Raw genomic sequence first — 71,938 nt, forward strand, 5'->3', positions numbered from 1 at the left:
AGTGGTGTCTCGAAGATAGCTGGGAGTGCTGGTAGCGTAGGGCCTGAGGAGGGAGTCTACATAGCCAGACAATCCTGCTGTCAGGGTGCCGATGTCTGAGATGATGGGGCGTCCAGGACTTCTAGGTTTATGGATCTTGGGTAGCAGATAGAATACCCCTGCTTGGGGTTCTAGGGGTGTGTCTGTGCGGATTTGTTCTTGTGCTTTTTCAGGGAGTTTCTTGAGCAGATGCTGTAGTTTCTTTTGGTAACCCTCAGTGGGATCAGAGGATAATGGCCTATAGAATGTGGTGTCGGAGAGCTGCCTAGCAGCCTCTTGTTCATATTCCGACCTATTCATGATGACGACAGCACCTCCTTTGTCAGCCTTTTTTATTATGATGTCAGAGTTGTTTCTGAGGCTGTGGATGGCATTGTGTTCTGCATGGCTGAGGTTATGGGGCAAGTGATGCTGCTTTTCCACTATTTCAGCCTGTGCACGTCGGCGGAAGCACTCTATGTAGAAGTCCAGTCTGTTGTTTTGACCTTCAGGAGGAATCCACCCAGAATCCAGAGTCAACTTCTTTTTGTAGTGTTGGTAGGAAGGTGTCTGTGGGTTAGTATTCTGTTCAGAGGTGTGTTGGAAATATTCCTTGAGTCGGAGACATCGAAAATAGGATTCTAGGTCACCACAGAACTGTATCATGTTCGTGGGGGTGGAGGAGCAGAAGGAGAGGCCCCGAGATAGGACAGATTCTTCTGCTGGGCTAAGAGTATAGTTGGATAGATTAACAATATTGCTGTTGTGGCCCCTTGCGGCATGTAGTGGTTTAGATAGTTTAGTGTCCTTTTTCTTTTGTAGAGAAGCAAAGTGTGTGTTGTAAATGCACCTAGTTTTTGTAAAGTCCAGCCATGAGGATCTAGGAGGGCTCAGTATGTTGGCTGTTGTGTGTTATGTGACCCTAGCTGAATGAGCCCCGTTTTTTAAAAAAGGCATGAAATAAACAAGAATAAAAAAAAGAAAAGGCTACAACTGTCCTGGGGCAAAGAATGAGTCAGACCCCCCATTTGGGTTGGGCACTAAGTGCAGGATTCATTTGAGCTGCCTGCAGAGCCATGCCCAGACACTGCCCCCCCCCCAACTTCCTGCCAGACTGTGCCTGTCAGAAGCAGGTGTCATCTGAGTGGTGTGTGCACAGAGGGTCAGATTCATAGTTATTGTATTGAGTGTACATAGAGCAATAGTGAAATGTGCCTAATTCCTGTATTCTGCTGCCACCATGTGGCTATTATATAGAATACAGAGGCCTCATCTCATTTCTTATCCTCTGAGGCCATCGTGTGGCAATTTCCTTTTAATCTTTTGAAGCAGGTGCATTCTTCTCTTTTCTCCTGTTCTGTTATATCAATAAGCCACTCCAGGTGATACATGAGTCAGCTATTGGTGGAGGCTACCAGTACATTGGATTTAATTGGAAATCCAGAGACATCCGCAGGATGACTTGGGACCTGGTTCCACACACTCCCACCCTAGCCTGGCCCCCTAAAGGCCATAGAGTCTGATCCTCGTGGGCCATCCTTAGAGGGGCTTCCACAGTGGCCCGAGGAAATGTACCAATTCTGTGGAGCAGCAGCCACCCTCATTGTCCCCAATGAGAAGTTCCAGTGTCTTTAATCCCATACACTCCTGTAAATGTAGGGGGTCTGCTGGTCAATAATCTTTTAATATCTATAACTACTTAGACAGTTGTGCATATTTGCATTTTGAACATACTGAAGGAATAGTTTAAAATGTTCACAAGCCATTCACTTGACTCACTCATGACATTTATGAATCCATATAAACTTTTCAAAGTAGGAAGGCATTGTCACATGGATCAGAAGAGATAAATAACACTTTTTATTCACTTTCCCCACACCATTCATGATTTTATAGACCTCTATCATATCCCCCTTTAGTCGTCTCTTTTCCACGCTGAAAGTTCTCAGTCTTTTTAATCTCTCCTCCTATGGAAGTTTTTCCACCCCCCTAATAATTTTTCCACTTCTCTGTACTTTTTCTAATTCCAATATAACTTTTTGAGATGGGGTGACCAGAACTGCACACAGTATTCAAGGTGTGGGCATACCATGGATATATATAGTGGCATTATGATATTTTCTGTTTTATAAGCTATTAGCGTAATAGCTATTAGCATAATAGCTCATCTTAAGTGATCACTCTCCTTACCATGTGTATGGTAACACCCATTTTTTCATGTTCTGCGTGTATATAAATCTCCTCACTGTATTTTCCACTGAATGCATCCGATGAAGTGAGCTGTAGCTCACGAAAGCTTATGATCAAATAAATTGGTTAGTCTCTAAGGTGTCACTAGTACTCCTTTTCTAGTTGAGATTATGTTTTCCAATATGCATTATTTTGCACTTATCAACATTGAATTTCATCTGCCATTTTGTTGCCCAGTCATCCAATTTAGTGAGAGAGATCCTTTTGTAGCTCTGCACATCCGCTTTGGACTTAACTATCTTGAGTAATTTTGTATCGTTTTCAAATTTGATCACCTTACTGTTCACCCCCCTTTCCAAATCATGCATGATGAATATGTTGAACATCACAGGTCCCAGTATAGATTCTTGGGGGACCTTAATATGTACCTCTCTCCATTGTGAAAACTGACCATTTATTCCTACCCTTTGCTTCCTATCTTCTAACCAGCTACTTATCCATGAGAGGACCTTCCCTCTTACCCCATGACTACTTAGTCTGCTGAAGAGCCATTGGTGAGGGACCTTGGCAAAGCTGCCAAGCTGTACTGCAGTGGCTCAAGTCCCTGGGTACCAACCGCAGGGCAGACTGTTGGGAAACAGGGCACATACCGATAATTGGTTGTGAGTTCTATCCTGAGATTTCACCAATCAATTATCAAGTGTGCATCCGATGAAGTGAGCTGTAGCTCACAAAAGCTTATGCTCAAATAAATTTGTTCATCTCTAAGGTGCCACAAGTACTCCTTTTCTTTTTGCGAATACAGACTAACATGGCTGCTACTCTGAAACCAATAAATTGTCTTCATATATGTGTGTAATAATTCTTTGTTTGTGTGTGATAATTATTGTTCTCTACCACAGTTTCAACCAATTTGCCTGGTATGGAAGTTAGGCTTATCAGCCTGTAATTGCCAGTCTTATAAAAATCAGCATTACATCAGCTACGCTCCAGTTACGTGGAACAGAGGCTGATTCTGCAGTGATTCTGCAGTAATTCTGCAGTGTTGTATCTGAGTCTTTTGCTAGTTGCTCTTCAGATTCTTTTTGGACTGCCTAATTATACTTTGACACTTGACTAAGAACCATAGGGTTAAAAGGGAGCACAAGGATCATCTACTCTAACCTCCTGCCAAGATGCAGGACTTGCCAGAATGTATGCTCCTTTGGATTTTCCTCAGTAAGATTTGACTTCCAATTTTTAAAGGATGCCCTTTTACCTCTCCCTTCCTCTTTTACACTGTTATTTTGCCATGGTGGCATTTTTTGTTTCTCTTCCTATTTTGTTTTGTTTTTAATTTGGAGTATACATTTAGTTTGAGCTTTTATTATGGTGTTGTTCAATAGTTTCCATGCATCTTGCAGGCATTTCACTCATGTGACTGTTCCTTTTAATTTCCATTTAACTAGCTTCCTCATTTCGGTGTAATTCCCCTTTTTGAAGTTAAATGTTCTGTGGTAAGTTTCTTTGGTATTTCCCCTCCCCCTAAAAAGATGTTAAATTTAATTATGTTGTGGTTGCAATTACTGACCAGTTCAGTCTTGGTCCAAATCCTGTGCTCCACTGCGGACTAAATCAAGAGTTGCCTCTCCCCTTGTGAGTTCCAGGACTAGCTGCTTCAAGAAGCCGTCACTAATGGTGCCTATAAATTCTCTCGCTACCTCCTGTCCTGAGGTGACATGTACCCAGTCAATATGGAGATAGTTGAAATCCCCCTGATCATTGGGTTATTGGGTTTTCTGTTTCTGTAGCCTCTGTAATCCCCCTGATCATTCATTTCTCAGTCACAGTCACCATCCTGGTCATGTGATCAGTAGTATATTCCTACTGCTGTACACTTATTCAAGCATGGATTTTCTATCCACAGGGATTCTATGGTAGTGCTTCATTCATTTAAGATTTTTATTATATATAACTCTATGATTTCTTTCCATGTCACTCCTCCGCCAGCATGACCTATCATTTGTACCCTGGTATTCCTGTGTCCTATTGATTATCATCATTCCATCCGAACCATGGGCTCCCTCACACCTTAGTTTAAAAGTCCTCTACAACCTTTGTAATTTTATATGCCAGCAATCTGGTTCTATTTTGGTTTAGGTGGATCTCATCCTTCCAGTATGGACACCTCCTTTCCCAAAAAATTTCCCAGTTCCTAATAAAGGTAAATCCCTCCTCCTCACATCATCGTCTCATCCATCCTTTGAGACCCCAGCAGTTATGACTGTCTAACTGGTCCTGCATGTGGAACTGGAAGCATTTCAGAGAATGCTACCCTGGAGATCCCAGACTGTAATTTCTTACCTACCAGCCCAAATTTGGCTTCCTGGACCTCTCTCCTACCTCTCCCTATGTTATTGGTGCCTACATGTACCACAACAACCAGGTGTTCCCCAGAACTGCACATGCGTGTGTCTAGATGTATCGAGAAGTCTGCAACCTTTGCGCCTGGCAGGCAATTCATCATGCGGTCTCCTGGTCATCACAAACCAGCAATCTATATTTCCAACAATAGAATCCCTCATTACTATTGCCTTTCTCTTCCTAGTATGTGGGGTCCTCTTCCCTGGAAGAGTATCCTCAGTGAAAGAGGCTACCATGACCTCATCTGGAAGGAGGATCCCAACTAAGGGACCTGCTCCAGCTTGATGTTCTCCTTCCCCAAGACTTTCATCCCATTAACACCACAGGTCCTGTCAGACTGTGGGGGTGGGAACCACTCTACTGTGTCCCTGAAAGTCTCCTCTGTGTACCTCTCTGTCTCCCTTAGCTCCCCCAGTTCAGCTACCCTGGTCTCAAGAGCCTGTACTTGGTCTGTGAGAGCCATGAGTTTCTTGCCACAAACACACACATACACCCCTGCCCACAAGGCAGGTAATCGTACATGCTGCATTCAGTACAATAAATTGGACAGCCCTCACTCTGCTGCTGGACTTCTGCCAGCATTCTTTTTACACCTGCAGGTGTTTTCATTTGTTTGTTTGTTTGGGAGGGCTAAGTTTAGAGTATATTTGTTGGGTGTATCTGCCTCTCACACTCTCCCCCCAAATCTCCCCCATTTGCTAGCTCCTCTGGTCACTTAAGAGCTGGCTTTTAACCCTGTTCTCCCTGAATTAGCCCTGTCCCCTTGTCAAGGAACCCTAAAGGGATGAGGGATTAAAGGATGGCAGACTAGACCCTCATAAGCAAGCTCTCAGCCTAGCCTAGCAGGCTGCTCGGCTCAGCCCAGGGCCCCCAAAACAGACCACACTATAATCTGCAGTCAAGGAGGCACATGGCAAGCAAGGAAGCACCCAACAACAACAAACTAACAGACAACAAACGCACCCCAACGGTCATGTAGTTGCTCTTCCTTCACCTGGACAACTCCCTCGTGAAACTCCCGTTTGCTGGTCCAGTCTGCTAGCTCCTCCTCTGGCCTGTGCCAGCTCTAACTTCATCTTGCAGGTTAACAATAGGTGCACCCCAATCCCCAAGTCCCTTTGGATCATTCTCCTGTGATATCCAGCCCCTGACACTCGGTACCCACTGAAATTCCAGATCCTCTGCACTCAGAGGTGCAGTGTACCCCAGTTTACCAGTTTTACCTTAAACCACCACTCCTGTAAACCACACAGCACTTGTGAGCACTTATAATGAAACAAAAGTAGGTTTATTTAAGAAAGAATAAAGATTTAACTGGAAGCAAGAGAGTTGTGGAAACAAATTAATACAATACAACTCAAAATAATAAAATGCAAATCTGGGTCTACATTTATCAATAGTTCCCTTTCCTATTTAGTAAAGGAAATTTTTCTCTCCAATCTGTTGCAGAACTGCCTGGTTTCTCAAGAACTAGGGTACAAACTTTCATGAAAGGCCCCAACTCTACAAGGGGGTTCCTCAGTGATTGGATACACAATGCAACTCCCTACTTTGTGTTATACTGAAAATAGCCATTTGTTTCTTTGAAACCCTGTCTTGTTGTAAAGTTTCTTTTTTTACCTTCAAGTGGTTTTAGCTGTGGGTTGTTGCCTCTGATAGTTTCACATGCAAAGTCTTAGGGTATGTCTACACTACGGAATAAGGTCGAATTTATAGAAGTCGGTTTTTTAGAAATCGGTTTTATAAATTCGAGTGTGTGTGTCCCCACAGTAAATGCTCTAAGTGCATTAAGTGCATTAACTCGGCGGAGCGCTTCCACAGTACCGAGGCAAGCGTCGACTTCCGGAGCGTTGCACTGTGGGTAGCTATCCCACAGTTCCCGCAGTCTCCGCTGCCCATTGGAATTCTGGGTTGAGATCCCAATGCCTGATGGGGCTAAAACATTGTCGCGGGTGGTTCTGGGTACATATCGTCAGCCTCCCGTTCCCTCCCTCCCCCCGTGAAAGCAAGGGCAGACAATCATTTCGCGCCTTTTTTCCTGAGTTACCTGTGCAGACGCCATACCATGGCAAGCATGGAGCCCGCTCAGGTAACCGTCACCCTATGTCTCCTGGGTGCTGGCAGACGCGGTACGGCATTGCTGCACAGTAGCAGCAACCCCTTGCCTTGTGGCAGCAGACGGTACAGTACGACTGGTAGCCGTCATCGTCATGTCTGAGGTGCTCCTGGTCGCCTCTGTGAGGTCGATCAGGAGCGCCTGGGCAGACATGGGCACAGGGACTAAATTTGGAGTGACTTGACCAGGTCATTCTCTTTAGTCCTGCAGTCAGTCCTATTGAACCGTCTTATGGTGAGCGGGCAGGCGATACGGACTGCTAGCAGTCGTGCTGTACCATCTTCTGCCGAGCAGTCATGAGATGTGGATGGCATGCAGTCCGTCTGCTGCCAGCCAAAGATGTAAAAGATAGATGGAGTGGGTCAAAACAAGAAATAGACCAGATTTGTTTTGTACTCATTTGCTTCCCCCCCCTCCCCTGTCTAGGGGACTCATTCTTCTAGATCACACTGCAGTCAAGGTGCAGCGAGGTAAATCTAGCCATGTATCAATCAGAGGCCAGGCTAACCTTCTTGCTCCAATAAGGACAATAACTTAGGTGCACCATTTCTTATTGGAACCCTCTGTGAAGTCCTGCCTGAAATACTCCTTGATGTAAAGCCACCCCCTTTGTTGATTTTAGCTCCCTGAAGCCAACCCTGTAAGCGCCCCTCCCAGCGTCAGAGCAATGGCAAACAATCGGGCATCTGAGAGTGCTGTCCAGAGCAGTCACAATGGAGCGCTCTGATGGGGCTAAAACATTGTCGCGGGTGGTTCTGGGTACGTGTCGTCAGGCCCCCGTTCCCTCCCTCCCTCCGTGAAAGCAAGGGCAGACAATCATTTCGCGCCTTTTTTCCTGAGTTACCTGTGCAGACGCCATACCACAGCAAGCATGGAGCCCGCTCAGGTAACCGTCACCCTATGTCTCCTGGGTGCTGGCAGACGCGGTACGGCTTTGCTGCACAGTAGCAGCAACCCCTTGCCTTCTGGCAGCAGACGGTGCAATACGACTGGTAGTCGTCCTCATCGTGTCCGAGGTGCTCCTGGCCGCGTCGGCTGGGAGCGCCTGGGCAGACATGGGCGCAGGGACTAAATTTGGAGTGACTTGACCAGGTCATTCTCTTTAGTCCTGCAGTCAGTCCTATTGAACCATCTTATGGTGAGCAGGCAGGCGATACGGACTGCTAGCAGTCGTACTGTACCATCTTCTGCCAGGCAGGCAAGAGATGAGGATTGCTAGCAGTCGTATTGCACCATCTTCTGCCAGGCAGGCAAGAGATGGGGATGGCTAGCAGGCGTACTGTACCATCTTCTGCCAAGCAGCCATGAGATGTGGATGGCATGCAGTCCTTCTGCACCGTCTGCTGCCAGCCAAAGATGTAAAAGATAGATGGAGTGGGTCAAAACAAGAAATAGACCAGATTTGTTTTGTACTCATTTGCCTCCTCCCCTGTCTAGGGGACTCATTCCTCTAGGTCACACTGCAGTCACTCACAGAGAAGGTGCAGCGAGGTAAATCTAGCCATGTATCAATCAGAGGCCAGGCTAACCTCCTTGTTCCAATAACAACGATAACTTAGGTGCACCATTTCTTATTGGAACCCTCCGTGCAGTCCTGCCTGAAATACTCCTTGATGTACAGGCACCCCCTTTGTTGATTTTAGCTCCCTGAAGCCAACCCTGTAAGCCGTGTCGTCAGTCGCCCCTCCCTCCGTCAGAGCAACGGCAGACAATCGTTCCGCGCCTTTTTTCTGTGCGGACGCCATACCACGGCAAGCATGGAGCCCGCTCAGCTCACTTTGGCAATTAGGAGCACATTAACCACCACACGCATTATTCAGCAGTATATGCAGCACCAGAACCTGGCAACGCGATACCGGGCGAGGAGGCGACGTCAGCGCGGTCCCGTGAGTGATCAGGACATGGACACAGATTTCTCTGAAAGCATGGGCCCTGCCAATGCATGCATCATGGTGCTAATGGGGCAGGTTCATGCTGTGGAACGCCGATTCTGGGCTCGGGAAACAAGCACAGACTGGTGGGACCGCATAGTGTTGCAGGTCTGGGACGATTCCCAGTGGCTACGAAACTTTCGCATGCATAAGGGCACTTTCATGGAACTTTGTGACTTGCTTTCCCCTGTCCTGAAGCGCATGAATACCAAGATGAGAGCAGCCCTCACAGTTGAGAAGCGAGTGGCGATAGCCCTGTGGAAGCTTGCAACGCCAGACAGCTACCGGTCAGTTGGGAATCAATTTGGAGTGGGCAAATCTACTGTGGGGGCTGCTGTGATGCAAGTAGCCCACGCAATCAAAGATCTGCTGATATCAAGGGTAGTGACCCTGGGAAATGTGCAGGTCATAGTGGATGGCTTTGCTGCAATGGGATTCCCTAACTGTGGTGGGGCTATAGATGGAACCCATATCCCTATCTTGGCACCGGAGCACCAAGCCGCCGAGTACATAAACCGCAAGGGGTACTTTTCAATAGTGCTGCAAGCTCTGGTGGATCACAAGGGACGTTTCACCAACATCAACGTGGGATGGCCGGGAAAGGTGCATGATGCTCGCATCTTCAGGAACTCTGGTCTGTTTCAAAAGCTGCAGGAAGGGACTTTATTCCCAGACCAGAAAATAACTGTTGGGGATGTTGAAATGCCTATATGTATCCTTGGGGACCCAGCCTACCCCTTAATGCCATGGCTCATGAAGCCGTACACAGGCAGCCTGGACAGTGGTCAGGAGCTGTTCAACTACAGGCTGAGCAAGTGCAGAATGGTGGTAGAATGTGCATTTGGACGTTTAAAGGCGCGCTGGCGCAGTTTATTGACTCGCTTAGACCTCAGCGAAACCAATATTCCCACTGTTATTACTGCTTGCTGTGTGCTCCACAATATCTGTGAGAGTAAGGGGGAGACGTTTATGGCGGGGTGGGAGGTTGAGGCAAATCGCCTGGCTGCTGGTTACGCGCAGCCAGACACCAGGGCGGTTAGAAGAGCACAGGAGGGCGCGGTACGCATCAGAGAAGCTTTGAAAAACAGTTTCATGACTGGCCAGGCTACGGTGTAAAAGTTCTGTTTGTTTCTCCTTGATGAACCCCCCCGCCCCTTGGTTCACTCTACTTCCCTGTAAGCTAACCACCCTCCCCTCCTCCCTTTAATCATTGCTTGCAGAGCCAATAAAGTCATTGCTGCTTCACAGTCATGCATTCGTTATTCATTCATCACACAAATAGGGGGATGACTACCAAGGTATCCCAGGAGGGGTGGTGGAGGAGGGAAGGAAAATGCCACACAGCACTTTAAGCACAGCACTTTAAAAGTTTACAACTTTAAAATTTATTGAATGACAGCCTTCTTTTTTTTGGGCAATCCTCTGTGGGGGAGTGGCTGGTTGGCCGGAGGCCTCCCCACCGTGTTCTTGGGCGTCTGGGTGTGGAGGCTATGGAACTTGGGGAGGAGGGCGGTTGGTTACAGAGGGGCTGCAGTGGCAGTCTGTGCTCCAGCTGCCTTTGCTGCAGCTCAACCATACACTGGAGCATACTGGTTTGGTCCTGCAGCAGCCTCAGCATTGAATCCTGCCTCCTCTCATCACGCTGCCGCCACCTTTGAGCTTCAGCCCTGTCTTCAGCCCGCCACTTACTCTCTTCAGCCCGCCACTTACTCTCTTCAGCCCTCCACCTCTCCTCCCGGTCATTTTGTGCTTTCCTGCACTCTGACATTATTTGCCTCCACGCATTCGTCTGTGCTCTGTCAGTGTGGGAGGACAGCATGAGCTCGGAGAACATTTCATCGCGAGTGCGTTTTTTTTTCTTTCTAAGCTTCACTAGCCTCTGGGAAGGAGAAGATCCTGTGATCATTGAAACACATGCAGCTGGTGGAGAAAAAAAAAGGGACAGCGGTATTTAAAAAGACACATTTTATAAAACAGTGGCTACACTCTTTCAGGGTAAACCTTGAAAGTTAACATTACATACATAGCACATGTGCTTTCGTTACAAGGTCGCATTTTGCCTCCTCCCACCGCGTGAACGGATTTTGGTTGAATGCCAGCAAACATACACTGCAATGCTTTGTTCTACAGTGATTCCCCAGTACGTGTTGCTGGCCTGGAGTGGTAAAGTGTCCTACCATGAAGGACGAAATAAGGCTGCCCTCCCCAGAAACCTTTTGCAAAGGCAGAACCGCAAATGCCAGGGCAAAGTAATCCTTTCACATGCTTGCTTTTAAACCATGTATAGCATTTTAAAAGGTACACTCACCAGAGGTCCCTTCTCCGCCTGCTGAGTCCAGGAGGCAGCCTTGGGTGGGTTCGGGGGGTACTGGCTCCAGGTCTAGGGTGAGAAACAGTTCCTGGCTGTCGGGAAAACCGGTTTCTCCGCTTGCTTGCTGTGAGCTATCTACAACCTCCTCCTCATCATCTTCTTCGTCCCCAAAACCTACTTCTGTATTGCCTCCATCTCCATTGAAGGAGTCAAACAACACGGCTGGGGTAGTGGTGGCTGAACCCCCTAAAATGGCATGCAGCTCATCATAGAAGCGGCATGTTTGGGGCTCTGACCCAGAGCGGCCGTTCGCCTCTCTGGTTTTCTGGTAGGCTTGCCTCAGCTCCTTCAGTTTCACGCGGCACTGCTTCGGGTCCCTGTTATGGCCTCTGTCCTTCATGCCCTGGGAGATTTTCAGAAAGGTTTTGGCATTTCGAAAACTGGAACGGAGTTCTGATAGCACGGATTCCTCTCCCCAAACAGCGATCAGATCCCGTACCTCCCGTTCAGTCCATGCTGGAGCTCTTTTGCGATTCTGGGACTCCATCATGGTCACCTCTGCTGATGAGCTCTGCATGGTCACCTGCAGCTTGCCACGCTGGCCAAACAGGAAATGAGATTCAAAAGTTCGCGGTTCTTTTCCTGTCTACCTGGCCAGTGCATCTGAGTTGAGAGCGCTGTCCAGAGCGGTCAGAATGGAGCACTCTGGGATAGCTCCCGGAGGCCAATACCATCGAATTGTGTCCACAGTACCCCAAATTCGAGCCGGCAAGGTCGATTTAAGCGCTAATCCACTTGTCAGGGGTGGAGTAAGGAAATCGATTTTAAGAGCCCTTTAAGTCGAAATAAAGGGCTTCATTGTGTGGACGGGTGCAGGTTTAAATCGATTTAACGCTGCTAAATTCGATCTAAAGTCCTAGTGTTAGTATTGTTCAAGGCTAAACAATTGAGCCTTACATTGCATCACCAGTGGGGGCAACTCCCCTTGCCCAAATGGGCCTACACAGACACACATTATCTCCTGGTGACTAATTTCTACTCCAAGTCCATAAAGCATGCTTTCAATATCAGTACATAGATATTAGCTGGTTTCAGAGTAACAGCCGTGTTAGTCTGTCTTCGCAAAAAGAAAAGGAGTACTTGTGGCACCTTAGAGACTAACCAATTTATTTGAGCATGAGCTTTCGTGAGCTACAGCTCACTTCATCGGATGCATACCGTGGAAACTGCAGAAGACGTTCTGGTTAAACTTGGATTTAAACTATTACCCATACATACATTTCACAATGATTGTGAAGGCTGACAAGTTACAAGCTTTTGTAAATACTTTACACATTGCTGGCAAAAGCATCTCTGACCCTCCAACCCCCAAATCTTCTTCTGGGGTGTCTTGTGCCCCTCATGTACTAAATATTGCTTGCCAGTCCCAAAAGCACCACCATAACTACAGTGTTCTGTGGGCAGCCTTCTTCCACTCATCAGCGAGAACAGATGCCCAACCAACCCAGGGCGGGTAATAACAAAGACATGTTTATTAAGGCACATACTCGCAGTGGGGGGGGGGGGGGGAGACAGCCAGACTGGCTCAGGGCTACCCAGAAGGAACTCCATGTATCTCAGACCCAGAGGAAGGGATGCAGAAAGGTCACATAGAGGTCAGGAACCCCAAACAAGATACACAAATAGATGGTCACTAGTCCTACTCTTTGACCCAGGCTATCATGCCTCCAAATCCCTCCTGTAAGCATGCTTCTGCCAGGAGGCCTATGAGTTTTAATCCTTCTCTCAGAGCCATGTTCATAAAATAAAATCTAAAAACCAGGACATGTAGAGTTCTGAGCTACAGAACTCATCACTAACCTGCTCCCTAGCTTCTAGTTACATCCCAGCCTCTCTCTTTAGTCTGTATGTTGTATGGCAGGATTGCAATCACTTTTGGGCATATGAACCTTGTTCATTTATTTGTCTGGAAAGTGCCTAGCACACTTTTGGCACTCGATACAGAACATAATAATATTCACAAAAACAACAATCTAGTCTCACTGATTCCTTCGTTGTGCTCATGACATAGGGCCCATCTGTGCATTTATCTTTCTTAGCTCCCAGGAAAACCCAAAAGAGTGAGAATAGAACCTGGAGCGATAGTTGGTGATGTTGAACACACAATATAATTGCCATAATAGAACATAAGAACAGCCATACTGGGTCAGACCAAAGGTCCATCAAGCCCAATATCCTGTCCTCTGACAGTGGCCAATGGCAGGTGCCCCAAAGGGAATGAACAGATAGGTTATCATCAAATGATCCATGCCCTATCACCCAATCCCAGCTTCTGGCAAACAGAGGCTAGGGACACCATTCCTGCCCATCCTGGCTAATAGCCATTGCTGGACCTATCTTCCATGAATCTATCTAGCTCCCTTTTGAACCTTGTTATAGTATTGGCCTTCACAACACCCTCTGGCAAGGAGTTCCAGAGGTTGACAGTGCGCTGCATGAAAAAATATTTTCTTGTGTTTGTTTTAAACCTGCTACCTATTAATTTCATTTGGTGGCCCCTTGTTCTTGTATTATGAGAAGGAGTGAATAACACTTCCTTATTTACAGGTTTCAGAGGAACAGCCGTGTTAGTCTGTATTCGCAAAAAGAAAAGGAGTACTTGTGGCACCTTAGAGACTAACCAATTTATTTGAGCATGAGCTTTCGTGAGCTACAGCTCACTTCATCAGATGTTTACCGTGGAAACTGCAGCAGACTTTATATACACACAGAGAATATGAAACAATACCTCCTCCCACCCCACTGTCCTGCTGGTAATAGCTTATCTAAAGTGATCAACAGGTGGGCCATTTCCAGCACAAATCCAGGTTTTCTCACCCTCCACCCCCCACACAAATTCACTCTCCTGCTGGTGCTAGCCCATCCAAAGTGACAACTCTTTACATAATCAAGTAGGGCTATTTCCTGCATAGATCAAGGTTTTCTCACATCCCCCCCACCCCCATACACACACAAACTCACTCTCCTGCTGGTAATAGCTCATCTAAACTGACCACTCTCCAAGTTTAAATCCAAGTTAAACTAGAACATCTGGGGGGGGGGGGGGTAGGAAAAAACAAGAAGAAACAGGCTACCTTGCATAATGACTTAGCCACTCCCAGTCTCTATTTAAGCCTAAATTAATAGTATCCAATTTGCAAATGAATTCCAATTCAGCAGTTTCTCGCTGGAGTCTGGATTTGAAGTTTTTTTGTTTTAAGATAGCGACCTTCATGTCTGTGATTGCGTGACCAGAGAGATTGAAGTGTTCTCCGACTGGTTTATGAATGTTATAATTCTTGACATCTGATTTGTGTCCATTTATTCTTTTACGTAGAGACTGTCCAGTTTGACCAATGTACATGGCAGAGGGGCATTGCTGGCACATGATGGCATATATCACATTGGTGGATGTGCAGGTGAACGAGCCTCTGATAGTGTGGCTGATGTTATTAGGCCCTGTGATGGTGTCCCCTGAATAGATATGTGGGCACAATTGGCAACGGGCTTTGTTGCAAGGATAAGTTCCTGGGTTAGTGGTTCTGTTGTGTGGTATGTGGTTGTTGGTGAGTATTTGCTTCAGGTTGCGGGGCTGTCTGTAGGCAAGGACTGGCCTGTCTCCCAAGACTTGTGAGAGTGTTGGGTCATCCTTCAGGATAGGTTGTAGATCCTTAATAATGCGTTGGAGGGGTTTTAGTTGGGGGCTGAAGGTGACCGCTAGTGGCGTTCTGTTGTTTTCTTTGTTAGGCCTGTCCTGTAGTAGGTAACTTCTGGGAACTCTTCTGGCTCTATCAATCTGTTTCTTTACTTCTGCAGGTGGGTATTGTAGTTGTAAGAAAGCTTGACAGAGATCTTGAAGGTCGAAACAGCAGACTGGACTTCTACATAGAGTGCTTCCGCCGACGTGCACGGGCTGAAATTGTGGAAAAGCAGCATCACTTGCCCCATAACCTCAGCCATGCGGAACGCAATGCCATCCACAGCCTCAGAAACAACTCTGACATCATAATCAAAAAGGCTGACAAAGGAGGTGCTGTTGTCATCATGAATAGGTCGGAATATGAACAAGAGGCTGCTCGGCAGCTCTCCAACACGAGTTTCTACAAGCCATTACCCTATGATCCCACTGAGAGTTACCAAAAGCAACTACAGCATTTGCTCAAGAAACTTCCTGAAAAAGCACAAGATCAAATCCGCACAGACACACCCCTGGAACCCCGACCTGGGATATTCTATCTACTACCAAAGATCCATAAACCTGGAAATCCTGGGGGCCCCATCATCTCAGGCATTGGCACCCTGACAGCAGGATTGTCTGGCTATGTAGACTCCCTCCTCAGGCCCTACGCTACCAGCACTCCCAGCTACCTTCGAGACACCACTGACTTCCTGAGGAAACTTCAATCCATCGGTGATCTTCCTGATAACACCATCCTGGCCACTATGGATGTAGAAGCCCTCTACACCAACATTCCACACAAAGATGGACTACAAGCCGTCAAAAACACTATCCCCGATAATGTCACGGCTAACCTGGTGGCTGAACTTTGTGACTTTGTCCTTACCCATAACTATTTCACATTTGGGGACAATGTATACCTTCAGATCAGCGGCACTGCTATGGGTACCCGCATGGCCCCACAGTATGCCAACATTTTTATGGCTGATTTAGAACAACGCTTCCTCAGCTCTCGTCCCCTAAAGCCCCTACTCTACTTGCGCTATATTGATGACATCTTCATCATCTGGACCCATGGAAAAGAAGCCCTTGAGGAATTCCACCACGATTTCAACAATTTCCATCCCACCACCAACCTCAGCCTGGTCCAGTCCACACAAGAGATCCACTTCCTGGACACTACAGTGCTAATAAACAATGGCCACATAAACACCACCCTATACCGGAAACCTACTGACCGCTATTCCTACCTGCATGCCTCCAGCTTTCACCCTGACCACACCACACGATCCATCGTCTACAGCCAAGCTCTGCGATACAACCGCATTTGCTCCAACCCCTCAGACAAACACCTACAAGATCTCTGTCAAGCTTTCTTACAACTACAATACCCACCTGCAGAAGTAAAGAAACAGATTGATAGAGCCAGAAGAGTTCCCAGAAGTTACCTACTACAGGACAGGCCTAACAAAGAAAACAACAGAACGCCACTAGCGGTCACCTTCAGCCCCCAACTAAAACCCCTCCAACGCATTATTAAGGATCTACAACCTATCCTGAAGGATGACCCAACACTCTCACAAGTCTTGGGAGACAGGCCAGTCCTTGCCTACAGACAGCCCCGCAACCTGAAGCAAATACTCACCAACAACCACATACCACACAACAGAACCACTAACCCAGGAACTTATCCTTGCAACAAAGCCCGTTGCCAATTGTGCCCACATATCTATTCAGGGGACACCATCACAGGGCCTAATAACATCAGCCACACTATCAGAGGCTCGTTCACCTGCACATCCACCAATGTGATATATGCCATCATGTGCCAGCAATGCCCCTCTGCCATGTACATTGGTCAAACTGGACAGTCTCTACGTAAAAGAATAAATGGACACAAATCAGATGTCAAGAATTATAACATTCATAAACCAGTCGGAGAACACTTCAATCTCTCTGGTCACGCAATCACAGACATGAAGGTCGCTATCTTAAAACAAAAAAACTTCAAATCCAGACTCCAGCGAGAAACTGCTGAATTGGAATTCATTTGCAAATTGGATACTATTAATTTAGGCTTAAATAGAGACTGGGAGTGGCTAAGTCATTATGCAAGGTAGCCTGTTTCTTCTTGTTTTTTCCTACCCCCCCCCCCCCAGATGTTCTAGTTTAACTTGGATTTAAACTTGGAGAGTGGTCAGTTTAGATGAGCTATTACCAGCAGGAGAGTGAGTTTGTGTGTGTATGGGGGTGGGGGGGATGTGAGAAAACCTTGATCTATGCAGGAAATAGCCCTACTTGATTATGTAAAGAGTTGTCACTTTGGATGGGCTAGCACCAGCAGGAGAGTGAATTTGTGTGGGGGGTGGAGGGTGAGAAAACCTGGATTTGTGCTGGAAATGGCCCACCTGTTGATCACTTTAGATAAGCTATTACCAGCAGGACAGTGGGGTGGGAGGAGGTATTGTTTCATATTCTCTGTGTGTATATAAAGTCTGCTGCAGTTTCCACGGTAAACATCTGATGAAGTGAGCTGTAGCTCACGAAAGCTCATGCTCAAATAAATTGGTTAGTCTCTAAGGTGCCACAAGTACTCCTTTTCTTTTTACTTCCTTATTTACTTTCTCTATACCACTCATGATTTTATAGACCTCTATCATATCCCCCCTTAATCGCCTCTTTTCCAAGCTGAAAAGTCCCAGTCTTATTAATCTCTCTTCGTACGGAAGCCGTTCTATACTCTAATCCTTTTTGTTGCCCTTTTCTGAACCTTTTTCAATTCCAATATATCTGTTTTGAGATGGGGTGACCACATCTGCATGCAGTATTCAAGGTGTGGGTATACCATGGATTTATATAGAGGCAATCTAGTATTTTCTGTCTTATTATCTATCCCTTTCTTGATGATTCCCAACATTCTCTTGGCTTTTTTGACTGCCGCTGCACACTGAGTGGATGATTTCAGAGAACTATCCACAATGACTCCAAGATCTCTTTCTTGAGTGGTAACAGCTAATTTAGACCCCCATCATTGTATATGTATAGTTGGGATTATGTTTTCCATTGTGCATTCATAGAATCATAGAATATAAGGGTTGGAAGGGACCCCAGAAGGTCATCTAGTCCAACCCCCTGCTCGAAGCAGGACCAATTCCCAGTTAAATCATCCCAGCCAGGGCTTTGTCAAGCCTGACCTTAAAAACCTCTAAGGAAGGAGATTCTACCACCTCCCTAGGTAACGCATTCCAGTGTTTCACCACCCTCTTAGTGAAAAAGTTTTTCCTAATATCCAATCTAAACCTCCCCCACTGCAACTTGAGACCATTACTCCTCGTTCTGTCATCTGCTACCATTGAGAACAGTCTAGAGCCATCCTCTTTGGAACCCCCTTTCAGGTAGTTGAAAGCAGCTATCAAATCCCCCCTCATTCTTCTCTTCTGCAGGCTAAACAATCCCAGTTCCCTCAGCCTCTCCTCATAACTCATGTGTTCCAGACCCCTAATCATTTTTGTTGCCCTTCGCTGGACTCTCTCCAATTTATCCACATTCTTCTTGAAGTGTGGGGCCCAAAACTGGACACAGTACTCCAGATGAGGCCTCACCAATGTCGAATAGAGGGGAACGATCACGTCCCTCGATCTGCTCGCTATGCCCCTACTTATACATCCCAAAATGCCATTGGCCTTCTTGGCAACAAGGGCACACTGCTGACTCATATCCAGCTTCTCGTCCACTGTCACCCCTAGGTCCTTTTCCGCAGAACTGCTGCCTAGCCATTCGGTCCCTAGTCTGTAGCTGTGCATTGGGTTCTTCCGTCCTAAGTGCAGGACCCTGCACTTATCCTTATTGAACCTCATCAGATTTCTTTTGGCCCAATCCTCCAATTTGTCTAGGTCCTTCTGTATCCTATCCCTCCCCTCCAGCGTATCTACCACTCCTCCCAGTTTAGTATCATCCGCAAATTTGCTGAGAGTGCAATCCACACCATCCTCCAGATCATTTATGAAGATATTGAACAAAACCGGCCCCAGGACCGACCCTTGGGGCACTCCACTTGATACCGGCTGCCAACTAGACATGGAGCCATTGATAACTACCCGTTGAGCCCGACAATCTAGCCAGCTTTCTACCCACCTTATAGTGCATTCTTCCAGCCCATACTTCCTTAACTTGCTGACAAGAATACTGTGGGAGACCGTGTCAAAAGCTTTGCTAAAGTCAAGAAACAATACATCCACTGCTTTCCCTTCATCCACAGAACCAGTAATCTCATCATAAAAGGCGATTAGATTAGTCAGGCATGACCTTCCCTTGGTGAATCCATGCTGGCTGTTCCTGATCACTTTCCTCTCATGCAAGTGCTTCAGGATTGATTCTTTGAGGACCTGCTCCATGATTTTTCCAGGGACTGAGGTGAGGCTGACTGGCCTGTAGTTCCCAGGATCCTCCTTCTTCCCTTTTTTAAAGATTGGCACTACATTAGCCTTTTTCCAGTCATCCGGGACTTCCCCCGTTCGCCACGAGTTTTCAAAGATAATGGCCAATGGCTCTGCAATCACAGCCGCCAATTCCTTCAGCACTCTTGGATGCAACGCGTCCGGCCCCATGGACTTGTGCAGTTCCAGCTTTTCTAAATAGTCCCTAACCACCTCTTTCTCCACAGAGGGCTGGCCATCTCTTCCCCATTTTGCGATGCCCAGCGCAGCAGTCTGGGAGCTGACCTTGTTAGTGAAAACAGAGGCAAAAAAAGCATTGAGTACATTAGCTTTTTCCACATCCTCTGTCACTAGGTTGCCTCCCTCATTCAGTAAGGGGCCCACACTTTTCTTGGCTTTCTTCTTGTTGCCAACATACCTGAAGAAACCCTTCTTGTTACTCTTGACATCTCTGGCTAGCTGCAGCTCTAGGTGCGATTTGGCCCTCCTGATATCATTCCTACATGCCCGAGCAATATTTTTATACTCTTCCCTGGTCATATGTCCAACCTTCCACTTCTTGTAAGCCTCTTTTTTATGTTTAAGATCCGCTAGGATTTCACCATTAAGCCAAGCTGGTCGCCTGCCATATTTACTATTCTTTCGACTCATCGGGATGGTCTGTCCTGCATTGCTTTGCATTTATCAACATTAAATTTCATCTGCCATTTTGTTGCCCAGTCACCCAGTTTTGTGAGATCCTTTTGTAGCTCTTCGCAGTCTGCCTGGGACTTAACTATCTTGAGTAGTTTTGTATCATCTGAAAATTTTGCCACCTCACTGTTTACCCCTTTTTCCAGATCATTTATGAACATGTTAAATAGGCTGGGCCTGACTATACAGATCTAACAATCTATGTAGTGATGTAGTTCAGGTAGTTTCTTCCAAGGTGCAGACAGTGACTGGCTCCTGTTTTGAAGCGTGAAAGGCGTTGTGGTTGGGGTTGTTGTTATCATCCCATCTTGTGTAACTTGGGATATTGTATTATCCATGTCAGTGACTAATTGTTTCTTGGACCCTCGATGTCTTTGGCTAATGACAGTGTGTGGCAGCAGCGAGTTCCGCATGCTAATTATTCATGGAGTAAAATAGTTTTAAAGGCGTTGCCTTTCATTTCCCCTGTCTGTTGGAAGGCTGAAGAGCAGTGCGAGCGTGTGTTGCAGCGTGACACCGTGTGCGGATACCCCAGGTTATCTGGAGTAGCCATTGGGCTCCTTTGTGCAGCAGGCTCACGCTGCATCCGGCAACGCTCAACCTGCCCCTTTAAGTCTCCGCTTTGTTTGTGTTTTGCGGTGTGGCGACTAAAGAACCCCAGCCACTTCCCCATCGCCATGGTAACCCGATGCCATGGGGACAGACTGCCCCGCCGCTGGGCCTCCCAGCAACGCCGCACGCAGCCTCCCCGGAAAAAGTGCAGGAAGGAGGAAGGGACAAAGGAAACCGCAGACACGAGGAGTCAAAAAAGTGTCCCCGAGGGAGAGGTGCCCAGGCCAGGGATGCAAAGAGCCAGCCCAGCCCGGAGGAAGCAGCGAAGGGAGCTGCAGGTAGGAAGCCAGGCTCAGGGACAGGAGCTAGGAGCAGGGGCCGAGGGGGGACTCCACAGACTTGGGTGGAAGTTGAGTGAAAGTGCTGCAGAGGAGCAGGGTGGTGCTGGGGAAGGGGCAGGGAGAGAAATGCCTGCGTGTGAATGGTACAAAGGGCCTATGGAGGGCCGGGGCGGAAGGGCTGGAGCTTGCAAAAGCAGAGGGAAATGCCCCCGGGGAAGTGAGAGAGAAAGAACTTTTTGCACTGACTTTTTAGCACAGGGGGCTGTGAACCTGTCCCATCTCAGGAGCTCAGCAGAGCCAGGAAAAGCCTGAGCACAGCAGCTGGTAGCGCTGGGGACTCAGTGAGTGCCCCTGTTGTGTCTGACCCAGCAATGAATCCAGGGTCCAGAGCCGAGTGAGGGTGGCGCTTGTGTTGCTGAACAGGCTGTCTTCAGAATGTGAGATAAAACTGACACACTTGTGAAAATACCAGGGCACTTTTCACCGGTTTATGTTAGAACGTGTCATAGCAGGACAGCCGTGCTGACCTCCCTGGAACCTCAGGGAGACCCTCACTTCTCGGATCAGACCCGGCTTTGCTAACATCAAAACGAAGGGATTTCCACATTTTCCACACATGGACTCGTGCTCTTAAATCCTCTGGTGTAGCATAACTGTTATTATGTGCTGTGTGCTGAATACTGAGCACTGTAAAGAACCAGTAGGCATTGGCTTTGCTCTCCAAAGGCTTACAGTCAGTTATACTCTACTCTACTCTAGTGGCAGTGGTCCGCCAGTGAAGCTTATATATCCAAGGTATAAATGATTGCTGTGATTTAGTTATGGATAATGCTGAGACTGTCTAATCTGATTTATCTGCCAGTCTAATCAGTCTGGCTCTTGGTCTGGGCATTTGTAATGAGCGCATCACCTTGTGGTCTGAATGCTGTCAGTCCAGCTACCACAGTGATGAGTGCAGGATAAATGCCAGTAAGGTAGAGAGGCTGACCTCTATGGTATGTCTACATGAGCTGGAAGATATCATTCCCAGCTTGATTAGACATATACATGCTAGTTCTGAGTGAGCCAGAGTGCTAAAAATGGAAGTGTAGCCTTGGTGGTGCGAGTGGTAGGAAACGCTAGTTACCTGAGTACCTACCTAGGGTTTCATATGGGATCATACTCAGATGGCTACACTTCTACTGTTAGCATGCTAGCTCTATTAGAGCTAGTGTGGGTCTGTCTTCTTGAGCTGGAAATTATACCTCCAGCTCCAAGGTAGACATCTATAGAAACAGCCTTTGAACTGATTGTATTCACCTACTCTTCCCTTGCAATGCAAGAGTGTGTCCTACCGGTGCTGTGTATTATGATTATTATTATCCATTTGTGGAAGCAATGGTGGGAAAGCTAATGGCAAGAAATGGCTCTTATTTTCTGATCTGAAGGTCCATGTCTTTCCCAGTATCCTGTGGAGATACCCTCCCTGCACTTATGGTTTTCACCCTTGGTACCATCCACTCTACGGTCCTGGAGTACTGTAAAAGCTATACGGTAACAGAGAGAGGCAAATTCTAACATAGTGGAGTCCAGTCCAATTTAAGGCCTTGAAGAGCCAGGTGAATTGTAGGGGGAGTTGTAGACTAGTGGACTGTTATATTAATTTTGATGGGAAACTTGGGCCCAGGGAGTCCAATGTGTTAACATCACCTTGTCATTGTACAACACCAAGCAGTCTGGGTTTTGAGTGCCTGCTTAGTCCCATGGCAAACATGCCATTCTTTGGTTTTAAGCCTTTTATTAGCAATACAAAGAAGAAGAAAACTGTTAAAGCCTTTGAAATGTAAAGTATTAAGTAAGGCTTTCATTTTAACAATATCGTTTGTTCCCTTTCCCTTTAGCTGTTTTAAAGCAGTTTTAAAGCAGAAAGTGCCTGTTTGACAGTCTCTTGGATGGCATTAAAGATAGAAGTACTGTTCGGGGGGGGGGGGGGGGGGGAATAAATTAGTTGAGATGGGCTGCAGTTTTTGTTGTTGCTAAAGCCTGATCCTGCTTCCTAGAAGACAAAAAGAGAGAAACAGGCAAAGAAAAGGCCAGAAAAGAGAGAAAATGCAGTTTCTGTCTCTGGTGCTGACTCTTACTTGAAATCTCCCTGGTGGAGAAACACAGGCCCAGCACATAGTCTGATCAGCCACTCTGAGACCTGGAAAACTTATCGGCCTGTTCAAGGCATCGCTTTTAGTTTCCTCCCTGGTCAGAAGCTCACAGCAGTGCTGCAAAATTGAGTCATTTATTAAACAGAAGGCAAAAAGAGACATGTAGGAAAGAGAATAAATAAGGTGGGGGAAGGAAAAAGTCATGGTGGGGGGTGACAGCAGGAGCCAAATCTCACATTCCAGGTGGTTTTGGGGAGTTAGCTAGAGCTGCTGCAGCTGGCAGTGTCCGTTGTGTCCCTTTCTCTGGCTCAGTTTGCCCAGGACATCTTTCAGGAGCAAGATGATGAAGGCCCAGTGAAGTCATGGTGGATCCCAGGGTCCCAGGGAATGGTGGAGGTGACAGCCACATGGTTAAAGCTTGCTCCTTCCAGTTCACTGTCTCCCAGGCAGCCAGCCAATTTTCCTCCAAAGTCTTTATTTTTAAGGATGCCAAAAGGTACAGACAGGCAGACCAGCCCATCTCCTCATTTTACTCACCAGTTAGACCTAATTTCCAACACACCAGTTTTGGTCCATTGATTTCCAGTCCCACACTTCTTTTGTTTACCAGAAAACTGAACACAGCTCCTGAGTTATATTACTAGACCTTTTAGTTTGGATTAATTCCTTCTGTTTCCTCTTTGAACCTTTTCCCATCAACGTTTATTGTTATAGGTGTGTCCTTGTATCCACTTTCTCACCATTGAGCTCACCATTGGGGTAGGCCTGCATCACAGATTCACAGGAATGGTGCTACATCCCCAACCTGGAACAGTCTCTTAGAGGAAACCCACTGATGTGCCAGACCCACAAGGGGTCTCACTCTTCCTTGTGGGCCACACAGCCTCTCCGCCTCCTGAGAGTGAACCTCTGGGGTTTCAGCACTCTTATCTCACACTGTGAGCTCTGCTCAGTGAGTCCAGCTGAGCTGGACTCTGGGGAGAGACTTGTCCACTCTTTGGGTATTGATACACCTCACCAAGTACATCCAGTGACACTCAAGCAGCGTTTTCAAAACAGTCAAGTTTATTAGTCAACTGGAATACAGCATTGGAAGTCATTAGGTTAGCACAGAGAAATGAAGGTCCCTTGTGGTCATTCCAGAGAGATTCACCAGCCAGACTGTGGTTAACTCCATTTTCAGGTTCTCTTTCTCTCTGTCTGACTTCCTTCCTTAGTCAGTCCCTAGGTGAGAGAGCCCCAAGCTTCTTACTCAGTTCCTGTGGAGAGAGTTTCCCAGCCTCTAGAAGCCAACTCTTATTCCTGGTCCAGTCCTCTGTTCTCCAGGCAGGGCCATGCTGAGCTCACAACCCCCTTGTTAGAACATCCTGCTGTGGAGTGTTGATTCATGAGTCACTGAAGCTTGCATTGTCTCTTTGGCCCCCTTATTGATCAAGGTTGATTTCAACCAGTTTCTTAACAACTCTTCATTCCACCCAGACAGCGAGGTGACACACGCATCTATGTCTCTTAGTCTGCCATGAGAGCAAACTTAATCCCTTTATCCCCGACTGGGTAGCAATGCAACACATAAGGGAACCTGAGGTACACATGGGATTAATAAAAAATTTTACAAAAATTCCCATTTTTGCTAAGCTGATCAGGCCCCAATTATTACCACAGGAATAAGCACATATTAGTGTTGTGTGGGAGTTGGATGCTGAGTTAGGTATTGTTCGAAAGTTTTTCACTAACAATTTCTGGTCACTTTGCTAAAGTATCAGTAAGTTTGATATCGTGTGGCTATGGGTAACAATGTTTGAATGAAATAATGGCTTTTTGAACACTAAAACGGTTATTGCTTGCTTAGGGTGTCTGGGGATTACATTCCGTGATTACACTCTTACGTCACTGTGACAAAGTGTTAATGTTTTCTCTGAATTCTGTGTGTGTCTCAGTTTCCCCTATGTATTACTCAAGTATCTAAGTGGTGGGATAAGGGTGTGTGATCATTGCACAGACCCCTAGAGGGCAGGTGTGACTGCTGACTGGCTGCCTGGGCACAGAGAATGGCCGACACTCTATCCTGGCAACTGGTGGCCAGAGCCAGCCAAAGGTGTTGGAGAACAAAGAGACCAGGTGACCTGTTTGCCTGGGAAAGAGACAAAGCATGGAGGTGGGGCTGCTGGAAGCCCATCAGTCTCCTGGAGCCCCCCAAGGTGGACTTTGCTGTAACTTCCTGCTTTCTGTGCTACCAAGATCTGTTCTATGCTGTGTTCCCGTTGACTAATAAACCCTTCCATTTTACAATGCTGGCTGAGAGTCACTCCAGACTGCAGAGTGGGGGTGGAGGGCCCTTTGGAGTGTATAAGGCTTCCCCAGGTGTCCCATCTAGGTGGACTCCCTTCAGGGAACTCACAGTGTGGAACGGGGTGCTGAATGCTCCGAGGTCAGACCCAGGAAGTGCTGAAGCCGAGGAGGCTTCTTGCCGGGCCCGGTGAGAGTGTGCCCTGAGAGGAGACGCAATGCACCAGAGTCCTGACTGACTTCATTCAGAGCTGTTCCAGAGCACCGAGACTGACTTCATGACAGTGGGGCATTTGCAAATGAAGTTATGAGCAGGGCTTCCTTGCCATGGAACTCCCTTCTCACCACAAAATACAGAGGTTTCTAACCCTCCTAATTAACAAAGGAAACCTTTGAAATGTGACCTAAATGTAACCAATGCAGTGCAGTCTGCCTGGGTCTGCAGACAGCCTGAAGGAATATCCATGTGAGGTGCAAATAGTCCCACTCATCTCAATGTGATGTTAACTCTAAAACCTAAAGATGCTAATTTAAATGTCAGCATGTTAGCTGTGTCACTGCTGGTCCTGTTATCAGGAACTTCCATCTAATGTGTTATTCCCACTATCTCAAACCCCTCCAATGCCTCACTAGGTGCTGAAAACTCCAGCTGTTCCCTATTCAGCTGCCAAATCTCTAATTCCACCCTTCCACTGGGAACATCCATGTTGCAATTATGCACTGAGTGCACAAAATCAAACAGCATATGCAAAGCTGAAAATGGGGATGGGCAAGGTAAAATATATGGAATTGAGTCTGACAGTAGATAACACAGGGGCTACTGTGCTCATTTTATTTTTCACTGTCATGTTGAATGAACCAGCTCTTTTTGAGAGCACAGGCAATGAAAGCTGGGAGGAGGGAGTCAGGTGCCTGAGGATCACTGAAGTCAGTGGGAGCTGGGCACCAAACTCCCTTCACCCCCTTTAAAAGCTCCAGCCTAAAAATAATGTTTTGCATTACAAACATTTTGTAGTGATTTTTTTAACAGCTCTAGTACCTCAGTGGGAAGAGGCCCTTCTACTTGGACATCCACATTGTAGAGATGCATTCTCAGTAGTGTACTGGTATTGTAATGCTTCTTTGTTAAGTCATTAAATAGCATGTTTCCTCCATAGATCTCAAAGCTTCTCACAAGGGAAGGCGAGCGTCATTATCCCCAGTGTAAAGGACGTGACTTGTCTGTGATCACACAGCAGATCGGTGGCTGAGCCAGGAGTAGAAACCTGATCTCCTGAGTCCCAGACCAGCATCCTAGACCATGCTACCTCCCAACTGCCTCTGCGGGTAGGTTCTCAAGTGGTGGGTCGCTGATCATTCCCAACTGTCACTGTGACCTGTTCACCGTATGTCTGACCTGCGTGGCTCTGAGCTCATTCTTTGTTCTATTTGTTTGTAAAATGTAGAATTGGGAAAGATGCACCACAACTTCTGCCTTCCCCACTCTAGCTGGCTAGTGCAGGATTGTTTCTTTTGATATGTTTTCTAGTTCTTTATCCAATCTTGTTTATGCTGTGTTAAGTTTATGCTGTCCACTTTCCTTCTAGACTATTCCACAGTCTAATAAATCTCAGCATTAGGAATTTTTTCCAGATAGCCAGCCTAAATTTTCCTGTTGTGAATATTGTCTCAGTAATCACAGTTTGCCCCTTGTCTCATCATTCCTCCACTTCCCCAGTTTTTAAACTCATCAAATACATAGAGATCACAGATCAGGTCAACACTTCAGGAAATTAGGGCCAGATTTACAAAGGTGCAGATAAGTGCCCAGGGCATTACAAACTCCCCTAATTGAGTTATGCACATCGCTCCCACTGACCCTGCTGGCTTTTGTGAATCATACTAGGCACCTAACTGCCTTTTTAGGCATCTAAGTCCAGCATTTAGGCACCACTGGCATTGTTAAAGCCACTGTTCAGGTGCCACCAAACTTTGTAGGTACTTAAGTGCCCCACGGGCATGTGCAAAGCTGCCTAAGCACTGATGCTGCCTTACAGCTAATGAGCAGCTCAGAGCCCTAGCATGGGCCTAAACCCCAGCAGCCACAAAGCAGGGTTCTCAAATGAAGGGAAAATGCCTGTCTCACCAAGGAGACCCATGCTTTAGCTTTGCTCTGAGCATGCCTAACACCTGATATCTGCCAGACCCCACAGCAGGAGGGCCGGATACAGGCCACAGAGACCCACACAAGCACAGCACAGAACCCACACAAACACAGCTGGGGAGCAAGCAGGTTGGGAATTTTTCAGCTAAGCTTTTGGGAAAGGTCTGTGTGTGTTTGGGACACTCACTTTGAGCGGGGGAGACCTGGGTTCAAGTCCCTGATCAGAATCAGGCAGAGCAGGAATTTGAATCACACACATCCAAGGTGAGAGCCCTGACCTCTGGGCTATTGGTTATTCTGGGATCCCTCTCTGGTTTTCACAAATGGGGTGGGCTACCTAAGAGACTATCTGTCTTAAGTGTTGTCAGGGACCACGGGTCTCAAACCTGGTCCCCAGGACTCTGCAGAGCTAATAAGCACTAACCTACCACCCCATGGCCTGCTAACAGTTGTTAGGGCAGAAGCTGAACCCTGACAGAGGACTCCAGTCCTGGAACCTTTCTGGCAGAATCCTGTGTTTCCTGATTGATCCACAGTGTCTATATAAACCCAACACAGGAACAGGACGTTGTCCATGCAACTGGGATCCACCCTGCTCCTGCTCCCCTGGCTTGACTTCCTGAAATCCCAGCTTTCTGGCATCTATCTGACTTGTGGTTCTGATCTCCAGTTTGTCTCCTACCTCTGATCCCCTGGTTTCCTGATTTATCGTGGCTCGAGTTATCGATTCAGGATTCTGCTCTCAAGTTTGTCTCCTGCTTCTGAATGCCCGGTTCCCTGACCCAGCCGACTCTTGACTGCCATCCCCTGACTGTGGACCCTGGCTCTGACCACTAGGTCTGGCTGCCTATGACCTGGCCATGACAGGTGTGTAGCTGCAGGAGAGGGTTCGTGGCTGAGGATCCCAAGTGGAGGGAGGTGCCTATCTTGGGTGCACCAGATCAGCAGCTTAGGCTACCTAAACTGTCTTCCTCTAAGCCCCTTCCCTTTCCTTTGCATTCCCTCTGTCTCTAGCTTAGGTGGTTTTCTGCTGAGGGCTTCTGAGCATCCCTTTCTTAAGAGCCCCATGCATTGTCTGGGGAGCCTGGGCACCTAGCTCGGGGCTGAGAATTCCACTGGGTGGCAAGGCACCTTTGTTGAATCTGGGCCTAAGTCCCTATGGGAAGAATTCTCCCCACCAGTCAAGCCCCTGTTTACTGTGCCAGCTGCATAAGTAGCCCTGGGACCCACTAGAGGGAATCATTGCACAGTCTGCCCTCAGATGCTATACAGATGTCCCTCTGCTCATCCTGGCATAGGGACCATGCCAAGGTCAGGGGCCAGAGGTGGGAGAGCAAGGGAAGGAGGAGATGTTCATGTAGTACATAATGCTGTGGGCATTCCTGGTGGTGCCACTGCCTATAGAGCTGTCCAGGGAGGCCGCCATAACATAACCCCCTCCAGCCCCAGTGCAGCTCAGCATCTAGGACACAAAGGTGGCTTAAAGACTCCTCATTTTGCCCCCAGGCTCTGAGTTCTGTTGTGCTGGGCTGCTATGAGATATAGCACAGACCCTCACCCTGAGTTCTTCTAATGGTTCCTCATAAACTCATGCTCCAACTCTGAATTCTGTCTGCTCTGCCAAGGCCCTTCTAGTATGAAATGTCCTGACCTGCACATGGCATTCCAGGTGTGGTCTCCCTAAAGTTTATTAAAATGGACTACTTATCTCCCTATCCCATGGTTCAGTGCACTTTATGCAGCCAACAATTTACATAAGAATACAGGAATGGCCCAACCAATTGTGTTGATGTTCTCTGACACTGTCACATTGCAAGATCATACCAACTTTATGGTCCACAACCTCCGCTCCACCAGGCCTCTCTCACTACTGCATCTTTGCAAGTGTCTCCCTCCCTTTACGTATGTGTGTACTGCATTTTTGCCCAAGATTTATTACATGCAGTTTTCTAGGGTCAGCCTAATTTTGTCATTTTCTTTTCATAGCTCTAGCCTTTCTAGATCCATTTGTATTATTTCTCAGTCCTAGACAATGTGTGAACATTTCACAGTTCACTATAATCAGTTTAGCAAAGACTTCAGCACACAGTTTCCAAGTGTGTTGGTTTACGACAGTCTGTTCGCACCCTGCACTCTTAACTACACACAAAACGCCTTACCACCTGCTATGCTCTGTGGATGTGCAATTGCTTCCCAGTTAAGACACACACCTGCAATGGGGTGGAGGTAACAGAAGTCTTATGCTGGTCAGAACTCCATCACTAGGGGTAGAGTCCTGCAGCTGTCATACCATCATATAGAACCTCCAAAAATACTTCCAAAGGCTCCCAGCAAAAAGAGGCAAGCTAAGATCTGATAATCAGAGGCAAGGTGGGATATTTCTAATGATAAAATTAGCAGAAAACATTAAACAATAAAGAAATTTAACACAATGCTGCATAAAATATCTAAAAACAGATAGAAACCAAAACTGGGCAAAGGAGGAAAATAGGACAGACGAAATGGAAAAAGATTCTTTCCGTATTTCCCCCATCTCTTTGTGGTGCTGTGCTACAGGTTTCGAGGACAAACTCTTCAGGGCAACAGCCTATCTGCTTACATGGCTGTAAAGCCACAAGTGAACTCTTTTTAATTTAGAAACAGCATCAGGGACACCTTTAAACTTTAATCTTTCAGACTGAAAATAAGGCATAAATTACCCTCTATCAAAAATTGCCCATTGGAACAATTTACCAAGGGTTGTGGTGGATTCTCCATCCCTGGCAATTTTTAAAATTAAGATTGGATGTTTTAAAAAAAAACCTGCTCTGAGAATTACTTTGGGGAAGTTCTGTGGCCTGTGCTATACAGGGGCTCAGACTAGATGATCACTATGGTCCTTTCTGGCACTGGAATCTATGAATCTATTAACATAAAGCCGCAGTAAAGGGGAAAGCCAATCATTTTGTTTAGTGACTTCCCTTTATCTTGTGTTCTGTGAATTGTATAGCACTGAAGTTCGTTAATACTGGGGATGCTAAGGACCATCCCATCTCTCCCCCTCTGCTCCCCCTGGTATTACTGGGACGCATACCAAGGAGCATCTGAGCACCTGTCTGGAATGGTGGGATTGCAGGATGGAGTCTAGCTCTGGGTTCCCTATTGCTTAGGTGTCATGTTTGTCACATTCATTACTTATAGTGTTGTTCACAAAAAGTCATGGCCTTTGTCTTCCAAACCAGCCAGCTACTCTGGAAGTCTCTTTCCAGAATTTGTGTAAACTGGACTTGCTAAATTGAGTGGGGTAGATAATGGGATAGTGATCTGGGTTTTTGAATAATTTTTAACTAAAGTTAAATGATTCAAACTTGTACAGGGCCCACATAATTGTGGCCTGAACTGAATTTTAGATTCCCATGTATTATACTAATGTGTCTTCCTGTACCAGTTCAGAGCATATCTGTGGAGTGTTGAATAAAGATATTTCTAGATAATTGCAGCCCTATAAAAACCATGTAATTTAGGAATGTGTAACAGGATTTATTGGAAGCCACTGGTTTATTACATTTCTGTGTCTCTTCTATATGAATGTAGGTGTTTAATGATCTTCTTATGCTTTTTAAATGATTAATGACTGTTCTGTAACACTTTTCTAATGGGAAATACACTTAATAACAATTATTAAAAACCTGAGTGCCAAGACGCTTTTAGAATAAAAATAAAAAGATGACTCTCTTATTTTTGTACTGTAGCATACTGTAACATAGCTTTCCCCATAACAGCCACAAAGCCACAATTTTCTGCATAATAGCCAACCAGCCTTTCCCCAATGAGCGATGGGGTTATGGACAGAAGCAGGGAGTGGGAGGGAACGCTGAATCATTTAGCTCTTTGCCTGGCCTTGTTCTGGGGATGCTGAGATGAGCCTGTCAGGGATGCAGTGGTTAATCCTATTCCAGGATTTAGTTCTGTCTTTGTTAGTGTTGGAGATGCTGAGATGACCCTGTCGGGGCTACAGAGGACAATCCTAGATCTGGGTTTTTGTAGTATCGCTCTTAGAGCTGGGGATGAGATATAGATCATATCCAGAATTACTCTCTTCCCTCACTCCCAATGGAAGGAGGGGGATGTTGAGAATAGCCTGTATTGCTGAGGAGTGAGATGGATTTTAGCTCCAGGTTTTCCTTATGCCCCTGTAGCTGCACAGAAATAGCAGGATGCTGAGATTAACCCTGCAGTGATGCAGAAGGTATGTGCATTTTCAGCTCTGGTACTGATGCTGTTCTTGTAGTGAGGTCTCTGTGGCGCAATGGACGAGCGCGCTGGACTTCTAATCCAGAGGTTCCGGGTTCGAGTCCCGGCAGAGATGATCTCCAGGCAGGTGTCTTTTATTTTGCACTCACTCAGGTAAGGATGTAAGTTAATTATATTTACTTCACCCTAGAGGGTTTTAGAAGGAAAAGAATGACTTTGCCTGATAACTTCTGTACTGCTATCCCTCTCAGTACTCTCCTCTCTCATGTCTGTGCACAGGCCTCTGATTCAAATTTTTTTCCTCAGAGTATTTCCCATTGTTCTTTTTTACCCTTTTGTTTTCTCTTGCATGCTTTGATATTTTAGCCCCACCTGTTCTTTAAACACTGTAGCAATGTCTCGATGCAGAGATTGCTGCCTTTTGTTATCAGAAGATATTTTGACAAGAATACTGTGCTTTTTAAGAAGAAGTCAAAGGGACAGATTATTTTTTTTAGATCCCTTTGTTTTAATTGTTATTTCCCTAGATAAATCTGGTCTCTGCTTATTTCATATGCATGGCTGTATTTTAAAAGCTTGCTCTCTCTGCCTGATAATGAATTATAGCTCCTGACTACAGGCTTCCTATCCTGTTCTCACACTCTGTGCATTTTGATTTTTTCCTGCACATGAGGTTTCTGTGCTTGTTGGATTCCCTTTCCATGTTCTCATCATGTTTAACAATTTATAGAACAGAAAACTGCAGTTAGTACGACTGATTTCAGAGCTGCCAAGTTTTGTGATGCTCCATGTGTGACATTTTATGCAACTTAATTAATCAGCTAAATTGCATTTTTATGACTTCCCTTATGACCATGTTCAGTTACTGGCCAACCCAGCCTGGGGGCAGGATGTGGAGCTGCACAAAACTGCATCTGGGGTAAGTGTGTGGGGCTGGGTTGGGGAAGCTGGTGGCTGTTTCTGGCATGAGTGCTGGCCTGCTGGAAGTGGTGGGTGTTGGACCTGCTAGAGAAAGGGGTATTTGTTGGTTGCCTGTGGCTGCTGGAAGGCCTGGGGGTTGTTTTCTGGCTGATGAGGGGCTACTGGGGTGATTGGTGCTGGAGTGTGGGTGCTTGGAGCTGGGTGGAGATGGTGGAGTGCTGCTTGGACAATTGGGTGTCTACAGTTAAGGCAGGTGGGTGAGTGGAGTTGTGTGGCTGACTGGTCTCTGGGGTGGTGATGGGAGGAGTGGGGGGTGGCTGGGTGTTGGGGAGAAGTGTGGGGGTGGCCGGCTGGGTACTAGGATGGTGCGGTGAGGAGAGGGCGGGCATGTGTGGCTGGCTGGGGTATGACAGTTGGATGCTGTGTTGTATTACAGGAGTATTTTAGGGGCCCGACCAAGACTGGGGACTGTAAGCTGGTGAGGCCGTCCCCCCACATCGGGGAGGGGGTGGGGGACATGCCTCCTCACAATTTGGGTCTGCTACAGCCTTCTCTAAGCAGAACAAGAGCGGGGAAATTAGCAATTCACAAGGGGGCCATCCTTCAAGCAGGGTGGGCCGTACACAGTCTGGGCTCTGGCTGGTGACCTGGGCGGGCTACAACGGTTCATTCACCCAGCACTTAGGCAGGGCAGGGCTGCCAACAGTTAGGGCTCTGGCCTGCAATCAGGCAGACCTGTCCTACCAGCCCAGTGTAGGGGATCAGGCGCCACAGCCTCTGGGGCTCAGGTTTGGGGTGAGCACCACACTTAATCTATGGGGCTCAGGCAAGGGGTTTAGCGTCACACGCAGTCTATGGGGCTCAGGTTTGGGGTGAGCACCACACACAGTCTATGGAGCTCAGGCAAGGGGTTGAGCATCACACGCAGTCTGTGGGGCTCAGGTAAGCGAATGAGCGCCACACGCAGCCTGTGGGGCTCAGGTAAGCGGATGAGCGCCACACGCAGTCTATGGGGCTTAGGCAAGGGATTGAGCTAAGGAGCACAGGCCTCCTGGCCTACAGAGGGGGAGTACTGCCACCCGTGGGCCTGCCCAACTCCACTGCGTCCCAACCGAGGGCCCTATCAGTGGCAGAGCAGTCTGCCACTGGGTCAGCAGGGATCCACCTGCAACACACTGACCTAGTTTCAGGCTCGCTCCCTACCAAACTACTGCCTGGTTCCCCTGGGTTGCTTCCTTCTCTCCCCCTCAGGCGTTCCTGTGTCCAGGGGTCAGCCTGAGTCTCCTCTGGGTACACTGCCAAGGGTAGCGATAGCAGTTCCTCCGCATCAAGAGCATCAGGGCTCTCTGGAAGCTCAGTCTCCCCAGGGCAACAATGGTTCTCCTTGGTGCTCCACTCCAGCAGCGGGGAAGAAGCGTCTGTCTCCTCCAGCAGCTCCCCCATAACTGAGCTGCTGGGAAGGTCTTTTATACTTCCCCTTCCTATTCTGCCTCTCTGCTTCCAGTGTGCGGAGTGTGGCCCTCCTGGCTCTGCCCACCAGGCAGCTTGCGGTGCTCCCTCCACGTCCTCCTCTGAGTGGGGCCATGGCTCCTCTCTACACACACACACCCTTAAGCTCAGCTCCTGATCTCTGGATCTGCCTCACAGTCTGGAGTCCATCGTACCCTCAGGGGCTGGTCCTTCGTGAGCAGCCAAGTCAGTGGTGAGGCGATAGTAGCAAAGTCCAGGATGAAGTATCGGTAATAGCCCACAAGTCCTAGAAATTTCCGGACCTGCTTCCTAGTAGTCGGAGCTGGTTGGTCATGGATGGCCTCAACTTTCCCAACAAGGGAATGCAGCTTGCCTCATCCCAGGGTGTAGCCTAGATACGTTGTTTCCTGCCACCCAATTTGGCACCTTTTTAGGTTTGCAGTGTGACCAGCCTCCCGGAGAGTTATCAAGACAGCTTCCACCTGGTTTAGGTGGTCCTCCCAGTGACTACTGCAGATTACTATGTCATCCAGGTAAGCGGCTGCGTACTCAAGGTGAGGCAGGAGGAGACGATCCATCAACTTCTGGAATACCGAAGGGCATTCTGGTAAAATGATAGAGCCCGCTGTGGGTGGCGAAGGCAGTTTTCTCCTTTGATTCTGGTGTCAGCGGGATCTGCCAATATCACTTGATTAAATTCAGGGTGGTGATATACTGGGCCTTCACCATTCGGTCGAGTAATTCATCCACCCAGGGTATCAGGTAGGCATCGAAGCGGGATATCGCATTGACCCTCCTGAAGTCAATGCAAAAGTGACGGGTCCCATCTGGCTGGGGGATGAGGACAATCGGGCTCCTCAATTCACTAGAGGATTTCTCATTTACCCCGAGATCTAACATGGACTGGACCACCTGTTCCACGGCCTCTCGCATATGGTGGGGGAGTCGTTGGGTGGTTCCTCATACAACCGCTCCAAGACGGGTGGTGATGGAGTGGTAAATCTTGATGGTCTGTCCGGGCACAGGGTGAACATTCGAGGGAAGGCCTCAATGAGATGACTGCTTTGCTTCAACTGCTCATCCGAGAGGGTGTCCCACAGCAAGGGGTTCTTGGGCTCAGTTCCAACGAGCGTTTGCGATCCCAGTTCTGGTTTGGGGATGGGGGGGTCGGGAAATATGGATAATTCGTCCCGCTCACACCAGAGCTTTATCAGGTTCACATGATAAATCTGGGACTTTTTTTTCTGGTCTGGCTGACAAGGGCCTCGTAATTGACAGGGCCTCTCCAGCAGGTGACCTTGTATGTCCCCTGCCAGCAAGCCATCAGCTTCGACTTGGCTGAAGGGAGCAAGACAAGGACTCGGTCCCCCGGCTCGAAGATCCGCTCTCGCAAATGGCGATTGTACCCTTGTGCTTGGGCCTTTTGGGCGACTTGGAGGTTCTCCTAGGCAAGGATCCCAGCCTGGGCAAGGCGCTCTTGGAGCTTAAACACATACTGAAGCAACTCTTCAGCGCAGGACAGGGTCTGTTCCCATGTCTCCCACATGAGATCCATCAGGCCTTGAGGCTGGAGGCTGTATAGGAGCTCGAAAGGCGAAAATTTGGTGGATGCCTGTGGTAGCTCCCGAATAGCGAGCAGCCGGTGAGGGGTGAGCTGATCCCAATGGCGGAGCTCCTCAAGGGGAAATTTCCAAAGCATATTCTTTAGTGCCCGGTTAAACTGTTCCACCAACCCATCTGTTTGCAGGTGGTAGACGGAAGTCTGGAGCTTTTTGATCCCCAGAAGAGCACACACCTCCCAGAGGAGCCAGGAGGTAAAGTTCATCCCCTGATCGGAGAGTAATTCCTGGGGCAGGCCCTCTCAGGCAAAGATTTTGATAAGCTCTGCTGCTACAGTACGGGCTGTGGCACTTCTCAGCGGGATGGCCTCAGGAACCTGGGTGTCATAGTGCAGGACTACCAGGATATACCGGAATCCGGCAGCACTCTTAACCAGAGGCCCCAAGTCCACAGCTACCCTTACAAAAGGGATTCCCACCAGCAGGAGAGGGACCTCGCTCGCATTCCGGGCAGGAGGTGCAGTGGTCCTTAGTGTCACAGTGTACACCTGGCCAAAAGAAATGGGACAGAATCCGGGCCAGCGTCTTCTCCAGTCCGAGGTGGCTGGTCACCAGGACATCGAGCACCAGCCTTAACATGGCTCATCTATGGCATCGAGGGATCAGCAGCTGGGACCGGGGCTTGCAGGTCCTGGGGTCCAGCTCGATTCTGTACAGCCGATCCCGAGTGAGCTCAAACCAAGGCTACTGATTGGCACTCTGTGCATCTACCATGACCCCATCCATGCAGGACAGCTGCTCATAGGCATGCTTCAGTGTGGGGTCATCCCTTTGATCCTGGCAAAAGTCTGTTGCCATGTCTAGCCAGATATCTGCCCCGTTGGGAGGGATTGGTGTGCCATTGTCCCTGGCAGTCTGATCCTTTGGTGGACCGAGGCCCGGTTCCCCTAACTCCATCTCCATGTTGTCAGGGGTGTCCCCCTCTGTCATAAATATAAAGGGAAGGGTAAATGGCTTTAAAATCCTTCCTGGCCAGAGAAAAAAATCCTCTCACCTGTAAAGGGTTAAAAAGCTAAAGGTAACCTCGCTGGCACCTGACCAAAATGACCAATGAGGAGACAAGATACTTTCAAAAGCTGGGAAGAGGGAGAAAAACAAAGGGTCTGTGTCTGTCTGTGTGATGCTTTTGCCGGGGACAGAACAGGAATGGAGTCTTAGAACTTTTACAAAAAGAAAAGGAGTACTTGTGGCACCTTAGAGACTAACCAATTTATTTGAGCATGAGCTTTCGTGAGCTACAGCTCACTTCATCAGATGAATGAATCAGCTCACATCTGATGAAGTGAGCTGTAGCTCACGAAAGCTCATGCTCAAATAAATTGGTTAGTCTCTAAGGTGCCACAAGTACTCCTTTTCTTTTTGCGAATACAGACTAACACGGCTGTTCCTCTGAAACCTTAGAACTTTTAGTAAGTAATCCAGCTAGGTATGTTTTAGATTATGATTTCTTTAAATGGCTGAGAAAAGAACTGTGCTGAATAGAATGAATATTCCTGTCTGTATGTCTTTTTTGTAACTTAAGGTTTTGCCTAGAGGGATTCTCTATGTTTTGAATCTAATTACCCTGTCAGGTATCTACCATCCTGATTTTATAGAGGTGATTCCTTTACTTCTACTAAAAGTCTTCTTGTAAGAAAACTGAATGCTTTTTCATTGTTCTGAGATCCAAGGGTTTGGGTCTGTGGTCACCTATGCAAATTGGTGAGGATTTTTACCAAACCTTCCCCAGGAAGTGGGGTGCAAGGGTTGGGAGGATTTTGGGGGGAAAGATGTGTCCAAACTATGTTTCCCAGTAAACCCAGATAAAGTTTGGTGGTGGCAGTGGAAATCCAAGGGCAAAGGGTAAAATTAATTTGTACCTTGGGGAAGTTTTAACCTACGCTGGTAAAAGTGAGCTTAGGAGGTTTTCATGCAGGCCCCCACATCTGTACCCTAGAGTTCAGAGTGGGGAAGGAACCTTGACATCTTCAAAGTCACTTAGACCTGGTTCCTCAGTCTCCACCTCCATATCATCGGGGTTGTCCCCCTCGAGAACCGTCTGGGTGGGGGTTCCTTGGCAACTGACAGTTTGCATCACTTGGTGGAACCCAGGCCAGGGATAGGGTAGCACTGGAGCGACACCCATGTGCATTCCCCGTGTCAGTCTGACCACCATCAGTGTCACCTGGGCTGTGGGGTAGACCTCTTTGTTCCCATCGATGCAGCAAAGGCTAATCTGACCTCGTATCTGGTCAGGGGCTGGGATCAGCCACCAGCATACCAAAGTCTGTCCACACCCCAAGTCGACTCGGACTTCTAAGTGCCACTTGCCCAGGATCACCGGGATTGTCAGCTTGGGGCCAAGGTGCTGGCAAGCGCAGTTATCTCTGGTGCACATCTGGCCATAGGATCTGATCCTCACAGGCCATTAGTCTTGTAACGGCCCAAACTGGTTGTCATCACAAGGCAGCCCCAGCCTTGCAGTCAGCCCAGGACTGAAGGATGGTGCCACATGGCCAGGGCTTCCTGCTGCTAGGAAGTCCCTCATCAACTGTACCGCTGCAGCCAGAGTAGGGGGCTGGTGTCGCAGGACCCAGGTTTGGCCACGGGGTCCCAGTCTCTGCAGCAGTCACTGCTGCCGCTGGAGCAGAGCGACTTGTCTCTGCTGGTTCTCAGCCCACTGTCTCACCAGCTGGCCCCAATCCATGGTGGTCTGGCTGGCCCCAATCTGGGTTCTGGCTGGTGCCCCAGGCGGGCTGCAACGGTCTATTCACCCAGCCCTTAGAACCATTTTAGCACCAGACATTCAATAAAAAGGGGATTCTTTTTTCTTGCTCTGTCTCTGGTGGTCTGTGTCCTGTCTTTCCTTTCCCCTTGGTTTTCCAGTTTCTTGTGTCCCTGCTCCTCCATTCTCCTCTCTCCTATAATGTGTCCAAATTGGTCTCAATCTCCACCCATTCTTCCTGTTGTGTTAATTTGGATGGAATAAATGGGCCCAGAGAGTCAAAGGAATTAACGTGATCCCTGTGACTATACAACACTAGACAGTTAAACAAGACTCAGGTTTTAAGTAGAGAGACCTCAGCCTGCTTAGTCCCATGGAAAACACACTGTTAAAAATCTTTTTAGCCTTTTATTAAAAATACAGATAAAGAAAGAAAAACAGTTAAAGCCTTTGAAATGTCAAGTATTAAGTAAGGCTTTTATTTTAACAACATCCCCTTATTTCTCTTCCGTCTAGCTTTAGAGAGATTTTGGAAGCGAAAAGAAACCCCTGTCTGACAATCTCTTCGATGGTATTACAGTTAGTAATGGCCGTCCTTTTGGGGAGGAGAGAGAAATTATTTGAGATGGGCTGGAGCTGCTGCTATGGTTGTTAAAGTCCAATCCCATTTCCTAGATGACAAATCAAGACAAATGGACACAAGAGGGGAGAGCAAAGACCAACAAATAGAGAAAATGCAGCTTCTGTCTCTGGTGCTAATGCTAACTCTCACTTGCAGCCTTACTGTTGGAGAAACACAGGCCCAGTACATGATCTGTGTCAAGCTGTCCTATAGTGGCTGAAGAGGGTGAGTACCAACCTCGGCGCAGACTGTTAAGAATCAGGGCACAAACTTAAAATTGGTTGTGAGTTCTGTACTTATATTTCACCAATCAAGTATCAAGTGTGAACTCCTCAAGCACTATAACAGACAATCACCTTGGGTACTCCTCTCTATCTTACCACATAGGCAAGCTTGCCTTTGTGACAGATGGTCCTTTATACCAAAAATCACAACAGTATTCAGATTCCTCCCAGTCCCCAAGGACCAGTCACTTACCGCAGGTCAATTGCATCTTAGAGCTTACATCAAAGACAACACTTGTAGCCAATCCTATAATAAACTATCTAAAAATGTAGTCACCTTTGTCTGGCTTGTCCTTATCCGTCCCTCCGCGCACGCAAGTCGACGCCTCACCACTCCATTCTGTCGCAAGCACATTCTTCCCATTTCTGGCCAAAGAGTTTTGTCATGGGATCAGCCCAGCACGTTTTCGGTCTGCCCAGCAGTTGCTTGTGGTCTCTGGGGATCCAGTCATTGATGCGGGTTGTCCACCTATTGTCTTGCCTGCGGACTACATGACCCGCCTATCTTTGCTTTGTGTCTTACAGCGCCTTGCACTACATCAGTCACCTCTGTATGCCTTCTGATCTCCTCATTCGGTATGTGATCACGGAGCGATATCTTGCACATTCACCTTTCCATTGCTCTCTGGGTGATGGCAAATTTTTCTTCCTCCACTTTCATCGTTGACCAGCTTTCTGCTCCGTATATCATTGCTGGCAAAACAGTGGAGTTAAACAGTTCTTTCCTTTTCTTCTGTCCAATCACGCTCCTCTCACAAGTGTATAAAGTCTTCACCCACGTCATATTCAGTCGGATTAAGAAGAATCTTGAAATGTACAAAAGGCGAGAACAAGCTGGTTTCTGCTCAGGGTATTAGACAATTGATCACATCCACTCAGTTCGGCAGCTCATTGAAAAATGCAAGGAATACAAAGTACCGTTTTGTATTGCATTTGTCGACTACAAAAAGGCATTCAACCCAATAGAGGTTAACGCTGTACTCAGCACGCTCAATGAAATCAGAATTGACCCAAGGTACATTGACCTGTTGGAAGAAATTAACCACAATTGCTTGACAGAGATAACATTATTCAATGTTCCCTGCATTATTACTATACACAGAGGAGTCGGACAAGGCAACACAATCTCACCGAAGCTGTTTGCAGCAGTACTGCAGTTGCTGTTCAAGAAATTGAACTGGGAAGAAGGAATCAGAATTGATGGGGAACAGTTAACACATCTTCTCTTTGCTGACTGTGTAATACTGGCAAAGGACACAGCAGAACTGGAGAACAAATTGCAGCAACTGCAAACACTTTCACATGATATCAGGTTGGAAGTGAACACATCGAAGATGAAGTGGGTGCAGAATGAGCATTGTGCAGGAGGAATCATCACTGTAAACGGGAAAGAAATCTCAACAAATATATTTACCTGGGTCAGCAGCTGAGCAGAGACAACTTATTCGAAGGGGAATGAAGTAGGAGGCAAAAGGCGGAGTGGTCAGGTTTCAACAAAATAAAGATATCTCTAACAGATGATGAACTGCCCATTAAGAAAAGGAAAGATTTATTAACTAAGAAAAATAAGTGAGTTATTTACAAGGTTAAAGCAGGTAAACGTGTACACACACACACACGAGTTACAGTTTTAGGTTCCAAAAGGAGGTAGAAGCTTCTATAACGGACAAGCTCTGTATGTCCTTTAGGGCTAGCCCAGGCCAAGCACAAGGGAACTTTTGCTTATGCTTAATAACCCTTGCTCCTCAAAGTCAAAGCAGCAAAAAGATAGTTTCTTTTTGTCCGAGGTTTTTATTACCTTCCCCCAGAGTTCAAGCTGATGGGATGAGTTCACGTGCACATCTCCTCTTTTGGGGTGGGGGGCAGGCTGGGGGGGGAAGCAAAGACTTTTGTCCTCTGACATTCCACAATGGTTCATCTGGTGTTGATGGGCCTTCTGTTGTTGGGCAGGAGATAACACCTCCTGTGGCAAACTAGTATTTCACACTTGGTAATGCATCTCTCTTGACTGATGGTTTACAGTTTCAGAGCAAACACTGTTACAGTTACAGAGTAAACATTTAAATATTACCTTATGCCATAGGATACAGATATTAAATGTGAGGTTACTGCATGCAGTAACTTACAAGCATTTCATGAAGTCTAAATACATTTTTATAACTCTATTTTAACAATACTAGCACCCAAGTGAGCTTGGCTGGTTTTCAGCTTTGCTTTTGTTAGTGTTCACTTGAAGCCTTGGGGCCTTGGCATGAACTGGCACCTGCTCTGCCAGTGTCACAGTCTGATCAGCCACTCTGACACCTGGAAAACTTGTACCAGCATCCGGCTGATTCAGACATTGCTCTTTTAGCTGCCCTCTCTGACCATGGACTCACAGAAGTGTTGTGAAAGAGAGAGACAGGCTTGGTTGACTAAGCCAGACTCTTGTTTGACAGAAGGCAAGAGATAAAAAAGAGAACTAAGATGGTGATGGAGAATGACACATGAAGGAGGGCGTGACAGCAAGAATCAAAGTCTCACCTCCCAGGTGTTGTTCAGAATTTAGCTGGAGCTGGTGGAGTTCATGGTGTCACCTGAGTTCCTCTCTCTGGCCCAGTCTGGTCAAGGCATCTCTCAGGATCAGGACAGTAAAGATGCCCATCTGTCTCCGAGCCTAGCTTGATTCTCCCCCCGTACAAAGTCTTTTTTTTAGGACCCCAAAAGGGCAGTGATGGGTGGAATAATCCATTCCATTACTTTGTCCACCAATTTGTCCTAATTTGCAACCCAGTAATTTTGATTCATTGATTTCTGGGTCCACACTTCCTTTGTTTACCAAACATGATCTCAACACAATCCTTGAGTTCTATCAATAGACTTTTGCCTGGGCTAACCCAGCCTTTCTGTCTCCCCTTCCTATCTTTTTCCACCAACATTTATTGCTATAGGTAGTGGGAACATTTTATAAACTTGTATGCACTTTACCACAGTTAAACTCACAAATGGGGTAAGCCTGTGTAACAGAATATATACCTGTGTTCACACCCTACATGCTATTGTAATAATTCTTGTACAGGGCTGTAACCGTGCCTCAGTGGGTCACAACTGAGGATGCCAAATTCAGCACGAACTGCTGAGAAATAGGGCAGCTACACCCCAAAACTGGTGGCTAATCTCCTATAGGATATACCAAACCAGCAACAAAAGTAAACTTCTGTTTCACCATACTGGCTAACAAGAAAACATAAAGGCAGTTTCCTCAGGCATTCCAGTTCTTATATCACCACCAAAAATACTGGATTCAGAGATGAATGGTTCTTTACAACCAGTCTCATCAAATAATAGGTTGTTCTGATCCCAAAGGACCAGCCACACACCCAGGTCAATATATAACTTAGATCTTACCCAAATATCACACTGATGCCAATCCTTTAGTATCTAAAATCTAAAGGTTTATAGAAAGAAAGAAAGGTGAGAGTTAAAATTGGTTAAAGGAATCAAATACATACAGTAATTGCAACGTTCTTGGTTCAGGCTTGTAGCAGTGATGGAATAAACTGCTGGCTTAAGTCAAGTCTCTGGAGTACATCCACAGCTTGGATGGTCATTCAGTCCTCTGTTCAGAGCTTCAGTTTGTAGCAAAGTTCCTCCAGAGGTAAAAAGCAGGATTGAAGACAAAATGGAGGTATTTCCAGGGCCTTTTATAGCTTTTGCCATGTGAAGGGCAACCCATTGTTCTTACTGTGGAAAATTACAGCAACAAGATGGAGTTTGGAATCACATGGGCAAGTCACATGTTCATGCCCAATTTCCCTCAGTCATTGCAGGAAGCCATTACCTACTCTCCAGACAGCACGTTTACATCAAAGTCCACTCAGTGTAGATGGGTGTCTGCCATGGTCCATTGTCAACCAAGTGTTTCTTGATGAGCCACTTAATTTGAATAGTCCCTCCAAGATGTGCTGGCTAGCTACCTTGTGGGTGGTACCCCAGGAGCCAACATTTGAAATCCAGTATAGAGCCAGTATTTATAACTTCAAATACAAAAATGATACGTGCATACAGATAGCATAATCGTAACCAGCAAATCATAACCTTTTCATAGACACCTCACTTGACAACCTTTCTACAAGATTTGCTGCAAATATATAACAGTGGTTGCAACAATGCTCTATATGGTCATATTGTAATCAGATAATGTCACAAAGGCATGTTTTGTAAGGGGTCATTTGAAAACTCATAATTTTCTGGTCAGAATTGCCCTGGTAAAATATGTCTGACAACATTGTATGTGAAGTTATAAGACTCCCCTGAATGGTGTTATGAACACATGTTCCAAAACCTACAGCTCTGCCCAAACAGAAGCTGGCAAACAGGTCTGTCCTAGACAAAGGAATGTGTGCTTGCCTTAATTTGCATTTGAGCAGTAAACAAAGTCATCAAGCTTGAAGGGAAGATAAAGGAAGTTCAAACAGGTGGAAACACCAGCAGGGAACATGCTTCCACATCAACTCAGTCTCCCGGGTCTCAGCTGGAAATGTTTCTCAAGAGGGGAACTGAAACTACAAAAAAGAGGGACAAACACTCCAAGGCACACCTCTCTCTCTCCCTGCCCATCTCATTCACTGCACTTGAAGATGTTGGGGACACTGGGGCATGGCCACTAGGTAACTCGAGGGGATGGAAGACCACGAGTGTCGATGAAGCCCCCTTGCACTAGGCCCAGGTGTCCTTCCCCTCCTCCCCCCCCCCCCCCCCCCCGCCTGGAGGCACTTGCAGCAGCTCTGCATACTAGGCCCAAGTGTCCTTGGACCCCCCGCCTGGAGGCACTCACAGCAGTTATGCTGAGGATCTGCAACAATATGTTGCAGAGTCAGACTGCCTGAAACTAAGCAAGGCCAAACAGGGCAGATATGGAAGAACAATGCTGAATAAAGCAGCTTTATGTATGGTTTAACAAATGATACAGAGAACAAGGGAACTAGCTGGGAACTGGATTGGCTGGCTGTATGGATACTTAGGGCAGCTTGCTATTGGATAAGTATGCTGGAGAAAAGGATGTATAAAAGCCTGTGTAACTTCCTGCTCTGTGTGCAGGATTTGAGATTCTATTCTCCCTGTACCTTTTTGCAGCTGCAAATAAACTTTTCTGCTTCTCCACCCCGTTGTGATTATTGGGTGTAGCACACCGGGTAGCAAACCAACCTCAGCTGTTGTTTAGCCTCTCGGCACTGGGTGCCAGCAACAGCTTTTGGCGTCCCTGGGTGGGCCACGAGGCTGCAATTTAGCCTTGCCGGGACCCCTCCTGGAGGTCAAGGATTGCGGCGAGAACTGACGCCCGGCACGCACTGGTGAGTTCATCGGGGGCCTCGGAGGAGATGCGATTTGATCGACCCCGGAGGGCACAATGGTGCAACGCACTCATATAGTGGAGAAGCAGTTGTGGACGACGGTGAGGAACCGGTCCCTTAGACATAGGGGTGGAGCAGCTGCGGACGACGGTGAGGAACCGGTTCCTTGGATAAGGTAGGAACCTTTTGAAATCCGGATTGTATGCTCTGTTGGAACCTGGGGACGCCCAGAGTTACCCTGTAAGTATGGGACAGGGACAGAGCTCGGGGGTTAGGGCACGGTGTACGCCCCTAGAATGCATTCTAGGAAACTGGAAGGTATTTGGTGCGGATCCGATGACTAAGAGCCAATTAAAACGATTCTGTACAGTTGACTGACCTCAATATCAACTAGAGGACCAGGAGTGGTGGCCACCAGGAGGGTCAATTAATTACAACATGATCCTCCAATTAATTTTGTTTTGTCAGTGAATGGGTAAATGGAATGAATATTTGTATGCACAAGTGTTTATGGCTTTAAGAAATAGAATAGAGCTGTAATTCTGCAGAGTTGTAATTTGACTCCGACTGGTTCGGTAGTAGCTAATGTTAGTCCCCAGACCCCCACCCCCACTGTAATGGCAGAGCCGGTGTCCCCTTCGGCCCCCACAGTGGGACTCTTATAAGGGTAGGATGCCTCAGGTTACAGAGATTGCCCCCTTGGTGGGACTCTATCCTTTGCTTCCCGAGACTGTTGTGGCTTGCCCAGGGGCAGAGGGACGTCAGGCTACCACTATGCAAGTTTACACCCATGTGCCATTCAATCCAATAAACTTAGCAGCTTTTAAAACACAGGCTGGGGAATTCTCCATGAACCCAAGCAGGTTTATTTCAGTCTTTGAGGGGTGCCTCAGTAGTCACAAGCCGGACTGAGACAACTGTAATATCCTCCTGAGAACCCTGTTGTCTGAGGTAGAGGGATCAGGTTACACCTAAGGCAAAGGGAGCGTCAGCTTTCAAGCAAAAGAAAGGAAGCTATCTGTCAAGTTCCTACCCCAAGTAACCGTAAGCGGCTCAGGGCATTTCTGGGTATGGCAGGCTTTTGCAGAATATGGATCCCAGAGTTTGGACTGTGGGCTAAACCCCTTTACGACTGTGTAAAAGGAGCGGATCATGACCCCTTCTATTGGACCTCAGAGGCTGACAGGGCATTTAAAATCTTGAAAAGGAAGTTGATGGAAGCCCCGGCACTGGGCCTGCCGGATCTCTCTAAGCCGTTTCAGTTGTATGTACATGAACGAAAGGGGGTGGCCCTAGGAGTGCTCACACAGCTGTTAGGAGCGTGGAGACGTCCCATGGCTTATTTTTCTAAGCAACTGGATCAGGTTGCAAAGGGTTGGCCGGCATGTTTACGGGCGGTTGCAGCTACTGCCCTAGTGCTTGAGGAAGCCGAGAAGCTAACTTTGGGAGGGGTTATGCAAATCTATACTCCCCATATGGTCCGAGCTTTATTGGATGCAAACGGAGGGCTTTGGCTCACCCAGGATCGGATTGCTCGGTACCAGGCTAAGCTGTTAGAGAACTCTGAAGTCACCTTACAGCCTTGCCCCTCCCTTAACCCAGCCACTCTCTTGCCAGAAACAGAGGAACAAAAACATGACTGTTTAGAGATCATAGATGCCCAGTACTCCAGCCATCCGGATTTAAAGGATGTACCCCTCCCAAATGCAGATTATGAGTGGTACACTGATGGTAACAGTACTGTAATAGATGGGCAGAGGAGGGCGGGCTATGCTGTTGTGACCCTCCATGACACTGTGGAAGCTGAAGGTTTGCCTCCTGGGACCTCTGCCCAGCTTGCTGAACTAAGAGCCCTGACCCGTGCACTTGAACTGTCAAAAGGAAAGCGGATCAACATTTTTACTGATTCAAAGTATGCTTTTGGTGTGCTACATGCTCATGCTGGCCTATGGAAGCAAAGGGAAATGCTGACAGCCCAAGGCTCCCCAGTCAAGTGTGGGTCCCAAATCCTCCAGCTCCTAGAAGCCGTACAACTTCCCTTGGAAGTGGCGGTGGTACACTGTAAAGCCCATCAAAGGGAAGATCAAGATGTGCCCAGAAGTAATGGTAGGGCAGATAGAGAGGCTAAGCATGCTGCCACCCTGCCATCCCCTCAGATTGAGAACGCCCATATGCATGCCCTTATCCCATCAGTAGGGGAGCTTCCAACCCCTCAGTACTCTGGGGAGGAGAGATAGCTAACTGACAAACTCGGTCTCCGGGAAAAGGAGAGATGGCTCCATTCCCTGGAAGGGAAAGTCCTCTTACCAAAGGGCCTGATCTGGCCGGTGCTGCAGAAACTACATCAAACCATTCATGCTGGCAGGGAAGCACTTATCCAGCTAATGGGAAAATACTTTATCACTTCTGGACTCCGACCCCTGGCTGCCCAGGTACAAGCAGACTGCTTAGTCTGCCTAAAGAATAACCCCCGACCGGAACATCCTGTGCCACCAGCTGCCCTAGAACCCACTCCGGGCCCCAGACAAGTGTGGCAAATAGACTTTACTGAGTTTCCCCGGACCCAAGGGTTCAAATATCTCCTTGTCATAGTGGATCGGTTCAGCAGATGGCCAGAAGCCTTCCTATGCCGTAATTGCACTGCCAGAACAGTGGCCCTCAAGTTTGTTAAGGAGATCATTCCTCACTTTGGACTCCCCCGTGGATGGAATCTGACAACGGGATACACTTGATGTCAAAAATCATTCAAAGCATCTCACATGCCTTACAGATCCCCTGGAAACTCCATACGCATTGGAGATCGCAAGCCAGTGGGGTAGTGGAGCGTACCAATCAGACCCTTAAACGGCATCTCTCAAAAGTGTGCCAAGAAGCCTCACTGTGATGGCCTGATGCTTTGCCCCTCGTCCTACTCCGTATCCGCGTTCTCCCTAAGGGTAGATTAGGGCTTAGTCCCTTTGAAATTATGTTTGGAAGGGCATGGCCTATGAATGGCACCCCGGTTCTGTCAGGGGAATGGGAGCTGGGTAATGGTTTTTTGTCACAGTATATGTGTTCCTTGTCTGCTGTTCTCTTGTCTCTTCACAGGGGTATACCAAGGATTCCCAGCCTCTCCCCTTGGACTCTCCCATCCACTCCTTACAGCTCGATGACTCTGTGCTTGTTCGTACCTGGAAAGACGAACCTCTCCAGGAAAAGTGGAAAGGACCCTATACCGTCCTGCTGGTCTCCCGTACAGCAGCAAAGATCGAGGGACACAAGAACTGGATCCATCACTCTCATCTGAAGGCAGTACCCGCCCCCTCGTCAGCAGAACAGTGGACCGTCCAACCTGCTGACTCCTCATCTAGTGACGATCTCGGGCTAACGCTACTGTTTAAAAGACACAAATAGTGGGCATCTTAACACTAAAATGGGCCCACCCAGATACTGGAGACCCTGGGTTGGAAAGACTCTGGTGATAATTAATTGGGTAACATTGTTATTCTCTGTATTGGTATTTCCAAACTGTGCATATCGGGAGCATAACTCCTTTGTTTCGCTTGCGCACCATGTTTCTACTTTAACAAACCAGATTGATTGCTGGGTATGTGCTCCAACTCCACTGTCCCCCAAAACAGGAATGCCCCTTGACATGCTGCCCTTGACCCTAGCAGAATTAGCCGCCACCAAAGAGCAGGAAAGAATGGACTCGCCGTTCTGGAATAAGACCTCTTTACAGCGAGCCACCTATCAGGACCAGGAGTATTCAGTTGCAGTACTCACTGAGGGAATGTTATGTTTTACCTGAAACCAATCTGATTACTATGGGCGTCCTGTGGGAAAAAGCTCCTGTGTTATTACACAGTGGGCTGATGGGTATTGGATAAAGACCAAAAGGGAAGGCCACCAGTGTGGGTGTCATGGTTCCTCCCCTTTTAGGGAAACTCTTACAAATAATCTTGCCACAAAAGAAAGGGTTTGGAAATATAACTTGCCTTCTAGTTAATATCTCCAACATAGCAAGCCAATGGTGGGTTTGTAGTGGTCCCTATGGCGAGTGTAATTTGAACGGCACAATTAGAAATGCCCCCACTTGTACCCAATCAGGAGGATGAGATGCCCCCTTAGGGGCATATGAACTGTTTGGAAAAGCAGCCAAAGCAGCCTTAAATATCCCAGGAATCCCCTTAAGAAACAGTCCTTACTGGGCCCTACAGGGTCACTATTTTGTATGTGGCCGAAAGGCTTACAAGGTGCTGCCAGCCAACTGGACAGGTAGCTGTTATATCGCTCATGGAGTTCCTCATCTGTCAATAACTGCCACATGCCCAAAGGAAAGATTAGAAATGCCCGAGACACCTCTGTTGGGTCATGAGAAAAGACCCTGCGGCGACTGACTACGGCATTGGAGGGCAATATGAAGAATTCCCTCACAACCGAGAAGCTTGTAGGGTGCTCTGTACTGGGAATAGCGCCACTGTTTACCGGGCCAGCCATAGCATGCATAGGCCGCTATACTGTAAGGCTGCAAATGGTACTTGAGAAAGTGGCCTTAGAGTTAGAGGACTCGGTTAGTGATTTAGGATCAGCAGTAAAAACATTAAATAAAGAGGTACAGCAGCTCAGGACGTTTTCCCTCCAAAACAGGCTGGTTTTGGACTATCTCTTGGCATCCCAAGGAGGGGTTTGTGCCCTCGTCGGGCCCTGAAGTTGTGTATATGTAAATGGTAGCAGTTATGAAATCTATGAAAAGGTGGTACAGGCTGAGGCCCATGCCCGAACCGGAGCACAGGTTGCCTATACTGCCCCAGAGAGCGATTGGTTGCAAACCTTGTTTTCAGGCTGGGGTTTGTCGTCTTGGCTTGGTGGTTTATTTAGCCTGTTATTGAAACTTCTCTTTCCTGTATTGCTTGTATTAATGGTATTATGCTGTGCAGTATCATGTGTCAGGGCCATTTTGCAAATGTTAATAAGTCATTCTCTTCAGGGCTATCACAAAGTGCTTATGCAAAGTCCTATTGTAAAGAAATAAGTAGCCCAAGTGAGAAAACTCAGAGCCAAGGCTGTTGAGTGTTCTCAAAGGAGGGAGTTGTTGGGGACACTGGGGCATGGCCACTAGGTAACTTGAGGGGATGGAAGACCACGAGTGTCGATGAAGCCCTCTCGCACTAGGCCCAGGTGTCCTTCCCTTCCCCCCCCCGCCCCCCGCCTGGAGGCACTCGCAGCAGCTCTGCGTACTAGGCCCAAGTGTCCTTGGCCCCCCCGCCTGGAGGCACTCACAGAAGTTATGCTGAGGATTTGCAACAATATATTGCAGAGTCAGACTGCCTGAAACTAAGCAAGGCCAAACAGGGCAGATATGGAAGAACAATGCTGAATAAAGCAGCTTTATGTATGGTTTAACAAATGATACAGAGAACAAGGGAACTAGCTGGGAACTGGATTGGCTGGCTATATGGATACTTAGGGCAGCTTGCTATTGGATAAGTATGCTGGAGAAAAGGATGTATAAAAGCCTGTGTAACTTCCTGCTCTGTGTGCAGGATTTGAGATTCTATTCTCCCTGTACCTTTTTGCAGCTGCAAATAAACTTTTCTGTTTCTCCACCCTGTTGTGATTATTGGGTGTAGCACACTGGGTAGCGAACCAACCTCAGCTGTTGTTTAGCCTCTCGGCACTGGGTGCCGGCAACAAAGAGACAAAGGAAGCAGTCGTTGAACTCTGGGAGAAGGCCCTGACATGAGAGTGTGTAATCAGCTGAAAGCATGTGATGAGAAACTTTGCTTGAATCTGATATCGTTTATTAAGTTAGGCATTAAGAATTTTATCTTTAATTTTCTTGTAATCATTTCTGACATTTATGCCTCGTTATTTGTACTCAAAATCTCTCTCGTTATAGTTAATACACGTATTTTACTGTTTTATCTAATCTAGTGTGTTTAAATTAAAGTGTCTGGATACCTATCCGAGATAATAAGCTGACATATTGTTCCCTTAAAGGACTAAGATTCAGTATATTTGCACTGTGCAGGAGAGGGCTAGGCAGTGCAGGACGTACATTTCTGTGGGGAAATCTGAGGCTGGGGTATGTTGGGGTCACTCTGTAGTATAACCAAGGCTGGTGAGAGCCAATGTGTAACCTGAATGCAGCTGGCAGGCTGCAGTTACACACAGACAATCAGGGTGTGGCTTGCATGCTGGAAGGCTGTGAGCAGCCCAGACAGAAGCTACTTCAACAAGGCATCGTACAGCATCCACGGGTGCAGGGCAGGGGTGACACAGCTGCTCATTGGTCTCGATTGTACCCTGGTATGTCACAACCTTTCAGGCCCCAGTTACTTCAACATTCCCCACTCACTACCATCTGGACCTGTAGTCACTCTGAATTGACTGGGAGCCAAGGTGGGGGAGCTGACAGAGCCTTTTAGTTGCCCCTGGGATCTTTCTCTCTTACAGTGAAGGGTAAACTGTGTGGAGGGGACACTTTCTCCTGTGGGAGTCTCCTCTCCCCTTGGAGCTAGTAGGAAGGGATGTCCTGTGGGAAGGGAGAGCCAGTGAGGGAATAGATCATCATGTAAGTAGCAGTTAGGGGACAGTTTTGCGGCTGCTCAGCCTACAGAAGAGCCCAGGCAGTTCCCCAGCAAGGCACCAGCACCCTCACTGATGGCACTCCAGTTGCCACTCAGTGAGCAGGTAGGACAGACTGTTCACAGTGAGGGGAGAAGAGAAGTTGTTGTTTGTGTAAAGTATTTTCCCCTTTGCTTTTAGCACAGAAAACAGGAATTGTACCGTAGACTGAACACTTCATCATGACAGGGGAGCAGAGCCTGTCACAGAGGAACAACCATCCCGTCTTTGAAATCCCTCTGTCAAGCCTTCCACTGCCATGCTATGGGAAGGCACGTCCATCTGGCGGGGGGAGGCAAGTGATGAGCTGGGTCCTCTGCTCTTCTGCCAAACTCTCATCATTTTGTTACCTTGGCCTCCCATCCTCCCTCCCTCTGTTTGTCTGCTTTGTCCACCCGTTTGACACTCAGACTGTGAGCTCCTGAGGGCTACTTGCCTGTATGGTGCCCAGCATAATGGGGCTTTGGCTTCCTGGGTGCTGCTGGCATATTGTGAAAAGTATTTTATAAATAGGGCTTCTGTTCCTTGGAGTTTATGAATTTCATTTTTGGGGTTTACTTTTAGCAATGTTTGAGTTCAATGTAGATGTCCAAAAATCAGGGCTTTTCGTGGCTTTCTTTCTCTTTGTATATACATGTAGCACCATTTCAAGCAGCACTACATTGAAGCATACTGGGGAACCAGATACACAGACCAATTCATGGGCAACACAGTTAAAACTGCATTTAAGAAATCACACCCTGTAGTCCACATTACTGCTCCTTGTAGACAAGCTCTTAAGTACAAGCCAGGGACTAGGGACATGGCCTATATAAACCAACTGCAGAAGGAAAGGAGCGTAGTCAGCATGAACTAAGTGAACATTTCTAGTGTTTTTTAGTGTTTAATGGATAAACATAAATTTATTTACTTTTACTGGGGTTGTTTTATCAGTGTTTATTGGTTAAAACTAGGGCTGTCAAGCGATTACAAAAATTAATCATGATTAATCGCAGAACTAAAAAAATTAATCTTGATTAATCGCGTGATTAATCAGGCTGTTAAACAATAATAGAATACCATTTATTTAAATATTTTTGGGCGTTTTCTACATTTTCAAATATATTAATTTCCATTACAACACAGAATACAAAGTATCCAGTGCTCACTTTATATTTATTTTTGGTTTCAAATATTTGCACTGTAAAAAAGAAAAGAAATAGTATTTTTCAATTCACCTAATACAAGTACTGTAGTGCAATCTCTTTATCATGAAAGTTGAATTTACAAATGTATGATTATGTATGCTTCTTGTTCTGTCACCTGCCACCACTGAGAACAGCCTAGCTCCATCCTCTTTGGAACCCCCCCTTCAGGTAGTTGAAGGCTGCTATACAAATCCCTGCTCACTCTTCTCTTCTGCAGACTAAACAAGCCCAGTTCCTTCAGCCTCTCCTCTTAAGTCATGTGCCCCAGCCCCCAATCATTTTCGTTCCCCTCCGCTGGACTCTCCAATTTGTTCACATCCCTTCTGTAGTGGGGGGACCAAAACTGGACACAATACTCCACGTGTGGCCTCACAAGTGTCGAATAGAGGGGAATAATCACTTCCCTTGATCTGCTGGCAATGCTCCTACTAATGCAGCCCAATATGCCGTTGGCCTTCCTGGCAATGAGGGCACACTGCTGACTCATATCCAGCTTCTCGTCCACTGTAGTGTCATCTGCAAACTTGCAAGAATACTGTGGGATACCATATCAAAAGCTTTGCTAAAGTCAAGATATACATCCATCACTTTCCCCATATCCACAGAGTCAGTTATCTGCCTGCTTCTTGTTTACAGTGTAACCTGAAAGTGAGAACAGGCACTGTTCATGGCACTGTTGTAGCCGGCATCACAAGATATTTACCTGCTAGATGCACTAAAGATTCATATGTCCCTTCATGCTTCAACCACCATTCCAGAGGACAAGCGTCCTTGCTGATGACGAGTTCTGCTCGATAACAATCCAAAGCAGAGCAGACCGACATATGTTCATTTTCATCATCTGAGTCATATGCCACCAGCAGAAGGTTAATTTTATTTTTTGGTGATACAGGTTCTGTAGTTTCTGCATCTGAGTGTTGCTCTTTTAAGACTTCTGAAAGGATGATCCACAACTCTCAGATTTTGGAAGGCACTTCAGATTCTTAAACCTTGAGTCGAGTGCTGTAGCTATTTGTAGAAATCTCACATTGGTACCTTCTTTGCATTTTGTGAAATTTGCTGTGAAAGTGTTCTTAAAACAAACATGTGCTGGGTCATCATCCGAGACTGCTATAACATGAAATATATGGCAGAATGTGGGTAAAACAGAACAGGAGACATACAATTCTCTCCCAAGGAGTTCAGTCACAAATTTAATTAACACTTTTTTTAACGAGCATCATCAACATGGAAGCATGTCTTCTGGAATGGTGGCCAAAGCATGAAGGGGCATAGAATCATAGAATCATAGAATATCAGGGTTGGAAGGGACCTCAGGAGGTCATCTAGTCCAACCCCCTGCTCAAAGCAGGACCAATCCCCAATTAAATCATCCCAGCCAGGGCTTTGTCAAGCCTGACCTTAAAAACTTCTAAGGAAGGAGATTCCACCACCTCCCTAGGTAACGCATTCCAGTGTTTCACCACCCTCCTAGTGAAAAAGTTTTTCCTAATATCCAACCTAAACCTCCCCCACTGCAACTTGAGACCATTACTCCTTGTCCTGTCCTCTTCTACCACTGAGAATAGTCTAGAACCATCCTCTTTGGAACCACCTCTCAGGTAGTTGAAAGCAGCTATCAAATCCCCCCTCATTCTTCTCTTCTGCAGACTAAACAATCCCAGTTCCCTCAGCCTCTCCTCATAACTCATGTGTTCCAGACCCGTAATAATATTTGTTGCCATCAAAGTAACATGTAGCAATGACATCACAGTACTCCAGATGAGGCCACACCAATGTCGAATAGAGGGGAATGATCACGTCCCTCGATCTGCTGGCTATGCCCCTACTTATACATCCCAAAATGCCATTGGCCTTCTTGGCAACAAGGGCACACTGCTGACTCATATCCAGCTTCTCGTCCACTGTCACCCCAGGTCCTTTTCCGCAGAACTGCTGCCTAGCCATTCGGTCCCTAGTCTGTAGCGGTGCATTGGATTCTTCCGTCCTAAGTGCAGGACCCTGCACTTATCCTTGTTGAACCTCATCAGATTTCTTTTGGCCCAATCCTCCAATTTGTCTAGGTCCCTCTGTATCCTATCCCTACCTGCCACCATATCAACCACTCCTCCTAGTTTAGTATCATCCGCAAATTTGCTGAGAGTGCAATCCACACCATCCTCCAGATCATTTATGAAGATATTGAACAAAACCGGCCCCAGGACCGACCCTTGGGGCACTCCACTTGATACCGGCTGCCATCTAGACATGGAGCCATTGATCACTACCTGTTGAGCCTGACAATCTAGCCAACTTTCTACCCACCTTATAGTGCATTCATCCACCCATACTTCTTTAACTTGCTGACAAGAATGCTGTGGGAGACCGTGTCAAAAGCTTTGCTAAAGTCAAGAAACAATACATCCACTGCTTTTCCTTCATCCACAGAACCAGTAATCTCATCATAGAAGGCGATTAGATTAGTCAGGCATGACCTTCCCTTGGTGAATCCATGCTGACTGTTCCTGATCACTTTCCTCTCGTGTAAGTGCTTCAGGATTGATTCCTTGAGGACCTGCTCCATGATTTTTCCGGGGACTGAGGTGAGGCTGACTGGCCTGTAGTTCCCAGGATCCTCCTTCTTCCCTTTTTTAAAGATGGGCACTACATTAGCCTTTTTCCAGTCGTCCGGGACCTCCCCCAATCGCCATGAGTTTTCAAAGAAAATGGCCAATGGCTCTGCAATCACAGCCGCCAACTCCTTTAGCACTCTCGGATGCAACACATCTGGCCCCATGGACTTGTGCACGTCCAGCTTTTCTAAATAGTCCCGAACCACATCTTTCTCCACAGAGGGCTGGCCACCTACTCCCCATGCTGTGTTGCCCAGCGCAGCAGTCTGGGAGCTGACCTTGTTTGTGAAGACAGAGGGAAAAAAAGCATTGAGTACATTAGCTTTTTCCACATCCTCTGTCACTAGGTTGCCTCCCTCATTCAGTAAGGGGCCCACACTTTCCTTGGTTTTCTTCTTGTTGCCAAAATACCTGAAGAAACCCTTCTTGTTACTCTTAACATCTCTTGCCAACTGCAGCTCCAAGTGCGATTTGGCCCTCCTGATTTCATTCCTACATGCCCGAGCAACATTTTTATACTCTTCCCTGGTCATTTGTCCAATCTTCCACTTCTTGTAAGCTTCTTTTTTGTGTTTAAGTTCCGCAAGGATTTCACTGTTAAGCCAAGCTGGTCGCCTGCCATATTTACTATTCTTTCAACACATCAGGATGGTTTATCCCTGTAACCTCAGTAGGGATTCTTTGAAATACAGCCTGGTCTCCTGGACTCCTTTCCCCCTCATGTTATTCCCCCAGGGGATCCTACCCATCAGTTCCCTGAGGGAGTCGAAGTCTGCTTTCCTGAAGTCCAGGGTCCGTATTCTGCTGCTTACCTTTCTTCCCTGTGTCAGGATCCTGAACTCAACCAACTCATGGTCACTGCCTCCCAGACTCCCATCCACTTTTGCTTCCCCTACTAATTCTTCCCGGTTTGTGAGCAGCAGGTCAAGAAAAGCTCTCCCCGTAGTTGGCTCCTCCAGCACTTGCACCAGGAAATTGTCCCCTACATTTTCCAAAAACTTCCTGGATTGTCTGTGCACGCTGTAGTGCTCTCCCAGCAGATATCAGGATGATTAAAGTCGCCCATGAGAACCAGGGCGTGCGATCTAGTATCTTCTGTGAGTTGCCGGAAGAAAGCCTCATCCACCTCAATGAATGTTTAGCAGATCTGGCACGTAAATACCTTGCAACGCCGGCTACAAAAGTGCCATGCAAATACTTGTTCTCACTTTTAGGTGACAGTGTAAGTAAGAAGCAGGCAACAGTATCTCCCGTAAATGTAAACAAACTTGTTTGACTTAGTGATTGGTTGAACAAGCAGTAGGAGTGAGTGGACTTGTAGGCTCTAAAGTTTTACATTGTTTTGTTTTTGAGTGCAGTTATGTATTTTTGTACATAATTCTACATTTGTAAGTTACACTTTCACAATAAAGAGATTGCACTACGGTACTTGTATGAGGTGAACTGAAAAATATATTTCTTTTATCATTTTTACAGTGCAAATATTTGTAATAAAAAATAATATAAAGTGACCACTGTACACTTTGTATTCTGTGTTGTAATAGAAATCAGTATATTTGAAAATGTAGAAAAACATCCAAAATATTTAATACATTTCAATTGATATTCTATTGTTTAATAGTGCAACTAATAGCGATTAATTTTTTAAATCATGACTAATTTTTTGAGTTAATTGCTTGAGTTAACTGCGATTAATTGACAGCCCTAGTTAAAACCTAACATCAGGAGTCCTATTTAGGAAGAACACAAACTCCTCACAATCCATAATTAATAAACAGATCTCTCCATAAAGCAGATTTAGCTGAGCCCCAGCTTAAGGAGCCTGTCTCATTCTGTTGTGGGGACTAATGGCCTTTATGGTTCTTCTGCTTAAGCTGAACTCCAGCAAGAGTAACAAGAAGGGTTTCTTCAGGTATGTTGGCAACAAGAAGAAAGCCAAGGAATGTGTGGGCCCCTTACTGAATGAGGGAGGCAAACTAGTGACAGAGGATGTGGAAAAAGCTAATGTACTCAATGCTTTTTTTGCCTCTGTTTTCACTAACAAGGTCAGCTCCCAGACTGCTACGCTGGGCATCACAAAATGGGGAAGAGATGGCCAGCCCTCTGTGGAGATAGAGGTGGTTAGGGACTTTTTAGAAAAGCTGGACGTGCACAAGTCCATGGGGCCGGACGAGTTGCATCCGAGAGTGCTGAAGGAACTGGCGGCTGTGATTGCAGAGCCATTGGCCATTATCTTTGAAAACTCGTGGCGAACCGGGGAAGTCCCGGATGACTGGGAAAAGGCTAATGTAGTGCCAATCTTTAAAAAAGGGAAGAAGGAGGATCCTGGGAACTACAGGCCAGTCAGCCTCACTTCAGTCCCTGGAAAAATCATGGAGCAGGTCCTCAAAGAATCAATCCTGAAGCACTTGCATGAGAGGAAAGTGATCAGGAACAGCCAGCATGGATTCACCAAGGGAAGGTCATGCCTGACTAATCTAATCGCCTTCTATGATGAGATTACTGGTTCTGTGGATGAAGGGAAAGCAGTGGATGTATTGTTTCTTGACTTTAGCAAAGCTTTTGACACGGTCTCCCACAGTATTCTTGCCAGCAAGTTAAGGAAGTATGGGCTGGATGAATGCACTACAAGGTGGGTAGAAAGCTGGCTAGATTGTCGGGCTCAACGGGTAGTGATCAATGGCTCCATGTCTAGTTGGCAGCCGGTATCAAGTGGTGTGCCCCAAGGGTCGGTCCTGGGGCCGGTTTTGTTCAATATCTTCATTAATGATCTGGAGGATGGTGTGGATTGCACTCTCAGCAAATTTGCGGATGATACTAAACTGGGAGGAGTGGTAGATACGCTGGAGGGGAGGGATAGGATACAGAGGGACCTAGACAAATTGGAGGATTGGGCCAAAAGAAATCTGATGAGGTTCAATAAGGATAAGTGCAGGGTCCTGCACTTAGGACGGAAGAACCCAATGCACAGCTACAGACTAGGGACCGAATGGCTAGGCAGCAGTTCTGCGGAAAAGGACCTAGGGGTGACAGTGGACGAGAAGCTGGATATGAGTCAGCAGTGTGCCCTTGTTGCCAAGAAGGCCAATGGCATTTTGGGATGTATAAGTAGGGGCATAGCCAGCAGATCGAGGGACGTGATCGTTCCCCTCTATTCGACATTGGTGAGGCCTCATCTGGAGTACTGTGTCCAGTTTTGGGCCCCACACCACAAGAAGGATGTGGATAAATTGGAGAGAGTCCAGCGAAGGGCAACAAAAATGATTAGGGGTCTGGAACATATGAGTTATGAGGAGAGGCTGAGGGAGCTGGGATTGTTTAGCCTGCAGAAGAGAAGAATGAGGGGGGATTTGATAGCTGTTTTCAACTACCTGAAAGGGGGTTCCAAAGAGGATGGCTCTAGACTGTTCTCAATGGTATCAGATGACAGAACGAGGAGTAATGGTCTCAAGTTACAGTGGGGGAGGTTTAGATTGGATATTAGGAAAAACTTTTTCACTATGAGGGTGGTGAAACACTGGAATGCGTTACCTAGGGAGGTGGTAGAATCTCCTTCCTTAGAGGTTTTTAAGGTCAGGCTTGACAAAGCCCTGGCTGGGATGATTTAACTGGGAATTGGTCCTGCTTTGAGCAGGGGGTTGGACTAGATGACCTTCTGGGGTCCCTTCCAACCCTTATATTCTATGATTCTATGATTCTATATTCACCATTAAACAACAGTAACGTGTGATAACCCATACTGTGTTTTCCAGCAGTCAATCACTATAGATGCAGTGACTATCCCCAACCCTGTGTCTGTCTTATCTGTTTAAATTGTAAGCTCTTCAGGGCCGCAACTACTGGAGGAATCAACCTGGGGCCGTTCTCCTCTTGACCTGCTGCTCTATGATTCTATGATTCTCACAAACAGGGAAGAATTGGTAGGGGAAGTAGAAGTGGGTGGCAACCAGGGCAGCAGTGACCATGAGATGGTTTTCAGGATCCTCACAAAAGGAAGAAAGGAGAGTAGCAAAATATGGACCCTTGAGTTCAGAAAAGCAGACTTTGACTCCCTTAGGGAACTGATCAGCAGGATCCCCTGGGAGGTTAATATGTGGGGGAAAGGAGTCCAGGAAAAATATTTGCCTCAGTTTACCCACTCACTTTGCATTGTTACCACTGAGTCTGAGGCCTGGTCTACACTAGGAGTTTAGGTCGAATTTAGCAGCATTAAATCAATGTAAACCTGCACCCGTCCACACGATGAAGCCCTTTTTTTCGACTTAAAAGGCTCTTAAAATCGATTTCCTTACTCCACCCCTGACAAGTGGATTAGCGCTTAAATCGGCCTTGCCAGGTCGAATTTGGGGTACTGTGGATGCAATTAGACGGTATTGGCCTCCGGAAGCTATCCCAGAGTGCTCTATTGTGACCGCTCTGGACAGCACTCTCAACTCAGATGCACTGGCCAGGTAGACAGGAAAAGGCCCGCAAACTTTTGAATTTCAGTTTCCTGTTTTCATGGTCACCTGCAGCTTGCCACGCTGGCCAGAGCTCATCAGCAGAGGTGACCATGATGGAGACCCAGAATCGCAAAAGAGCTCCAGCATGGACCAAATGGGAGGTACAGGATCTGATAGCTGTATAAGGAGAGGAATCTGTGCTATCAGAACTCCGTTCCAGTTTTCGAAATGCCAAAACATTTGTCAAAATCTCCCAGGGCATGAAGGACAGAGGCCAAAATAGGGACCCGAAGCAATGCCGCATGAAACTTAAGGAGCTGAGGCAAATCTACCAGAAAACCAGAGAAGCAAATGGCCGCTCCGGGTCAGAGTCATAGAATCATAGAATATCAAGGTTGGAAGGGACCTCAGGAGGTCATCTAGTCCAACCCCTGCTCAAAGCAGGGCCAATCCCCAATTTTTGCCCCAGATCCCTAAATGGCCCCCTCAAGGATTGAACTCACAACCCTGGGTTTAGCAGGCCAATGCTCAAACCACTGAGCTATCCCTCCCCCCCTAACATGCCGCTTCTATGATGAGCTGCATGCCATTTTAGGGGGTTCAGCCACGACTACCCCAGCCGTGTTGTTTGACTCCTTCAGTGGAGATGGAGGCAACACAGAAGCAGGTTTTGGGGACGAGAAAGATGATGATGATGAAGTTGTAGATAGCTCACAGCAAGCAAGCGAAGAAACCGGTTTTCCTGACAGCCAGGAACTGTTTCTCACCCTGGACTTGGAGCCAGTACCCCCCAAACCCACCCAAGGCTGCCTCCCGGACCCGCCAGGTAGAGAAGGGACCTCTGGTGAGTGTACCTTTTAAAATACTATATATCGTTTAAAAGCAAGCATGTGTAATGATTAATTTGCCCTGGCATTTGTGGCTCTCCTGGATGTACTCCCAAAGCCTTTGCAAAAGGTTTCTGGGAAGGGCAGCCTTATTGCGTCCACCATGGTAGGACACTTTACCACACCAGGCCAGTAGCACGTACTCGGGAATCATTGTACAACAAAGCATTGCAGTGTATGTTTGCTGGCATTCAAACAACATCAGTTCTTTATCTCTCTGTGTTATCCTCAAGAGAGTGATATCATTCATGGTCACCTGGTTGAAATAGGGTGCTTTTCTTAAGGGGACATTCAGAGGTGCCCATTCCTGCTGGGCTGTTTGGCTATGGCTGAACAGAAATGTTCCCCGCTGTTAGCCACGGGGAGGGGGGAGGGGCTAGCCACGTGGTGGGGGGAGGCAAAATGCGACCTTGGAACGAAAGCACATGTGCTGTGTATGTAATGTTAACAGCAAGGTTTACCGTGAAAGAGTGTAGCCATTGGTCTAGAAAATGTGTCTTTTTAAATACCACTGTCTCTTTTTTTTCTCCACCAGCTGCATGTGTTTCAATGATCACAGGATCTTCTCCTTCCCAGAGGCTAGTGAAGATTAGAAGGCGAAAAAAACGTACTTGCGATGAAATGTTCTCTGAGCTCATGCTGTCCTCCCACACTGACAGAGCACAGACGAATGCATGCAGGCAGACAATGTCAGAGTGCAGGAAAGCTCAAAATGACCGGGAGGAGAGGTGGCGGGCTGAAGAGAGTAAGTGGCAGGCTGAAGAGAGGCTGAAGCTGAAAGGTGGCGGCAGTGTGATGAGAGGAGGCAGGATTCAATGCTGAGGCTGCTGGAGGATCAAACTAATATGCTTCAGCATATGGTTGAGCTGCAGGAAAGGCAGCAGGAGCACAGACCGCTGCTACAGCCCCTGTGTAACCAACTGCCCTCCTCTCCAAGTTCCATAGCCTCCACACCCAGACGCCCAAGAACGCGGTGGGGGGGCCTCCAGCCACCTGGCCACTCCACCCCAGAGGATTGCCCAAGCAACAGAAGGCTGGCATTCAATAAGTTTTAAACTTTTAAAGGGCTGTGTGGCCTTGTCCTTCCCTCCTCCACCCTCAGCACCCTCCTGGTGCTTCTCTCCTCCACCACCCCTCCTGGGCTACCTTGGTAGTTATCCCCCTATTTGTGTGAAGAATGCATGAATGTGAAGCAACAATGACTTTATTGCCTCTGCAAGCGGTGATTGAAGAGAGGAGGGGAGGGTGGTTAGCTTACAGGGAAGTAGAGTGAGCCAAGGGAGGTGGTAGAATCTTCTTCCTTAGAAGTTTTTAAGGTCAGGCTTGACAAAGCCCTGGCTGGGATGATTTAATTGGGGATTGGTCCTGCTTTGAGCAGGGGGTTGGACTAGATGACCTCCTGAGGTCCCTTCCAACCCTGATATTCTATGATTCTATGATAAGGGGCGGGGGGTTTCATCAAGGAGAAACAAACAGAACTTTCACACCATAGCCTGGCCAGTCATGAAACTGGTTTTCAAAGCTTCTCTGATGCGCACCGCGCCCTCCTGTGCGCTTCTAACTGCCCTGGTGTCTGGCTGTGCGAAACCAGCAGCCAGGCGATTTGCCTCAACCTGCCACCCCGCCATAAACGTCTCCCCCTTACTCTCACAGATACTGCGGAGCCCACAGCAAGCAGTAATAACAGTGGGAATATTGGTTTTGCTGAGGTCTAACTGAATCAGTAAACTACGCCAGAGCACTTTTAAACATCCAAATGCACATTCTACCACCATTCTGCACATGCTCAGCCTGTAGTTGAACAGCTCCTGACTACTGTCCAGGCTGCCTGTGTACGGCTTCATGAGCCATAGCATTAAGGGGTAGGCTGGGTCCCCAAGGATAACTATAGGCATTTCAACATCCTCAACAGTTATTTTCTGGTCTGGGAATAAAGTCCCTTCTTGCAACTTTTGAAACAGACCAGAGTTCTTGAAGATTCGAGCGTCATGTACCTTTCCCGGCCATCCCATGTTGATGTTGGTGAAACGTCCCTTGTGATCCACCAGTGCTTGCAGCACTATTGAAAAGAACCCCTTGCGGTTTATGTACTCGCCGGCTTGGTGCTCCGGTGCCAAGATAGGGATATGGGTTCCGTCTATGGCCCCACCACAGTTAGGGAATCCCATTGCAGCAAAGCCATCCACTATGACCTGCACATTTCCCAGGGTCACTACCCTTGATATCAGCAGATCTTTGATTGCGTTGGCTACTTACATCACAACAGCCCCCACAGTAGATTTGCCCACTCCAAATTGATTCCCAACTGACCGGTAGCTGTCTGGCGTTGCAAGCTTCCACAGGACTATTGCCATTCGCTTCTCAACTGTGAGGGCTGCTCTCATCTTGGTATTCATGCGCTTCAGGGCAGGGGAAAGCAAGTCACAAAGTTCCATGAAAGTGCCCTTACACATGCAAAAGTTTCGCAACCACTGGGAATTGTCCCAGACCTGCAACACTATGCAGTCCCACCAGTCTGTGCTTGTTTCCCGAGCCCAGAATCGGCATGCCACTGCATGAACCTGCCCCATTAGCACCATGATGCCCACATTGCCAAGGCCTGTGCTTTGAGAGAAGTCTGTGTCCATGTCCTCATCACTCACGTCACCACGCTGACGTCGCCTACTCGCCTGGTATCGCTTTGCCAGGTTCTGGTGCTGCATATACTATTGGATAATGCGCTTGTGTTTAATGTGCTCCTAATTGCCAAAGTGATCTGAGCGGGCTCCATGCTTGCTGTGGTATGGCGTCTGCACAGAAAAAAGGCACGGAACGATTGTCTGCTGTTGCCCTGAAGGAGGGAGGGGCGACTGACGACATGGCTTACAGGGTTGGCTTACAGGGAATTAAAATCAACAAAGGGGATGGCTTTGCGAGAAACTGAACGGCCCCGTCAAGGATAGAACTCAAAACCTCAAGGATAGAACTCAAAACTGGGTTTAGCAGGCCGTTGATTTCACAGAGGGAGGGAGGGAGGAGAAAATGAATACAAAGCAAATCTGGACTATTTCTTGTTTTGAGCCACTTCATCTATCTTTATACATCTTGCTGGCAGCAGACTGTGCAGTACGACCGCCAGCCATCATTATCTCCTTGGTGGTCGACAGAAGACAGTGCAGTATGACGACTAGCCATCATCTTCTGCTAGCTGGAGGTTAAAAGACAGTGCACTGCCAGTAGGACTCAATCGCCACGAGGCAAAACTTAAAAGGGAAATGACCTGGCTGAGTCATTCCCATGTTTGCCCAGACGCCTGGTTAAAGGAGCACCCAGAACTACGTCGATGACGGCTACCAGTCATACTGCACTGTTTGCTGCCAAAAGGCAATAAACTGCTGCTGTGTAGCAATGCAGTACCATGTCTGCCAGCACCCAGAAAACATACAGTGACGGCTAGCTGAGCAGGCTCCATGCTTGCAGTGGTATGGCGTCTGCACAGGTAACTCAAGAAAAAAGGCGCAAAACGATTGTCTGCCCTTGCTTTCACGGAGGGAGGGAGGGAGGGAAAGGGGGCCTGACGATATGTACCCAGAACCACCCGCGACAATGTTTTAGCCCCATCAGGCACTGGGATTTCTACCCAGAATTCAAATGGGCAGCGGAGACTGCAGGAACTATGGGATAGCTACCCACAGTGCAATGCTCCGGAAGTCAAAGGTTGCCTCGGTACTGTGGACACACTCCGCTGACTACATGCACTTGGAGCATTTGTGTGGGGACACACACAATCAACTGTATAAAAACGCTTTCTACAAAACCGACTTCTATAAATTCGACCTAATTTCGTAGTGTAGACATAAGAGTTAAATTCTTTCCTGAAACAGGACCACAGCTGGGAGTCAAGTATGCAGGTCTGGGTTGGTATGAATGAACTATCAAACCCTGTCACCATATGAATGTTTGCAGTGTTGTTGTAGCTGTGTTGGTTCCAGGATGTTAGAGATACAAGGTAGATGAGGTGATATTTTTATTGGGCCAACTTCTGTCGGTGAGAAAGACAAGCTTTCAAGCTTACACAGACGTGAAGAAGAGCTCTGTGTAAGCTCAAAGCCTTGTCTCTCTCACCACTAGAAGTTGGTCCAGTACTAGATATTACCTCACTCACCTTGTCTCTTTGTAACTTATGAATGGAAATACATTGAAAGACCAAGGTCAGGACATTAACTTTTAAGGACTGGCAGCCAAAGGGAGCAGCACACATGAAATCAGTGTGACTGCTGATTGACAGAAACCCACAGGTGTCAGGACATGGAGTTAAGAACTCAGCTGGGCAGTGAAGTGGTGGAGAAATGGAATCCTGGATACACTGGGCTAGAGCACCTGAAGGGAACGGTCTGTGGCTTCAAAATAACTAGTATAGTAGTTTGGAAACACATTTGTTACTAGATTGAGGAAATCTTATATACCTGACCAGTTTGGGGTATCCCCTGTTTTCTGGCAGTCTGACCTGAAACTGGTGCTCTTAGCTGTGTCCCATACAAGGCAACATGACAGGGCACACTCCTAGAGAGATGGTATAGAAGAGTGACAAAGTGGGAAATTTTCTGTACTATTTTTATGAGTCCTGTGTGTGCCTTGCTTTGCATTGTTACCTAGTGGGTGGATGTGACACATGGCAGAAAAGGTTAAGCACCTTTCAGGCTAATTGACCCAGATTCAACCTTTAGAGATATATTGGTAGATAACTGTGTTTTTGCATGTTTACATATTGTGATAGACCCAGGCCAGTTTGGTACAGCAGAGTAGCCTTACTGGGATCCAGGAAGTGCTAAAGGATCCCGCCCCCCCCCCCCCCACACAGCCTAAGAGTGGGGTCCACAGGACCTGGAAACCAAATAATTATCGGGGACAACTAATGAAAGAACAGGGACAGGAGTGTGGTCAAAGGGTCAAACGAAGGGAACCAAACGGGGACACCAAGCAGAGAACTCTGGACAGCCCCCACTGCTCCTCGAAGGCATCAAGGGAGTCAGTGGATGCCGCCCAGAGGAACTCTGCCTGGAGATGTGAACAGACCGAGGATCAGAAATAGGTCCCACAGTCACAGGAGACTCCATCAGCCAACCTCCTCACCCTGGTTTTATAGATGGCCACTTTAGCCAGAGCCAGGAAGAGGCTGACCAGGAGGTCCTGCGACTTAGTGGAGCCACGGATAGGGAGTGCATGGAGATGGAGATGAGGGGAAAAGTGCAACCAAAATCTTAACAAAATATTTGTGAGGAGCCGGAATAGGGGCTGCAGCCTGGCGCACTCCAGGTATGCGTGCGCCAGTGTTTCCCTCAAAAGGGGCAGGTATCTGGGATAGGGGTGAACCGCGCCAAGTACATGCCCGTGCTCACAGCCCCATGAATGAGCCACCAACTGATATCCCAGGCGGGCCTTGGGACCAGGGTGGAATATAGGCTGGCCCACCGGGGCTCCTCACCCTCTAGAGGTGGCAGGGGGTCCCGCCACTTTGTGTCGGGGCAGGACACGAGGGTGAGGACATGAAGGATGTGGAGCACAAGCGTGTATAGATGTTTCCTTGACGTGGTCTGGAAACGGACTGGCTGCAAATTGTGCAGCTGGCTCACGGTGAAGGGACGGGGGGGGGGGGGTCGGTCGGGTCCACGGGGCAGGGGCCCGATGAAAAGGTCCAGAGGGTCTGGGGTGGAGGGTGGGCGGGGCGCGCCCTCTCTTAGGACCTGGTCGAGGCAAACCCGAGCAGCGGGCAGCAAAGCGGCCCTCACCTCCTGAAGTACACGCCGGGGAGTACGAGGTCTAGAGAGCCCCATGCACTGAGCGAGCATTAGGGAATCCAGCCAGTCTCCCCGGTCATAGTCCAGAAAGTCTCCGACTCTGGTGACTTCTGCCAGGACCAACCTCAGGCGCACCGAGGGGGACTCCACCACCTGCCCATGGAGCTGGGGGTTGTGTAGCAGGGGCTCCGCGAGGAGATCTGCCCCCACAGTGGCCGCCACAGATCTGGTCGCTGAGAACAGTTTCCAGGTCCGGAGGAGGTCCTGGTAGAAGACCGGCAGCCCAGAGAAGTCTCATGGAAGACCTCACAGATGGAGATAAAGGAGCTGCCGATCATATCGGAGCCCTCGGAAGCGGCGCAGGAAGGCATGCGCCAGTAGGCTCCACGACGGACTACCTGCAACATAAAGGAGCCTCTGCAGTGCCTAGAGGCAGAAGACATGGACCTAAGTGTGGAGACACTTCATGCCCTGCCCTCCCTCCTCCAGGGACAGATGGAGAACCCCTGCAGAGACCCAGTGCAGTCCTGACCAGAAGAACTCCAGAATCGATGTCCGGAGATTGGCCAGGAAACCCAGGACCGGAACCAGAGGGTTGAGCCGGTACCAGAGCATGGACAGGACTAGCTGATTGAGCACCAGCGCTCTCCCTCGAAGGGAGAGGCACCGGAGTAGTCCTCTCCATTTCCAGAGAAGCTCTATCACCCTGCCATCTAAACCCTGCCAGTTCTCTCATGGAGACGGATGCGTGGCAGAAAGGTAAACGCCGAGATAGAGCAGCAGACCCACGTTCCACCAGATGGCCTGAAGTGCAGGTGGGAGGGAGCTCACCTGCCAGCTGTCCCTGACCACGAGGCCAGAGCTCTTGACCCAGTTGACCCAGGTGGAGGAGGCTGCCAAATAGATGGCCTGACAAGCCTCCATCCACGCCAAGTCGCCTGGGTCCTGGACCACGAGGAGCATATTGTCGGTGTACGCCGACAGGACCAGCTGCAGCTCCAGCTCCCGCAGCACCAACCCTGTTAACCTCCTGCGGAGGAGACAGAGGAAGGGCTCGATCGCCAGAGCGTACAGCTGGCCCGAGAGGGGGCACCCCTGCCGTACTCCTCGCCCGAAGCTGACCAGTTCGGTCAGGGTCAAGTTGAGCCTGACCAGACACTCTGCGGAGGTGTACAGCACCCGGAGAAAACCCACAAACTGGGGTCCGAAGCCAAATGTTCGCAAAGTGCTCAGGAGATGCCCGTGGTCCATCCTGTAGAATGCCTTTTCCTGATCCAGGGACAGGAGGGCGAATGACAGACCGTCTCTACACCCGAGTTCCAAGAGATCCCGGACCAGATACGGGTTGTCAAAGATGGTGTGGCCCGGGATGGTGTAGGTCTGGTTGGACCACGTCTGCCAGCACAGACCCTAGCCACAGGGAGATGGCTTTTGCTACAACTTTGTAGTCCATGCTGAGGAGCGAGATGGGATGCCAATTTCGTAAATCGCGGAGGTCCCCCTTCTTCGGCAATAAGGCGAGCACGGCTCGCCTGCACGAAAGAGGGAGGAACCCGCTCTGCAAGGCCTTGGCCCAGACGGTGACGAGGTCTAGGCCAAGGACGTCCCAGAACACGTGGTAGAACTCCACGGTCAGCCCGTCCATGCCCGGAGATTTGTTGGTGGGCATGCAGCGGAGGGCCTCCGAGAACTCGGCCAGAGTGAGAGGCAGCTCTAGCCGGTCTCTGTCGCCTGCGCTGACCATCGGGAGTTCGTCCCAGAGCACTCTGCAAGCGTTAGGATTGGTCAAATCCAGGGAGAAAAGGCTTGCGTAGAAGGCTCTCGCCCTCCAGCACATCTCCGCCGGATCCGTGCCATCCTCTGCTTGGAGGCAGGTGACATGTTTCCTGGCCCCCCGCTTTTTCTCCAGGGTGTAGAAGAAGAGGAAGCCGCGATCCAACTCTCGAAGGAGGCGGATGCGGGATCGAACAAAGACACCCCAGGCCCAATGGTCCTCGAGGGCCCAGAGCTCCTCCCGCTTCTCCCGGCACACTTCGCACAGGGGCGGATCCTCGGGGCTGGCAGCCAGATGCCTCTCCATCTCTAAGACCTCCAATTCCAACTGCTCTATCGCCACATCGCTCCATCAGCTGGCACCCCGGGTGTAGTCATGGCAGAAGAGCCGGGCGCACACCTTCCTCATGTCCCACCACCGCCACGCCGAGGGAAAGGCACACCCCTGCCCTCGCCAGCCAGAACTCCCAGAAGGAGGCCACAAAGCCCACATCCTCCAACAAGCTGGTGTTGAAATGCCAATAGGCTGGTCCTGGCCTCTCTGCGCAGAGAGAGGCCGTCACGGTGGCTAAATGATGATCTGAGAATGGGGCCAGCCGGATGCTGGAGGAGTGGGCTCATGAAAGGTGGAAACATGATAAACAGATGCGGTCCAACCGGGAGTGGCACGACTGATGGGCCTCCACCCGGACAAAGGTGAACCGGGTGGTGGTTGCACCAGACATCCACCAGGGAGTGATGTTCAACTATCTCCAGGAGGACGTCCATGGCATCCGGGCACTGCTCGGTCCCCGAGCGGTCCTGTTCTCGAGGGTGGTGTTAAAGTCCCCGCCCAGGACCAGGCACTCGTGAGGATCCAAGGTGCCAATGAAGGCGGACGTCTGCTGTTAGAAACACAGCTGCTCCAGGCCCGATGTCGGGGCATAGACGTTGACGATGTTGACCACAAGCCCCTCCATGTGGACCCAGAGGTGCAGCAAGCGGCCCAGCACAGCCTCGGCAACCTCCAGCACCTCAGGCCGTAGGTCGGGGAAGAACAGGGTCACCACTCCAGCCGTACAAACTGTGAGATGGTTAAAGTAGACCCTGTCCACCCCTTCCAGTTCCCAGCTGTCTTCGCCGGCCAGATCCATATGGGTCTCCTGCAGGAAAACCACAGAGTACCCCCCCTCCCGAAGGAAGGAGAGCACCTGGCACTTGTGGAGACCCATCCTACAATCCTGGGTATTCAATGTTGTGACAATGAGAGGTGCCATAAGGAGGGCTGGGGGGATCCTCGCCGGCAGGGTCGCTTGTGGCCCCCGTCAGGCCGCGCAACAAATCGTGACCTACCCCGTAGGTGAGTAAGGAGTCACAGAAGAGGCAGACCCGCTGGTAGGCCGCGGTGACCTGCTTCCTGGTCCTTCTACCCTGCCCCATGAGGGCCCTTGTGGCCCGGAGGATTTGGTGGAAGTCCCCCCATCGCTGGAGAGTGAGCTGCACCTTCCTTCGGGAGCCATGGATGTCCTCAAGGAACTCCTGCAGCTCCTCTCAGTGTATGGGGGGCCAGGGTCACTAGCCCCCAGCTTTCCTCCAGAGAGGCCTCTGACACAGACCTGTGGCCTACCAAGATGGGCAGGCAAGGGGTGGACACCCAATGTGGCACCTGATGGGCTGGCGCCACGTGGCCCCTTCAAACCCCGATTCAGTTGGGGGCAGGGAAAATAGCAGCTCCTGGTGAGTCGGGACAGGGAAATACAGAGGCCGCTCCCTGGGGGCTATCTCTGGGAGCGAGGAGATGATGGCCCCAGGGGCGGCAACGGTATCACGGGAGGTGGAGGGGATAGGGACGGGGTTGGCATCAGGGGCGGGGCAGGGCAGAGATTAAGGGTAGGGGCAGGGCAGGGGTTAGGAGCAAAGTCAGGGAGAGGGGCAAAGGTAGGATCCTGGGTTCCAGTTGTCATGCCGCTGGGAAGTGGTCGCTCTCAGACAGGCTCAGGGATCTGGGGGGTGGGAAGGGGGCCCTCTGTGATGCTGGCTCTGGCTCCATGGCCGGCATGGTAGCGACGGCATCGAAAGGTGGACAGTCTTCAGTGGGATCCCCGCCCAGGAAGGAGGTCGGCTGCCACATACCTATGAGTGACATCCCATGGGGCTCGGGTCCCGGCCCCGTGGCACCGGCCATCGCCTCAGTGGGCTCGGTGTCCAACAGCAGGGCCGGGCAGATGGAGGAGCCCAGGGGACCCTCGGAGGCAGAAGCAGAAGCAGCGGTTTGGGGGAGGGAGCATGGGGAAAGGGGGGCTGGGGTGAGGTCGCTCAGATCGAGGCACACTGGCAGAGGGTCGTCCTCCTCCTGGGTGACCGGGGTCAGACCCTGGGCCTTGATCTCCTCGTAGATGGAGGGGAGCTCTCCTTCCACCACCCTGGATGTCTGCCCGCCAGCGCCTGAAGCGACGCTCGCCTCGGGGCTCACAGGAGCTCCAGATGTGAATGGGGCAGGAGGGGCTCCATCGGGGGCCTCTGAGGGAAGGGACTCCAATGGAGGAGCGGTACTGCCCTCCAGTGCTGCCACGTCTTCCCCAGCCTGCACCGGTGGATGAAACGCACCCGTGGGCAAAGCGGAAGGCTTGGCATCTGTGCCCCCCTTCCTGGTCTTCCGAGGGGCTTCAGCATCGGATGGGAGGAGTGGAGCTCGAGCCTTCCGCTTGCCCTGCTTCCCCTGGACTAGGGCCCAGCCCTCCATGGCATTATCTGGGGGCTGGCTAGCAGGGGTCGGGTCAGGGGCGATGGCTCAGGGACTCGGGGGGGGGGTAATGGTAGGGCAGCACGAGGGAGGAAAGATTCCCCCTGGGGCGGGCCCTCTCCCATGCCCAACGGCATCCCTGCCGCACCCTCCTCTAGGGGCCCCACCAGTTTACATACAGCAGAGGTGGGGCTCTCCTGCTTGTCTGGGCATGCTGTGGGAACTACCCTTCAGGCCCGAGTGGGAGCAGAGATGGACTGAGGAGGAGGAGGGGCGGCTCTGGGCACTGGGCAGCCAGGGGTGCTGGCGATGACAGGGCCGGTGCCCTGTCAGGGCTTGGGGGTCCCAGATGCCCCTCCTTGCCGGACCAGGGGGCAGTCCCTCCGGACGTGCCCCATCGCCCAGCAGAGGTAGCACTGGGTCTCCCCGTAGAATAATGCACCCAGTAACAGGCCCCCTGGTAGGGGACCAAGAATGACCCCTCGAGCATCTCTCCGTCACGTGCCACTGGTGGCAGTTGAAGCTGCACCTGCCGGCAGAACGAGAGGATGTGACGGAGGGCGGGGTCTTTGCAGCCAAATGGGAGAGGGCTGACCATGGAGATGGGTTTCCCCAGGGTGGAGAGAGCGGGTAATAGGGCGACATTGGGAAGAAAGGAAGGGACAGAGGTCAGGACCAGACAGACACCCAGATTCTCTAGTGGCTCTAGGGGGACAAACACCGCCCCCGCCCCGCCAGGCCCTTCTCCACCAGCTCAAGGGCGGCGGCCTCCGATGCTAAGAAGAAGACAATCTTTCCGTACATTTTGGAGGCTGCCACAATGGCCGTGGGCCCCACCACCCTCGGCGACGCCCACACGTAGGTCTGCACGTGGGGCGAGGTGGGCACCAGGAGGCAACGGACGCTGTGCTTCCTGGTCATGGTGGGAAAGGGGCCCCAGCCGCTATAGACGGTAGCGGAGGCGGTGGGCGGGAGAGATGACAGAGCAGCAGGTGGGGGGGCTGCCACCACCTGGGTGCACGCCCTGGGGGCCAGGGGAGGGGCACCCACAGGACTGGTGGAGGGAACAGCAGGGAGGGACGCTGTGGCTGGTGGCGGGGTCGCGGCAGTGGGGACAGTCCCTGCCATGGAGGGCTTGCTCTTTTTGGTTGGGCCCTTCCCCTTCTTCTTACCCTGGCTCTTCCTGCCAGCTGGGGGGCCTCCCCCAGAATCTGAGGGGCCGAGGGATGTGGCAGCAGCAGAGGTCACCCTGGTGCCTGCTGCTGCCGGCGCCCCGGCAGGGGCGGTGGCAGGTGGTTTGGCAGCAACGGTTGAGGTAGAGGCTTGGTTGGGTGACGGAGGGGCAGGCAGGGGACTGGCAGCTGGGTCTGTTGGAGGTGCCCCACCCACCGTTTCCCCCACCATAATGAACAGGAAGGGAGGGGAAAACACCAGAGAGAGGCGGGGAAAGGGGAAGCAGGTTGACCACTC

General features: G+C 48.6%; 1 long non-coding RNA gene and 1 other non-coding gene across 8 annotated transcripts; both read left to right on the top strand.

The window, feature by feature from the left end:
* The first annotated feature begins 20,327 nt into the window (after positions 1–20,327).
* LOC125626221 (uncharacterized) lies at positions 20,328–50,047 on the top strand. 7 transcript variants are annotated; one of them, XR_007353700.2, is made up of 7 exons: positions 20,328–20,706; positions 26,288–31,659; positions 32,369–32,425; positions 34,332–34,430; positions 35,176–35,711; positions 38,999–39,067; positions 47,547–50,047. It is a non-coding gene; the product is annotated as an uncharacterized LOC125626221 (long non-coding RNA). The 7 variants fall into 7 exon arrangements; XR_012666005.1 differs by having other exon boundaries at positions 38,999–50,047; XR_012666006.1 differs by having other exon boundaries at positions 35,645–35,711; positions 38,999–50,047.
* Positions 31,548–31,621, top strand: TRNAR-UCU (transfer RNA arginine (anticodon UCU)). Its single transcript has one exon. It is a non-coding gene; the product is annotated as a tRNA-Arg (tRNA).
* Positions 50,048–71,938: the final 21,891 nt, after the last annotated feature.

This window comes from Caretta caretta, chromosome 24 (assembly GCF_965140235.1).
Source record: "Caretta caretta isolate rCarCar2 chromosome 24, rCarCar1.hap1, whole genome shotgun sequence".
Classification (NCBI taxonomy): domain Eukaryota; kingdom Metazoa; phylum Chordata; order Testudines; family Cheloniidae; genus Caretta; species Caretta caretta.